Consider the following 72,089-nt stretch of genomic DNA (forward strand, 5'->3'; position numbering starts at 1 on the left):
GTTTTTATGTTTGGGATGATCCATATTTATGGAAATTCTGCCCAGATCAGATTGTGCGTAGATGTGTGCCCGAATCTGAATTTAATTCCATTCTTACATTCTGCCATACTTATGCATGTGGGGGACATTTTGGCACCCAAAGGACAGCCCTAAAGGTGTTACAATCTGGATTTTATTGGCCTAATCTCTTTAAAGATGCTAAAATGTTTTGTTTAACATGCGATAAGTGTCAAAGAACAGGTAACATAGGGCCTAAGGACCAAATGCCACAACAATCTCTCTCATTTGTGGAAATTTTTGATGTGTGGGGTATTGATTTCATGGGCCCCTTCCCTCCATCTTTTGGTTTCACTTATATCTTGCTAGCTGTCGATTATGTTTCCAAATGGGTGGAAGCCAAAGCCACCCGTACTAACGATTCTAAGGTTGTTGCAGATTTTGTGAAATCTAATATTTTTGCTAGGTTTGGGATGCCACGAGTTTTAATTAGTGATGGGGGTTCTCACTTTCGTAACCGCACCATTGAAGCTTTGCTCAAGAAGTACAACGTTACTCATAAGGTTTCCACACCTTATCACCCTCAAACCAATGGGCAAGCGGAGGTTTCAAATAGGGAGATCAAACAAGTCCTAGAGAAAACCGTGGGACCCTCAAGAAGAGATTGGAGTTTGCGCTTGAACGATGCATTGTGGGCCTATCGTACGGCTTACAAAACTCCCCTTGGCATGTCACCTTTTCGGCTTATATATGGTAAGCCATGTCATTTGCCCGTTGAGTTAGAGCACAAGGCACATTGGGCTGTGAAAACCTTCAATTTGGACATAGACGCTGCTGGAGTTCATAGGAAGCTCCAATTAGATGAACTTGAGGAGATTAGGAACGAGGCTTACGAGAATGCTCGCATCTACAAGGACAAGACGAAGGCTTATCATGATAAGATGCTTCGTACCAAAACGTTCTCCAAGGGGCAGAAAGTGTTGCTTTTTGATTCAAGACTTCGGTTATTCCCTGGTAAGTTACGTTCTAAATGGATTGGACCTCTTGTTGTTACTAATGTTTTTCCTCATGGTGCAGTCCAAGTCCAAAGCTTAAAAAGTGGCCACGAGTTCAAGGTGAACGGACATAGATTGAAGCCATACTATGAGAACTTTGTGGAGCATGTCGTGGAGGAGACCCCACTCCATGCCGTGGGCTCCAATGGAGCATGAACGTGTCTTCGTCCGGCTGCAAGACGTTAAAGAAAGCGCTACTTGGGAGGCAACCCATGCAATTCAACAAAGGAAGCTCAAGGAATCACTCCAATTCCAGATTTGCGTTCCTAACCCCTTCACTTTGTTGTTTATTTCGAATCTGCCTATTTAGTTGTTTTACTTGCTGTTTGTGTGTTTCTTTGTGTTTTGTGTGATTTTATGCTTGAAACATTGAGGACAATGTTTGATTTAAGTGTGGGGGGGGTAACTAAGTGTTTTTGATGCAAATTCATGGGATTTTATCACCCTTTACTTATAGACTTGTTCCTTGCTGTTTTTAAGTGTTTTTAAGCAGTTTTGGTGTGTTTTAGTGTGTTTTGAAGTAAAAATCCGAAAATCACATAAAAATTTGAACAATTTGTTTTAAAAACCCAAAAAGAGTTGTTTTCAAAGTGTTTTTGTGTGTTTGTTTTTGTTTTAGGGTACCTTCCAACACAATGATGAGGATTCGGTTTGTAATTACATGGCTGTTAAAGAGAGTGATTAACATGGATGAAAGTTTGATTTACTCTTTTGTGTATGCTTGGTTGTGATTATAACTTATGACTTCACATGCAATCATAAAGAAAAAAAAAAAAAAAAAAAAAAAAAAAAATCAGTTTTTGTAACATGCTTGAAGGAAGGAACTCAAACTAACGCTACAACCTTGTGAGACTTGAGCCTAAACGTTTATTTGGAGAGTTAGAATCTGTGCATTTTTGTTTTCTAAGTCGTTGCATGATCTCATTATTCTTTGCTTGGTTACTACTTAGAGGCGTTTCATCATTTAGTTCCAAATGCTAGAACTCATGCCCATTTCATTCAAAGCATGTTATTGATTTGCATAACACAGATTCAAGATGAAGTTGTGTAGTGACCACCACCTTAGCCATATTGCCGTGTATCCCATGTCATTTTATGTTCAAGTTAACCCACATTATCATCACCTAGCCTAGATTAGGACCATCCACACCCTTGTTCTTAAAGCTTAGTAAAGCATGATTCAAATTGAATTTCTTTTGATTTATGTTGGCAGAAAGCAAGTGTGGGGGAAGTGTTCTTGTGTGAGAATTTGTGTGCCATAGGCACGGCATGAAAGAAAAGAAAAAGAAAAAAAAAAAAAAGGCGTGAAAAGTATGAAAAAGAGTTGAAAAGTTGTGAAAAAGAATTCCAAAGTATTGTTTGTTGAAGTAAGGGTCCAAAACAATGAATTCGGCCCTAAGGAGTTGTCTAAGTGTTCCCCTTGTGTTTTAAAGTTAATTTCTGCAATCTAAATGAATTCTAAGTCTTAAGTACACTACTTTGCTTACTATTACTTGAAGAACGCTTGTTCTCTTTATCTTTTCTTTGTTAACCACTACCCCAAGCCCCGTTACAACCCTTGACTTCATTCTTGAGTGTTATGTGTTTCAATTTGTGGAGTTTGAATTTGGTATGAGCATATGGTCATTAGTTCTCGCATCTAAGTAGTAGCATTCCATTCATGAGATCATTTCTAAACATGCTTATTAACTCCATAAATTGCGTTCTTTGTTATACGTATATGTGAGCATTCGTTTTCATATTTACATCAATCTTCTCACATATAACTAGTATAGGGTGTGTAGTTAGAAAATCTGAGTGAAAATTGAGTGCATATCTTGTAAGGATTGAGCAAATTCTCTAAGGCATGTTACTACATTCAAAACATTCTTTTAATCGATTAATTGTGAACTAGTAAGTGGTGTCTATGATTAAGTATGTTTTCAATTGTAAAGATGACTCAAATCTGTGGGGATGATGATTTTTAACTTGTCATGTACCATTGGAAATCCCTGAGGTGAACGTTGGAAGGTTTAGGTTATGTTTTGTTTCTTTGTTTTGCTCGAGGACTAGCAAAAGCTAAGTGTGGGGGAATTTGATAGAAGCATATTTATGCGCCTTAGTTAGCTAGTTCTTATGCATTTATGTTGTGTTTTCTTACTTAATTTAGTGTTTAAAGTCATTTTCGTGTGTTTATAGGTTCATATGGCTAAGGATGCAAAAGGATGCCTTTCGGAGCCTTTTGGAGCAAATTAGAGATTGGAATGGATTGCATATGCTTAAAGCCAAGTAGATGGACGAAATTGAAGACCAAAGGAATGAAAATGAAGAACAAAGAGTTCACATTCATCACCAACACAACCATGCATCCACACATTCTTTCTCCATCATTGCCGTGCAAAACACCATCATTGCAGCCACATGCACATTCCACTTCATCATTTCAGATTTCCACCATCAACAAAGAACCATTCATTAATCATTTACACTTCAATCATTCAACCACATTCACACATCACCCATTCACCTTTGTGCCATGCTTCTACCTTTGTTCAAGCCCTTCCACATAACCTGCCTTCATTCATTCAGAAAATGCATTCCTTGCCGTGGCTAACATGCACTTGTTCCCCTTTCATCATTCCCTTTATTCTTTCATCATTCCATCCACTCATTCATCAAACCACTCCCATCCATTTCATCATTGCAAACATTCAAACAAACACCACACAATGCCGTGGCTCCTATCCCATTTCCAGATTTCCCCTTTGCATTTCCCCTTCATAAATCAGCCACATGCACTTTAATCATTCAATCTCCAACCTTTCACATGCATTCCATCTTTTAATTTAATCACATGCACATTCACCTTGCCTTTGCAGAAAATCCACTTCATAACACATGCATCTTGGCAGATTTCACTTGCACTCATGCACATTCACCTTAATCATTCACATAGCTTTAATCCACATGCATTTCCACCTAGATTTCCACCTCACAACCACCAGAAATCAACCAAAACCGTGCATTCCCTTTCATTTCTGTCAAAGCACATGCATTTCCACCCTTTAATCACATGCACAAACAGCCACATGCATCTCCCATCACCATTTCAGCTTTCCACCTAATTCCTAGTCATCATGTTCCCCCCATTTCACCTATAAATAAGCATGCATTGCAGCCACAAACAACACACTCTTCCATTTCAGAAAACCATCTCTCATACACATTCATTCACGCCAGAAATTCCTCCCCTCTCTCTAGCACTACCATACTTCACCATTCTTCATATTTTCTGCCCAAAAACACTCCTTACCTTCCCCTACATCCATCCCTACCCTAAACACATCATTCTACATCATCCATAACCCCCAAAACTCACCAAAACCCCTTGTGCCGCAGCAACTAGAGGAGAAGAGGCCTAAACGTTCATACAATTCAAGATTGAGTTGTTGGAATTTTTAGGTGTACTTCGATTCTTGTTTTCAATGTTTACTTTGTTATTACTCTCTAAGTTTGTTGTAATCATGAGTGGCTAAACCCCTAATTAGTTAGGGGAAAGTTTGAAGCCATGAACATGTTTGAAATATGAATTGATTTCTTCCAATTGTGATTTGTTAAGTTGTGATTGTAATTCAATTATCATGTTTATTAAAAACTTGTTTTTGTATGTTGATTAGGGATGCATACTTAGTCTTCATGCATAAACTCGATGCTAGTTTATAAATGAGTTTCACCTAATCATCACAAGTTTATAAACATGAGTAGTGAAGGTTGCTAGTCACAACCGCGTTAATTGAATTCTTGGCAAAAGTATCATGCATTCATAGTTACAATTGCCTCGTCAACACTTATAATTCTCATAGAGCATAATGATCTCTCATTGTATCTCTTCTATGCATTCATGTTGAGAACCATTGGAGAATGATTTGAATTGTCGCATGCATCATCCAATTCAATAACATAAGGAAAATTTGAGAGTTAATTAGTGCATCACGGTTAACTTGGGGTGTTGAGCATCATAGATAATGAAAAGCAATTGGAGAATCGATTCATATATAAATGTGTCATGTGTGGAGAATGGACCTCTAACTAATCCATCCATCATCTTGTTTCTCAAATCCGTTTATACAATCTGCCTAGTTTATTAACTTGTTTTATTTAATTTAACTTCGTCAAAACCTTAATCCCCCTTTACTTTAATGTCCAATTTAGTTAGAAATCAATTTAGTTTGTGCTTTTAAGTGTTTTGATTCATTTTATTTCCCAATTTCGTCCAGATTCACCAAAGTGCTCAAAACTGCCCAGAAAGTGATTTTAAGGCAGTTTTGAGTGTTTTGGGTGATGTTTGAGTCTTTTGGTTTGTTTTAATGTTTTAAGTGTTTAGTTTTACATTCTTTGAGTTAGTTTAGTGTTTTATATTGTGTTTTTACGTTCTTGAGTCAAGTTATTACTTAATTTCGTCCAAATTTGTGTTTGTGCTCAAATCTGCCCAGAAAGTGGTTTTTAGGCAGATTTGAGTGTGTTTGTGTTGTTTTGAGTCTTTTGAGTCAATTTCACATTGATTAGCATCCCTAGTTAATCCCCGGTCTAGAACGATCCCTATTTGCTCATTTACTACAATTGTCATCCATAGGGTTAATTTGTGTGTTTAACTATTTTCGCATCAGTACCTAAAACAAGAAACAAAACAAAATTAAGAATCTGGAAAAATAAAAACAAACGAAAATAAAACAATCCAAGGGATTAGCAAATTTTCTAATCCCCGGCAACGGCGCCAAAATTTGATGCGTGATTTATACGCCCACAAATTAACCCTCTTTTTATCATTTGTAGTATAGGTGCAAGTAGGGATCGTTCTGGACCGGGGATTAGGAGGGATTGTTAATCACTTGGATTTGACTCAAAAACATAGAAACAAAGTTAAAAACGTTCACAAAGACTCAAAGGACTCAAAACAAAACCAAAAGACTCAAAACAACACAAACACACTCAAATCTGCCTAAAAACCCCTTTCTGGGCAGATTTGAGCACAAACACAAATTTGGACGAATTTATGTAATAACTTGGCTCAAGAATGTAAAAACACAATATAAAACACTAAACTAACTCAAAGAATGTAAAACTAAACACTTAAAACATTAAAACAAACCAAAAGACTCAAACATCACCCAAAACACTCAAAACTGCCTTAAAATCACTTTCTGGGCAGTTTTGAGCACTTTGGTGAATTTGGACGAAATTGGGAAATAAATTGAATCAAAACACTTAGAAACATAAACTAATACACTTTCTAACTAAATTGGACAATAAAGTAAAGGGGGATTGAGGTTTATACGAAATTAAATTAAATTGCACAGATTGTAAATTAAAGCAAAATGTAAATGTGAATGTGTGATAGAATTGAATGGAATTGAAATGAATGAATGCTAGCTAAGGGGTTCATCTTCACATATGTTACACTTGCATAATAAAATGATTTCCAATTGCATTTCAATAAACCATGAAACTCAACACCCCGGGTTAACCGTGATGCACTAATTAACCTTCAAATCTTCCTAACGTTATTGAATTGGATGGGTTAGCGCATACAACAATTCAAAACATTCCCCACAAGTCCTCAACATGAATGCATAGAAGAGATACAAGCAAGAATCATTACGCTCTATGAAAATTATAAGTGTTGACGAGGCATTCGTTACTATGGATTGCATGAAACTTATGCCAAGAATTCATTTAACGCGATTGTTTATAAGCAACCTCCACTACTTGTGAATATAAGTTCATAACGATTAGCTGAAACTCACTTATATTCTAGCGTCATATTCATGCATGAAAATTAAGTGTGCACTCTCAATGAACATACATAAATAAGTTATCAATCAAACAGTTAAACGAATTGAATCCACAACTTATGAAACGCAATTAGAAGTATTCAAATCAAAATGCAAGCATAAACATATATTCGAATCACCCCCTAACCAAGGGGGGTTTAGTTCCTCATGGTACAAAACAAAGAGAATCAAAGAAACACCTAAACATTCCAACAACTCAAACTTGAATTGTATGAACGTTTAGGTCCTCTTCTCTTCCATTCCTCATTCGTACAAAACAAAGAGTATTGAAATTAAACGTTGAAATCAAAGAAACACCTAAACATTCCAACAACTCAAACTTGAATTGTATGAACGTTTAGGCACTCTTCTCTTCCTCTTCGTTGTAGCACAAGGTCTAGGGATAGTTTGATGGTGTGAATGGTTTGGGGAGTGGTGGAAATGGAAGGATGGTGTTTGGATTGTAAGGGAGAGCACGGCACAAGGGAGTTTGATGGTCTACATTTCTGCAATGGATGAGTTTATGGAAGAGTGTTTGGAATGGGTGAATTTCTGGCACAAAGGCCTTATTTCTGTGGTGAATGGATTGTGTATGAATGAGAATGAATGAATGAGTATTTATAGGTGAAATGGGGGGAACATGACAGCTAGGTTGCATGTGCTAATGCTTATGTGTGCATGTGAAATCTGCCAAGATGCATGTGATTAAAGGGTGGAATGAATGGAATGCAATCTGAAATGCATGTGAATTAAAACTAGAGTGATGATGATGAATGCATGTGCTGAATGATTAAAGTGCATGTGCAATGTTTTAAAGGATGGAATGATGGAGGAACAAGTGCATGTGAATGCATGGTGATAGCATGTGCACGGTTTTGGTTGGAATGATGGCAGATTGTGAAAACATGTGAATGCATGTGTTTGATGAATGATAAGTGGTGAATGATATGATAAGTGATAAGTGGTGAATGATAAGATAAGTGATAAGTGGTGAATGATAAGTGATGAATGATAAGTGGTGAATGATATGATAAGTGGTGAATGATAAGTGATATGATATGTGATTATGATAAGTAATGGGAGCATGTGAGAGAATGAATAATGAATGCATGTGTATGGTTTTGGGAGAAAGGTGGAGATGCACGGCATAAGGGAATTGGAAAGGTTTAAATGTCCTAAAACTAAAGGGAACAAAGTTCCAACACTTTGGTCTTCAATTTCGTCCAACATTTTGGCGCCAAGCATAAGCTATCCATCCTTAGCCCAAAAGTGCTCCAAAAGTCTCCAAAATGCATCTTTTTGCTCCTTTAGCCCTTTGGACCTACAAACACACGAAAATAGCTTAAAGGACTAAAATAACTAAAGAAACATAACGTAAATGCACGAGAACAAGCCATTTAAGTCGCATGAATATGCTCCTATCAAATACCCCCACACTTATCTTTTGCTAGTCCTCGAGCAAAACAAAACAACAAAAGAACACGAAACTAGACAAAACGAACAAAACACAACCTACACCTTCCAACAATCGTCTCACGGATTTCCAATGCTCATGACAAGTTAAAAATCATTATTCCCACAGATTTTAGCCATCTTTACACTTAAGTACATTCTTAATCATAGTCACCACATACTAGTTCACATTTAAGCATTTAAAACCATTTCGAATGTAGTAACATGCCTTAGAGAATTTCCTCAATTCCTTACTAGAATGCACTCTATTTTCACATAGATTTTCTGACTATACACCCTACACTAGTTATATGTGAGAGATTGATGTAAACATGAAAGACTAGTATCTCACATATGTTATAACAAAGAAAGCATTTTCTGGATTTACGATAATGACATGAATATGATCTCATGAATGGAATGCTACTACTTAGAATGAGAACCAGTGATTCCATAAGCTCATATCAATTCCAAACTCCACATTATTGAACACATAACGATCAAGATAGAAGCATAAGGGTTGAAACGGGGCTAAAGGTGTTTGGCTAACAAAGAAGGGATATGGAAAACAAAGGTTCTTAAAGAAATAGCGAGCAAAGCATTTGAATTAACTTAGAATTCACTTTTGAATGAAAACTCAACTTTTGAACAAGGGGGAACAAGCTTTTTTTTTTTTTTTTCTTTCTTTCTTTTCTTTTCTGTTTTTTTTTTTTTTTCTTTTTTTCATATGTTTTTCATAATTTTTTCTTTTCTTTTGACTCTCAAAACATACATAAACGCTTAAGAACAAAACATTCTCTCCCCCATACTCATTTTCTTTCATAATGTACTCAAAAGGAATTCATTTAAGTCATGCTCACTATCTTTTAAGAACAAGGGTGTGGACTGTCCTAAACTAGGCTGGGTTAGGATAATGTGGTTTAACAATGAATAAAAGCTAAACAAAGCTCAACGGGGTTAAAACTTACAACAAATACGAAAAATGGGAAGTAAGGCTATTTGGCTATGGTGGCAACTACACAACTTCATCTTGACATATGTTATGCAATTCAATGTCATGCTTTGAATGAAACGGATATAAGTTCTAGCATTTAGTTCTATCATGATACAATTGCATTCTAAGTAGCAACCAAGCAAGGAATAATGAGATCATGCAACAACTTTAGAAAACAAAGAATCACAGAAAATAACTCTCCAAAGAAGGTAATGGCTCGAGTCTCACAGGGTTGTAGCGTTTGTTTGAGTTCCTTCCTTCAAGCATGTTACAAAAACGAATTTTTCTTTTATGATTGCATGTGAAGTCATACATTATAACCATAACCAAGCATATACCAAGAGTAATTCAAACTTTTCTCTATGTTCATAACTCTTTTTAACAGTCATGCAATTACAAACCAAATCCTTATCATTTTGTTGGAAGGTACCCTAAGACACAAACACACAAAAATGACTCAAAACACTCTTTTTAGGCTTTTTAAAACATGTTTTTCAAATTTTTATGTGATTTTCGGAGTTATAAAACAAAACACACTAAAAACACTCTAAAACAACTTAAAAACACCTTAAAACAGCAAGGAACAACATTTGAAGTAATGGGTGATAAAATCCCACGAATTTGCATTAAATATACTTAGTTACCCCCCCCCCCCCCCCCACACTTAAATCAAACATTGTCCTCAATGTTTTAAGCATAGATTCACACAAAACATAAGTAAACACACAAAAAAAAAAACAATTTAAACATACTAAACATGGCAGAATGTAATTAACAAAGAGAAGAGCTTAGGGACGCAAATCTGGTTATGGAGTGTAAATTCCCTCTTCTCCTTGGTAATTGCATTGAGGCTTTGATCTTGGTGATTCCACAGGCATACTCTTGAACTGGGCTGCATGATTCTTTTGGTCTCCTCCACTTGTTGATTTTCATTTGTGCTACTGGGCTGGAGGATTCTTTTGGTCTTCCCCGAAGGTCTGAGCTTACTCCTTTGGTCTGTTTCTTTGTTCAATCTTTCCAATTCGTATTGAAAAGGGTTGGAGGATAACTCAGCCTAAGTTTGTCTCCACATGCTTCAATGTATCATTTTCACTTGCCTTACTCGCTCCCCTTTGCAGAAGTGGTCCCTTCTCCGGAAGTGTATCAACCGTTGAAGATGACTACTCGAGAGCAACGCTAGGTAAGCAATCAGGAATAGATTCCAGGTAGTTGGCTCCAGATCGGAAGACTGACTCCAAGTGCCGGCTGATTGCTTCTTTTACTTTGCCATGCGAGTAAGAACAAGGACAAAGAAAAAGATAGGGAAAGAGCATGATATGAGATACTTTTGCTTTTGACCTTGATGATATGAGATACCTTTGCTTTTGAAGAAGCGGTGAATGAATCAGCACACTTCAATCCGCCATTTCCTCCTGGGTCATCTGTACTCCAGGCATCTGGTATCATCTTTGGGGAAGAAGAAAGAATTGAGTATTTCGAAAGGCTTTGCTGGGAGTGCGCCCTCAGAGGTGAGGGAGAGTTGGGCATTTTCTTCAGGTTTGCCTTGCCATAAAAGACGAAGGTCGACATATATAGAAATAATATCAAGTGGTGGTACTGTTTTTTTACCCTTGTCAACAAACGTTTTGATCCCGCAAATCCGGCTTTTTGAAATAGTGGCGCCCCTTCGATTTCTGAACGACGCCTCTTCGATTTCTGAGCGGGCGCCCCTTCGATTTCTGAACGACACGTGGTAGTGCAGATGCGGCTCCTTTTGACAAAGCTGCACGCGTTTTCTGAAAAGCAGAGAAAGCGTCGCCGAACTTTGCGCTTGTCGGCTAAAGACGTGTAGTTGCGATGATGGCCTCCACGTGTTTTCAGCTTTGTCAGAAAACAGTGATTCCATAAGCTCATATCAATTCCAAACTCCACATTATTGATCACTTAAATCAAACATTGTCCTCAATGTTTTAAGCATATATTCACACAAATCATAAGTAAACACACAAAAAACAACTAAACATACTAAACATGGCAGAATGTAATTAACAAAGAGAAGAGTTTAGGGACGCAAATCTGGTTATGGAGTGTAAATTCCCTCTTCTCCTTGGTGATTGCATTGAGGCATTGATCTTGGTGATTCCACAGGCATACTCTTGAACTGGGCTGCATGATTCTTTTGGTCTCCGCCACTTGTTGATTTTCCTTTGTGCTACTGGGCTGGAGGATTCTTTTGGTCTTCCCCGAAGGTCTGAGCATACCCCTTTGGTCTGTTTCTTTGTTCAATCTTTCCAATTCGTATTGAAAAGGGTTGGAGGATAACTCAGCCTATGTTTGTCTCCACATGCTTCAATGTATCATTTTCACTTGCCTTACTCGCTCCTCTTTGCAGAAGTGGTCCCTTCTCCGGAAGTGTATCAACCGTTGAAGATGACTACTCGAGAGCAACGCTAGGTAAGCAATCAGGAATAGATTCCAGGTAGTTGGCTCCAGATCGGAAGACTGACTCCAAGTGCCGGCTGATTGCTTCTTTTACTTTGCCATGCGAGTAAGAACAAGGACAAAGAAAAAGACAGGGAAAGAGCATGATATGAGATACTTTTGCTTTTGACCTTGATGATATGAGATACCTTTGCTTTTGAAGAAGCGGTGAATGAATCAGCACACTTCAATCCGCCGTTTCCTCCTGGGTCATATGTACTCCAGGCATCTGGTATCATCTTTGGGGAAGAAGAAAGAATTGAGTATTTCGAAAGGCTTTGCTGGGAGTGCGCCCTCAGAGGTGAGGGAGAGTTGGGCATTTTCTTCAGGTCTGCCTTGCCATAAAAGACGAAGGTCGACATATATAGAGATAATATCAAGTGGTGGTACTGTTCTTTTACCCTTGTCGACAAATGTCTCTTCGATATCAGAACGACGCCTCTTCGATTTCTGAGCAGGCGCCCCTTCGATTTCTGAACGACGCCCCTTTACTTTCTGAACGACACGTAGTAGTGCGGATGCGGCTCCTTTTGACAAAGCTGCACGCGTTTTCTGAAAAGCAGAGAAAGCGTCGCCGAACTTTGCGCTTGTCGGCTAAAGATGTGTAGTTGCGATGATGGCCTCCACGTGTTGTCTGAAAAGAAGAAATCTTTTGACAAAGTTGAACGCGTCTTCTGAAAAGCCGAGAAAGCGTCGCCTAAATTACGCCGGAAATTTCGGCTTTTTGAATTGGTGGACGCGTCGCCTTGGCTTTTTTATTGAGCTATCGATCACCACAACAAACACACTCTGAAGATTTCCCATTCTTGAAAATCGACTCCGGGCCTTTGAAATTTAACTCCATCCCTTCTCTTTGAACACTTTTGAAAAATGGCAAACTCATCGAACCTTAGCTTGGAATTGAGCCTTAGCAGTGATACGGGCGCGCCGCGTCAAGGTAACGTATGGCGCCCTTCTTTCTTATCTTCTAACGGTCCTCTTTCAGGTGAAGACTCCGTGATGCAGGACGCCACAACAGCTACAATAGTAGCTAGGAACCTCCTCACTCCAAAAGATAGTAGGCTGCTGTCAGGACGGTCCGATGAGTTGGCCGTTCAAGAGTCCCTCGCACTTAGTGTTCAGTGTGCGAGTTCTGTGTCCAACATGGGCCAACGCCTGCTTGCCCGCTCCCGTCAGGTGGAATCATTGATGGCAGAGGTGGAGAGTCTTAAGCAAGAGATCCAGCAGCTTAAGTACGAGAATAGAAGTTTGCACGTGCTTGCCAACAACTATTCGACGGGCATGAAGAGGAAGCTTGATGAGCTGCAAGAGTCTGAAGGTCGGATTCACAGTGACCGTCAAAGGTTTTCGTCTTTCCTCCAGAGGCACCTTTTTCCTGGCTCATCCAGCGCTTGGGCAAGTATTGAGGCCTGGAATGCTCTAGCTCCGATGCCTCCCGCTCCGATGCCTTCCGCTCCGATGCCTTCCGCTCCGATGCCTTCCGCTTCGATGCCTTCCGCTTCAATGCCTTCCGCTTCGACGCCTCGTAGTGGGGCTTCACGTAAACAACCTTTGTGAAGCACCATCTTTCTCCATGTTTAGTATATTTTTTTTTTTTAATATATGAAATTTTTTATTTTTTTTTTTTATTTTTTTTTTTTTCAGTGCATTGGGTTGCCTCCCAAGTAGCACTTTCTTTTACGTCTTGCAGCCGGACGAAGAATCCAATCACTCCAGGATATGTTCACGAATCGGATGAGAACTCCGAGTCATGAACTAGTACCTAAAACAAGAAACAAAACAAAATTAAGAATCTGGAAAAATAAAAACAAACAAAAATAAAACATTCCAAGGGATTAGCAAATTTTCTAATCCCCGGCAACGGCGCCAAAATTTGATGCGAGATTTATACGCACACAAATTAAACCCTCTTTTTATCAATTGTAGTATAGGTGCAAGTAGGGATCGTTCTAAACCGGGGATTAGGAGGGATTGTTAACCACTTGGATTTGACTCAAAAACGTAAAATAACAATATGAAACACTATACTAGACTCAAAGAATGCAAAACTAAACTTTAAAACACTAAGACAAACCAAAAGACTCAAAACAACACAAACACACTCAAATCTGCCTAAAAACCACTTTCTGGGCAGATTTGAGCACAAACACAAATTTGGACGAAATTAAGTAATAACTTGACTCAAGAACGTAAAAACACAATATAAAACACTAAACTAACTCAAAGAATGTAAAATTAACACTTAAAACATTAAAACAAACCAAAAGACTCAAACATCACCCAAAACACTCAAAACTGCCTTAAAATCACTTTCTGGGCAGTTTTGAGCACTTTGGTGAATTTGGACGAAATTGGGAAATAAAATTGAATCAAAACACTTTAAAACATAAACTAAACAAATTCTAAACACTAAAGAACAAGAAAGTAAAGGGGGGTTTTAAATTGACGAGAATTGAAATAACAAAACAAGTTAATAAACTAAACAGATTGTAAAACGAATTTGATGGAATGGAATGAATGGATGATAGAATGGCTAAGGGGTTCATCTCCATACATGTTATACTTGCATAATAAAATGATTTCCAATTGCATTTCAATAAACCATGAAACTCAACACCCCGGGTTAACCGTGATGCACTAATTAACCTTCAAATCTTCCTAACGTTATTGAATTGGATGGGTTAGCGCATACAACAATTCAAAACATTCCCCACAAGTCCTCAACATGAATGCATAGAAGAGATACAAGCAAGAATCATTACGCTCTATGAAAATTATAAGTGTTGACGAGGCATTCGTTACTATGGATTGCATGAAACTTATGCCAAGAATTTGTTTAACGCGATTGTTTATAAGCAACCTCCACTACTTGTGAATAGAAGTTCATAACGATTAGGTGAAACTTACTTATATTCTAGCGTCATATTCATGCATGAAAATTAAGCGCGCATTCTCAATAAACATACATAAATAAGTTATCAATCAAACGGTTAAACAAATTGAATCCACAACTTATGAAACGCAATTAGAAGTATTCAAATCAAAATGCAAGCATAAACATATATTCGAATCACCCCCTAACCAAGGGGGGTTTAGTTCCTCATGGTACAAAACAAAGAGAATCAAAGAAACACCTAAACATTCCAACAACTCAAACTTGAATTGTATGAACGTTTAGGCCCTCTTATCTTCCATTCCTCATTCGTACGAAACAAAGAGCATTGAAATTAAACATTGAAATCAAAGAAACACCTAAACATTCCAACAACTCAAACTTGAATTGTATGAACGTTTAGGCACTCTTCTCTTCCTCTTCGTTGTAGCACAAGGTCTAGGGATAGTTTGATGGTGTGAATGGTTTGGGGAGTGGTGGAGGAATGGAAGAGGAGTGGTGGAATATGGAAGGATGGTGTTTGGATTTGTAGGGGAGAGTCACGGCACAAAGGGGGGTTTATGGTCTACATTTCTGCAATGGATGGACTTTGTGAAGGGCACGGCCCCAAGGGACCAATTTCTGTTGTGAAATGAATTGTGTATGAATGAGTGTGAATGAATGAGTATTTATAGGTGAAATGGGGGGAACATGACAGCTAGGTTGCATGTGCTAATGCTTGTGTGTGCATGTTAAATCTGCCAAGATGCATGTGATTAAAGGGTGGAATGAATGGAATGCAATCTGAAATGCATGTGAATTAAATGGATGTGAGTGGAAATGTGGTTGCAATGATGAAGTGAATGCATGTGAAATGGATGCAAGGGGAATTAGGCTCGGCAATGATGGTGTTTTTCTGTGGTGAATGGTAATGCAATGTGTTTGCATGTGAATTAAAGCTATGTGAATGATTAGGGTGAGTGTACATGTGCTTTGACAGCTAGGATGAATTAATTAAAGGAAGTGCATGTGATTGCAAAATGTGAATGATTATGAGTGTGTGTGAGTGAATTAAAGCATGGAATGCATGTGAAATGAATGAAATGCAATCTGAAATGGGATAGCATGTGGGTGGAAATGCATGTGGGTGAATGTGTGGCTGCATGGATTAAAGAATGGGAGTGCATGTGTTGAATGATTAAAGTGCATGTGCAATGTTTTAAAGGATGGAATGATGGAGGAACAAGTGCATGTGAATGCATGGTGATAGCATGTGCACGGTTTTGGTTGGAATGATGGCAGATTGTGTGGGTGAGTGATTAGGTTGGAAATGCATGTGAATGCAAGGTGTGAATGAATGATAAGTGGTGAATGATAAGTGATGAATGATAAGTGGTTATGATAAGTGATAAGTGGTGATGATAAGTAATGGAAGCATGTGAGGGAATGAATAATGAATGCATGTGTATGGTTTTGGGAGAAAGGTGGAGTTGCACGGCATAAGGGAATTGGAAAGGTTTAAATGTCCTAAAACTAAAAGGAACAAGGTTCCAACACTTTGGTCTTCAATTTCATCCAACATTTTGGCGCCAAGCATAAGCTATCCATCCTTAGCCCAAAAGTGCTCCAAAAGTCTCCAAAATGCATCTTTTTGCTCCTTTAGCCCTTTGGACCTACAAACACACGAAAATAGCTTAAAGGACTAAAATAACTAAAGAAACATAACGTAAATGCACGAGAACAAGCCATTTAAGTCGCATGAATATGCTCCTATCATCCACCACCTTCCAACCATCAAACACTCATCCGCACTCATCCTACATCCCTTGCCGTGCCTCTAAACACCCCAAAATCCATTCTACATCATCAAAACAACCCAGAAACCATCACCACCCAATCTGCCGCAAGCAAGGGAAAGGAGACAGATTCACTCAATTGTTTGGCTCTTCATTCTGAGTTGTTGAACAATTTTAGGTGTATTCTATCTTATATTTCAATGTCTAATTCATGTAATTTTTGTTTTGCTTTGAGTATGATTGGCTAAATTCGTTTTGGCTAAGGGTGTATTCGAAACCATGATTATATGTGTGAAATAAGTTGATTACTTCCAGTTATCGTTGCATAAGTCGTGAATACAATTTGCTTAACCGTTTGATTTAGAACTTATTCTTGCATGTTGATTGAGAGTGCACACTTAATTTGCATGCTTGAATCTGGTGCTAGGGTATAAGTTTGTTTCACCTAATCGTTATGAATTTATATTCGCAAGTAGTGAAGGTCGCTAGTCACGATCGTGTTAAGTAGACTCCTGGCAGGAGTATCATGCTTTTCATAGTTACAAATGCCTTGTCGATGCTTATGATTTCCAAAGAACGTAATGATTCTAACTTGTGTCTTTATCATGCTGTTCATATAGAGAACTTGTTAGGAATAATTTGGTTGCGATGCATATTCATCCAATTCAATGATTCTAGGGAAATCTGAAGGTTAATTTAAGCGGACCTAATTAACTTGGAGTGTCGAGGTTCATAACTTATTGAATTGATAACTGGAAATTGATTTACGTTGCATATATTTCATGTGTGGAGAAGAACCCTTTAGCTATTCCATCATCCATTGGTTCATCACAAATTGTCTTACAAGGTGTTTTCTTTACAATCTGTCCATTTAATTTAATTTCGTCCAAACACAATCCCCCCATATTTTGTTAAGTCTTAGTATTTATAATCTGTCTTATTTGGTGTTTTTAAGTATTTTGAGTCATAAGAACTTTCAAATTCGTCCAAATCAAGTTTTAGTTGCTGTTTGAGTCAATTGGGTTGTTTTAGGTAGTTTTGAGTGTTTCAAATCTGTTTTGAGTAATAGTAGTCTAATTAGAGTCTTTAAGTTTAGTTTTTGTGTTTTTAAGTCAATTTATATTAGATTAGCACCCCTAGTTAATGCCCGGTTAGAACGATCCCTACTTACATCATTACTACAATTGTCACAAATAGGGTTTAATTTGTGTGTCACATTCGTAACGCATCATAGAGGTGAATTCAAAGCCATGGACTTATGTTTTATATGAATTGATTTCCTCCAAATTTTGTTTCTTGAATTGTGAATGCGATTTACTTAATTGATTTATTGAGAACTTGTTCTTGTGTGTTGATTAAAGATGCATACTTAGTTTTTATGCATGAAATTGATGCTAGGATATAAGGAAATTTCACCTAATTGTTATGAACTTATATTCACAAGTAGTAAAAATCACTAGTCATGATTGTGTTAAGTAAATTATAAGCAAGAGTATCATGCAGTTCATAGTTACGAATGCCTAGTCAATGCTTATGGTTTTCAAAAAGCTTAATGATCTTTGATGCATCCGACTATGCGTTAGGAGCTGTTTTGGGCTAAAGGAAGGACAAGAAGCCGCATGTCATCTACTACGCATCCCGGACGTTGAATGATGCTCAATTGAACTATTCGACTACTGAAAAAGAACTTCTTGCCATTGTCTTTGCTTTAGATAAATTTCGATCATATTTACTTGGTACTAAGGTTATTATTTTCACTGATCATGCAGCTTTAAAGTACTTGTTCACCAAGAAGGAAGCCAAACGACGGCTAATTCGATGGATGCTACTTCTTCAAGAGTTTGACATCGAAATTAAGGACAAAAAGGGAAGTGAAAATGTGGTGGCTGGCCACCAAAGCTGCATGATACATGAGGAGGAGCCGTACCCTATTGTAGAAACCTTCCCCGACGAGCAATTGCTATCCATTAAGGGAAGTGAGCCTTGGTATGCGGATTTGGTAAATTATTTGGTGACTAAACAAGTTCCTAACACTTTAAATAGAAACCAACGTGATAAATTGAAAAAAAGATGCTAGGTTTTATGTTTGGGATGATCCATACTTATGGAAATATTGCTCGGATCAGATTATACGTAAGTGTGTGCATGACACGGAATTCAATTCTATTTTAACGTTCTGTCACACTTATGCATGTGGGGGACACTTTGGGACACAACGCACAGCCCTTAAGGTTCTAGAATGTGGATTCTATTGGCCAACTTTATTTAAGGATGCTAGAAACTTTTGTATGTCTTGTGATCGTTGCCAAAGAATGGGTAACATTGATGTGAAAATTAACTTGACACACAAATTAAACCCTATTTGTGACAATTGTAGTAGATATGTAAGTAGGGATCGTTCTAGACCGGGGATTAACTAGGGATGCTAATCTATGTAAATAAGACTCAAAAACACTAAATTAGACTCTATGGACTCAAAACTAACTTTAGACACTTAAAACAGCAACCAAAACTCAAAAAGACTCACTTTTAGACTCAATAAAGGTTTTGGACGAAAATAAGACTTGCCTAGACTCAAAAGACTCAAGGAAAACAAGTTTTGACTCAAATATGAAGACTAAATAACATGGGGATTGTTTTTGACGGATTTTAGACTCAAAACAAAAACTTAGTAGAAAACACTTTTGAAATACGAATTTAGGTAAAACAAATGGGTAAAAGGCTAGTTAGAGGGTCCTTCTCCACACATGATATATGCATACAAACCAATGTCCAGTTATTACTCCTTTAGACTATGAATGACAACGCCCCAAATTAGTTGCATCGCACAACTAACTCTCAAGTTTTCCTTATTTCATTGAATTGAATGAAAACGCATTACAACCAAATTATCTTTTTCAAGTTCTTTGTATGAGATGCATAACAAAGATACATATCAAAAGTCATTAAGCTTTGTGAAAACTATAAGCGTTGACAAGGCACTCATCACTATGAAACGCATGAGACTTATGCCAAGGATTTACTTAACGCGATTGTGACTAGCAACCTCCACTACTTGTGAGTATAAGTGAATAACAATTACGTGAAACCCTCCTACACTCTAGCATCAAGTTTACGCATGCAAATTAAGTGTTAACCCCCAACCCACATACATAAGCCAGTTTTAATAACTTAGATAAGCAAATCACATTCATGCCTTAAGTAATAATAACCGAACGTAATTAATTCATATAAAACATATAATCATGGCTTCAAATTCTCCTCTAACTAAAGAGAAGTTAGTTCCTCATGTTCGCAAAACAAAGATAATTAAATTTAAACATTGAACTAAGTCTAAGGATAGAAAGAACCAAGAAAAACGCTCCACACTCCAATGGCATGCACGGCACTCCCTTGGATGGCAGGTTGCACAATTCCTCCTTTCCTTGCTTCCTTGCTTGCGGCACTAGGGTGTTGTAGAATGGATTGTGGTGTTTGATGGATGAAAGTATGAATGAATGAATGTGTGAGTCGATGATTGAATGGTGCGGCAAAGGGCTGTTTATATAGGCTTTAATTAGGCACACTTAGTGAAGGAAAAGGATTGCACAATCCCATTGAAAAAGGGTTAATTCAAGGCAGATATCAAATGGGAATTGGATTAAGGAGTTCGGCTAGGATTTAGGAATTCTAGAAGGTTTTGGTGCGGCATGTGTATAGGGCTGAGATAAGGTTTCTAGAAGGGATGGTTTAGGGCAGATTCCTAAACCTAAAGGGCCAAGGATACATGATATTTGTGTAGGAGAAGGATTTGCAATTCCTAAACCTACAAGGAATTGAGTTCTTGCGGCAATTGAGTGGATAAGGTTCCTAGAAACTGACTTAGGTGTTTAAATGTGTAATTAGTTCCCTCTAATTAGCTAGGTTTAAGTCCTAACCTGATTTGGATAGGATAGAATAGGATAATGTTGGAGATAGGATAGGATAAGATAAGGTTGGATAAGGTTGGATAAGGTTGCTTGTTTCTTGCTTCTTCCTTATCCTCTTTGCATTTGGACTTCCTCCACCAGATTTGTAGCCTTTCCTAGCCCTTCTTGACTTCAATTTCGTCCATCTTCTTTGCTCCATGGTTAAGCTATTTGATGCGAAATATATAAGCACACAAATTAAACCCTCTTTTCGACAATTGTAGTATAGATATAAGTAGGGATCGTTCTAGGCCGGGGATTAGGAGGGATTGCTAATCTAATGAAAATTGACTCAAAGATGTGAAAATATGTTTTAAAACACTTTAAATAGACTCACAAGACTCTTACTAACTTATATGACTCAAAACAAACTTTAAAGACTCAAAACAACCAAAAACAACCAAAAAGACTCAATTTAGACCCTATGACTTAATTTGGACGAAAATACACTTGGTTTTGAATCTAAAGACTCAAAAAGACTCTTTTGGACAGATTTGGAACAAATAAGAAAGGGGGTTTTGATTTTGGATGAATTTAAAAGAAAACAAGTGACTTAAAACTTTAAAACAGATTTTGGACGAAAATAAGAAAAACTAATGGATGATGGGATAGCCAAGGGATACTTCTCCACACATGATACTTTCTAACAATAATTGATTTCCAGTTGCTTTTCCGATAAACCATGAACCTCAACACCCCAGATTAACCGTGACATCACTAATTAACCCTCAGATTTCCCTTAAGTTAGTGGATTGGATGACATCATACGACAACCCAAAGCATTCTTCAAAAAGTCCCCTACATGACATCATAATAGAGATACGGTTAAAGATCATTACGTTCAATGGAAACCATAAGTATTGACAAAGCACTTGTAACTATGACATCATGATACGCATGCTAGGAATTTACTTAACATGATTGTGAAAACAACCTTAACTACTTGTGAATATAAGTTTGTGACGATTATGTGAAACACCCTTATATTCTAGCCCCAAATTCAAGCATGCAAATTAAGTAGGCCTCCCTAATAAACATACAAGAATAAGTTATCCATCAAACGGTTAAGTAAATTGCATTCGCAATTTATGAAATCACAACTGGAATTAATCAAATCATATTATAATTGTAATCATGGTTTCAAAGCATCCCTAGGCTAAAACGAGTTTAGCCTCTCATGTTCATGACAAAACAAAGCAATATAGATTTAAACATTGAAAATAAAAGATAGATTACACCTAGACACGTCCAACACTCCAACTTGAATGTACAAACGCCCAAGGCTTGGTCTTCCTTCTCCTCCTCCTTGCTAGGTCACGGCACAAGGGTCTATGGTGAGTTTGTGGACGATTTTCTGGTTTTTGGATGGTTTTAGGTATATATGGTGGTGCGGCAAGGGGTTATGGTGGTGTATGGAGGTTGGGATGGATGTATGGAAGTAGGGGAATGATGGATGGGTGGTTGCAAGGTCACGGCAAAGGTTGATTTCTGAAGGGATGTATGAATGTTGTGTGAAGGGATGGTGGTCATTAAATGGCACGGCAAGGCTGTTTATATAGGCTATTTTGGCACACTTAGTGAAGGAAAAGGATTGCCTAATCCCATTGTAAAAAGGTTAACTCAAGGCAGAAATTAAATGGGAATGGGAATAGGAATTTCGGCTAGGAATTAGGGAGTTCTAGAAGGCTAGGTGCGGCACACATGTAGGGATAGGATTAGGTGTTCTAGAAACTGTGTTTAAGGCAGATTTCCTAATCCTAAAGGGCCTAGGACATGTGATATAGGAGTAGGAAAAGGATTGTGATTCCTAAACCTACAAGGAATGGTGATTTGCGGCAATGGTATGGATGAGTCTTCTAGAAACTGAAATAGGTGTTTAAATGTGTAATTGATTCTCCCTAAGTAGCTAGGTTTAGGTCCCAATCTGATTTGGATAGGATAGAATAGGATAATGTTAGAGATAGGATAGGATAGGGTTTCTAGGATAGGATAAGATAAGGTTGGATAAGGTTGGATAAGGTTCCTTGTTTCTTGCTTCTTCCTTATCTTCATTGGAGTAGAACTTCTTCCACCAGATTTGTAGCCTTTCCTAGCTCTTCTAGTCTTCAATTTCGTCCATCCTCATTGCTACATGATTAAGCTATCCAATCCATGCCCAAAAATGCTCCAAATAGCCTCAAAATGCACTTTCTTGCTCCTTTTGCCATTAAGACCTAAAAACACACGAAAATACTTTAAAAGACTGAAATACATAGTAATTAACTCACTAAGTGTAAGGAACACAACACAACTAAGTAGCATAAATATGCTCCTATCAAATTCCCCCACACTTAGCTTTTGCTAGTCCTCAAGCAAAACGAAATAAATCAAAAACAAAACAAAACACATTCTAAACCTTCCAACATGTATCTCAGGGATTCCCAACGAACATGACACATTAGAGAACATCATCCCCACGGTTTTTAGCTTTCTTTATACTTCAACAAACACTTAATCATAGTTACTACCTATTAGTTCACATATAATCAATTAAAACAATGTTTCGAATGTAGTACCATGCCTTAGCGAATTCCCTCAATTCCTCACTAGAATGCACTCTATTTTCACACAGATTTTCTAACTTCACACCCTACACTAGTTATATGTGAGAAGATTGATGTAAATATGAAGACTAATACTCACATATGTTATATCAAAGAAAGCATTTTCTGGATTTACGACAATGACATGAATATGATCTCATGAATGGAATGCTACTACTTAGAACGAGAACCAGTGATTCCTGATGCGAGATTTATACGCACACAAATTAAACCCTATGGATGACAATTGTAGTAAATGAGCAAATAGGGATCGTTCTAGACCGGGGATTAACTAGGGATGCTAATCAATGTGAAATTGACTCTAAAACGTAAGAACACAATATAAAACACTTACTAGACTCAAAGAATGCAAAACTAAACTTTAAAACACTAAAACAAACCAAAAGACTCAAACATCACCCAAAACACTCAAAACTGCCTTAAAAACACTTTCTGGGCAGTTTTGGACACTTTGGTGAATTTGGACGAATTTGTGTAACAAATTGAATCAAAACACTTAAAAACACAAACTAAGACACTTTCTAACTAAGTTGGACACTAAAGTAAAGGGGGATTAAGGTTTTGACGAAATTAAATTAAATAAAACAAGTTAATAAACTAGGCAGATTGTATAAACGGATTTGAGAAACAAGATGATGGATGGATTAGTTAGAGGTCCATTCTCCACACATGACACATTTATATATGAATCGATTCTCCAATTGTTTTTCATTAACTATGATGCTCAACACCCCAAGTTAACCGTGATGCACTAATTAACTCTCAAATTTTCCTTAAGTTATTGAATTGGATGATGCATGCGACAATTCAAATCATTCTCCAATGGTTCTCAACATGAATGCATAGAAGAGATACAATGAGAGATCATTATGCTCTATGAAAATTATAAGTGTTGACGAGGCAATTGTAACTATGAATGCATGATACTTTTGCCAAGAATTCAATTAACGCGGTTGTGACTAGCAACCTTCACTACTCATGTTTATAAACTTGTGACGATTAGGTGAAACTCGTTTATAAACTAGCATCGAGTTTATGCATGAAGACTAAGTATGCATCCCTAATCAACATACAAAAACAAGTCTTTAATAAACATGATAATTGAATTGCAATCACAAATTAACAAAATCACAATTGGAAGAAATCAATTCATATTTCAAACATGTTCATGGCTTCAAACTTTCCCCTAACTAATTAGGGGTTTAGCCACTCATGATTACAACAAACTTAGAGAGTAATAACAAAGTAAACATTGAAAACAAGAATCGAAGTACACCTAAAAATTCCAACAACTCAATCTTGAATTGTATGAACGTTTAGGCCTCTTCTCCTCTAGTTGCTGCGGCACAAGGGGTTTTGGTGAGTTTTGGGGGTTATGGATGATGTAGAAGGATGTGTTTAGGGTAGGGATGGATGTAGGGGAAGGTAAGGAGTGTTTTTGGGCAGAAAATATGAAGAATGGTGAAGTATGGTAGTGCTAGAGAGAGAGAAGGAATTTCTGGCGTGAATGAATGTGTATGAGAGATGGTTTTCTGAAATGGAAGAGTGTGTTGTTTGTGGCTGCAATGCATGCTTATTTATAGGTGAAATGGGGGGAACATGATGACTAGGAATTAGGTGGAAAGCTGAAATGGTGATGGGAGATGCATGTGGCTGTTTGTGCATGTGATTAAAGGGTGGAAATGCATGTGCTTTGACAGAAATGAAAGGGAATGCACGGTTTTGGTTGATTTCTGGTGGTTGTGAGGTGGAAATCTAGGTGGAAATGCATGTGGATTAAAGCTATGTGAATGATTAAGGTGAATGTGCATGAGTGCATGTGAAATCTGCCAAGATGCATGTGTTATGAAGTGGATTTTCTGCAAAGGCAAGGTGAATGTGCGTGTGATTAAATTAAAAGATGGAATGCATGTGAAAGGTTGGAGATTGAATGTGTGTTGGTGTGATTGAATGATTAAAGTGCATGTGGCTGATTTATGAAGGGGAAATGCAAAGGGGAAATCTGGAAATGGGATAGGAGCCACGGCATTGTGTGGTGTTTGTTTGAATGTTTGCAATGATGAAATGGATGGGAGTGGTTTGATGAATGAGTGGATGGAATGATGAAAGAATAAAGGGAATGATGAAAGGGGAACAAGTGCATGTGGCTGCAATGATGGTGTTGTGCACGGCAATGATGGAGAAAGAATGTGTGGATGCATGGTTGTGTTGGTGATGAATGTGAACTCTTTGTTCTTCATTTTCATTCCTTTGGTCTTCAATTTCGTCCATCTACTTGGCTTTAAGCATATGCAATCCATTCCAATCTCTAATTTGCTCCAAAAGGCTCCGAAAGGCACCCTTTTGCATCCTTAGCCATATGAACCTATAAACACACGAAAATGACTTTAAACACTAAATTAAGTAAGAAAACACAACATAAATGCATAAGAACTAGCTAACTAAGGCGCATAAATATGCTTCTATCAAATTCCCCCACACTTAGCTTTTGCTAGTCCTCGAGCAAAACAAAGAAACAAAACATAACCTAAACCTTCCAACGTTCACCTCAGGGATTTCCAATGGTACATGACATGTTAAAAATCATCATCCCCACAGATTTGAGTCATCTTGAGAACATACTTAATCATAGTCACCACTTACTAGTTCACAATTAATCGATTACAAGAATGTTTTGAATGTAGTAACATGCCTTAGAGAATTTGCTCAATCCTTACAAGATATGCACTCAATTTTCACTCAGATTTTCTAACTACACACCCTATACTAGTTATATGTGAGAAGATTGATGTAAATATGAAAACGAATGCTCACATATACGTATAACAAAGAACGCAATTTATGGAGTTAATAAGCATGTTTAGAAATGATCTCATGAATGGAATGCTACTACTTAGATGCGAGAACCAATGACCATATGCTCATACCAAATTCAAACTCCACAAATTGAAACACATAACACTCAAGAATGAAGTCAAGGGTTGTAACGGGGCTTGGGGTAGTGGTTAACAAAGAAAAGATAAGGAGAACAAGCGTTCTTCAAGTAATAGTAAGCAAAGTAGTGTACTTAAGACTTAGAATTCATTTAGATTGCAGAAATTAACTTTAAAACACAAGGGGAAGACTTAGACAACTCCTTAGGGCCGAATTCATTGTTTTGGACCCTTACTTCAACAAACAATACTTTGGAATTCTTTTTCACAACTTTTCAACTCTTTTTCATACTTTTCACGCCTTTTTTTTTTTTTTTTTTTTCTTTTTCTTTTCTTTCATGCCGTGCCTATGGCACACAAATTCTCACACAAGAACACTTCCCCCACACTTGTTTTCTGCCAACATAAATCGAAAGAAATTCAATTTGAATCATGCTTTACTAAGCTTTAAGAACAAGGGTGTGGATGGTCCTAATCTAGGCTAGGTGAGGATAATGTGGGTTAACTTAAACATAAAATGACATGGGATACACGGCAATATGGCTAAGGTGGTGGTCACTACACAACTTCATCTTGAATCTGTGTTATGCAAATCAATAACATGCTTTGAATGAAATGGGCATGAGTTCTAGCATTTGGAACTAAATGATGAAACGCCTTTAAGTAGTAACCAAGCAAAGAATAATGAGATCATGCAACGACTTAGAAAACAAAAATGCACAGATTCTAACTCTCCAAATAAACGTTTAGGCTCAAGTCTCACAAGGTTGTAGCGTTAATTTGAGTTCCTTCCTTCAAGCATGTTCCAAAAACTGATTTTTTATTTATTTTTTTTTTTTTTTTATGATTGCATGTGAAGTCATAAGTTATAACCACAACCAAGCATACACAAAGAGTAAATCAAACTTTCATCCATGTTAATCACTCTCTTTAACAGCCATGTAATTACAAACCGAATCCTCATCATTGTGTTGGAAGGTACCCTAAAACAAAAACAAACACACAAAAACACTTTGAAAACAACTCTTTTTGGGTTTTTAAAACAAATTTTTCAAATTTTTATGTGATTTTCGGATTTTTACTTCAAAACACACTAAAACACACCAAAACTGCTTAAAAACACTTAAAAACAGCAAGGAACAAGTCTATAAGTAAAGGGTGATAAAATCCCATGAATTTGCATCAAAAACACTTAGTTACCCCCCCACACTTAAATCAAACATTGTCCTCAATGTTTCAAGCATAAAATCACACAAAACACAAAGAAACACACAAACAGCAAGTAAAACAACTAAATAGGCAGATTCGAAATAAACAACAAAGTGAAGGGTTTAGGAACGCAAATCTGGAATTGGAGTGATTCCTTGAGCTTCCTTTGTTGAATTGCATGGGTTGCCTCCCAAGTAGCGCTTTCTTTAACGTCTTGCAGCCGGACGAAGACACGTTCATGCTCCATTAGAGCCCACGGCATGGAGTGGGATCTCCTCCACGACATGCTCCACAAAGTTCTCATAGTATGGCTTCAATCTATGTCCGTTCACCTTGAACTCGTGGCCACTTTTTAAGCTTTGGACTTGGACTGCACCATGAGGAAAAACATTAGTAACAACAAGAGGTCCAATCCATTTAGAACGTAACTTACCAGGGAATAACCGAAGTCTTGAATCAAAAAGCAACACTTTCTGCCCCTTGGAGAATGTTTTGGTACGAAGCATCTTATCATGATAAGCCTTCGTCTTGTCCTTGTAGATGCGAGCATTCTCGTAAGCCTCGTTCCTAATCTCCTCAAGTTCATCTAATTGGAGCTTCCTATGAACTCCAGCAGCGTCTATGTCCAAATTGAAGGTTTTCACAGCCCAATGTGCCTTGTGCTCTAACTCAACGGGCAAATGACATGGCTTACCATATATAAGCCGAAAAGGTGACATGCCAAGGGGAGTTTTGTAAGCCGTACGATAGGCCCACAATGCATCGTCCAAGCGCAAACTCCAATCTCTTCTTGAGGGTCCCACGGTTTTCTCTAGGACTTGTTTGATCTCCCTATTTGAAACCTCCGCTTGCCCATTGGTTTGAGGGTGATAAGGTGTGGAAACCTTATGAGTAACGTTGTACTTCTTGAGCAAAGCTTCAATGGTGCGGTTACGAAAGTGAGAACCCCCATCACTAATTAAAACTCGTGGCATCCCAAACCTAGCAAAAATATTAGATTTCACAAAATCTGCAACAACCTTAGAATCGTTAGTACGGGTGGCTTTGGCTTCCACCCATTTGGAAACATAATCGACAGCTAGCAAGATATAAGTGAAACCAAAAGATGGAGGGAAGGGGCCCATGAAATCAATACCCCAAACATCAAAAATTTCCACAAAGGAGAGAGATTGTTGCGGCATTTGGTCCTTAGGCCCTATGTTACCTGTTCTTTGACACTTATCGCATGTTAAACAAAACATTTTAGCATCTTTAAAGAGAGTAGGCCAATAAAATCCAGATTGTAACACCTTTAGGGCTGTCCTTTGGGTGCCAAAATGTCCCCCACATGCATAAGTATGGCAGAATGTAAGAATGGAATTAAATTCAGATTCGGGCACACATCTACGCACAATCTGATCTGGGCAGAATTTCCATAAATATGGATCATCCCAAACATAAAAACGTGCATCATGAACAAGTTTATCACGTTGGAACTTGTTTAGGGTACTAGGAACTTGCTTAGACACCAAGAAATTGACCAAATCGGCATACCAAGGGGTTCTTACCTCAATGGACAGAAGTTGCTCGTCCGGAAACGTTTCTAAAATGGGGGTGGACTCTTCCTCACGCACCATTCTACTTAGGTGGTCAGCCACCACGTTTTCACACCCTTTCTTGTCTCGGATTTCAAGATCGAACTCTTGAAGTAGGAGCATCCAACGAATGAGTCTTGGCTTAGCCTCCTTTTTGGTGAGAAGATACTTCAAGGCTGCATGGTCAGTGAAAACAATTACTTTAGTACCAAGAAGATATGATCTAAACTTATCTAATGCAAATACAATAGCCAAGAGTTCTTTTTCGGTTGTGGAATAATTAAGTTGAGCATCATTCAACGTCCGTGAGGCGTAGTAGATGACATGCGGCCTCTTGTCCTTTCTTTGTCCTACAACTGCTCCTAAAGCATAGTCGGACGCATCACACATAAGCTCGAACGGGAGGCTCCAATCCGGGGGAACAATAATGGGTGCCGTGGTCAACAACTCCTTGAGTTGGTTGAATGATGCCGTGCACTCCTTAGTGAATTCAAACGCCACTTCTTTTTGTAGGAGACGGCATAGTGGTTGTGCAATTTTAGAAAAATCCTTGATAAATCGTCTATAGAATCCTGCATGGCCAAGAAAAGAACGGACCTCTCTAACCGAAGTAGGAGAGGGTAAGTGACGTATAAGATCTATTTTAGACTTATCAACTTCAATTCCTTTTTCAGAGATGATATGACCCAAAACTATACCTTGTTTTACCATAAAATGACATTTTTCCCAATTCAAAACAAGGTTAGTTTCCATGCATCTTTTCAAGATTAAAGTGAGATTATGCAAACAAGCATCAAATGAGTCTCCAAACACACTAAAATCGTCCATAAATACTTCAATTATCTTTTCAACATAATCAGAGAAGATACTTACCATGCATCGTTGGAAAGTGGCCGGTGCATTGCATAAACCAAATGGCATACGACGATATGCAAAAGTACCAAATGGACAAGTAAAGGTGGTCTTTTCTTGATCATCTGGCGCTATGACAATTTGATTATATCCCGAATAACCATCAAGAAAGCAATAAAAAGAATGACCGGCTAACCTTTCAAGCATTTGATCGATGAATGGCAAAGGGAAGTGATCTTTCCTTGTTGCCGCATTTAGCTTCCTATAGTCAATGCACACCCTCCAACCGGTTTGAATGCGTGTAGGCACAAGTTCATCTTCTTCATTTTTCACCACCGTGACTCCGGACTTCTTGGGAACCACTTGGACCGGTGAAACCCAACAACTATCCGAGATGGGATAGATGACGCCACAATCAAGCAATTTGATGATTTCCTTCTTCACTACTTCCATCATTGGTGGGTTGAGTCGACGTTGGGCTTCCCTTGATGGTTTGGCGCCTTCTTCCATGAGAATTCGATGCATGCACGTGGTAGGACTTATACCCTTGATGTCGGCCAAAGTCCACCCTATGGCTGTTTTGTGCTCTTTGAGAACCCTCACCAACTTCTCCTCCTCTTGTTCCGTGAGTGATGAAGCTATAATGACGGGCAATGTGTCTTGCTCTCCCAAAAACACATACTTCAAGTGATTTGGCAACGGTTTGAGCTCAAGGGTAGGTGGTTGTTCTATAGAAGGAAGCAACTTATTAGTTGAAATTGGAATGGAAATTGGACTAGGGGACTTACCTTGGAGCCGTGGCAATGACTCTAGGGCTGCCACGGTCTCTATTACATCTTCATCAAAGGCCACGGCATAATTGTTCATTTGTATGCCGTGGGTTGCTATGGTGCCATTCATGTGACCCTTCGTTTCCATGCCATTTGTAATGACCGTTTCAAGTGCATCGCCATGTAATTGATCAAGGTGTGCCTGCGCCAAAGAATCAAGAATATCAATAGAGAAACATGAGTGATCATCTTTAGGAAATCTCATAGTTTCAGAAATATTAAAATCAATCACTTCCCCATCGAATTCCATTGTTAAAGTGCCTTTAAACACGTCTATCTTAGTTCGGGCTGTCTTCATGAATGGCCTCCCAAGAAGAATCGGCAAGGATGGAGCATGGGTGGTTTCCTCCATTTCAAGGACATAGAAATCCGCCGGGAAGATCAAATTATTCACCTGCACTAAGACATCTTCCAATACGCCCTTTGGATAGGCATTAGATCTATCGGCCAACTGAATAATCACACCATCATTTTTCAAGTCACCAAGGTTCATTGAAGCATAAATAGAGTATGGCATGACGTTAATTGAAGCTCCTAAGTCTAACATAGCATGTTCGAACTTAGTTTGACCAATAATACAAGGGATTGTAAAGCTACCTGGATCTTTGCACTTTGGTGGTAACTTTCTTTGTAAAACAGCGGAAACGTTCTCACTTACCCTTACTACCTCTTTATGTGACGCCCTCTTCCTTGTAGTGCACAATTCCTTTAAGAACTTAGCGTATTTGGGCACTTGCTTTATGGCATCTAGGAGCGGGATATTGACTTGAACTTTCCTAAACGTCTCAAGAATGTCCTTCTCATGCTCCTCCTTCTTTGTTTGCAAAAATCTGTGAGGAAAAGGCACGTTTAGTGGAATAGAACTTGACAAAGTCGAATTTGGACTTACCTTAGGCGTGTTCGACGGTTTTGGCACAATAGGGGGCTGCGGCAAAGTTTCTTTCACCCTTGCCGTGGCCTTCTTTGCTTGTTCCTCCTCTTCTTGCAGCAACATGTCCTCTTCTTGACTTGTTTTGGATGGCCTTGAGGTGGTTCCGACCTCCTTACCACTTCTCAACATGATTGCCTTGGCAGATTCGCACCCTCCCCTTGGATTGACAACGGTTGAGCTAGGGAGCTTGCCTTTGTCTCGGAATTGTCCTACAAATTCCGCAATCTGCCCAATTTGTTTCTCCAAGTGATCCACCCTTTTGTCTTGGTTTTGCATGGCTTTGGTTTGATCCTCTTGCCCCTGAGACAAATTGGTAAGTAATTTAAGAAGTGTTTCATTGCCCAACGACGTACCTTGATTGTTTTGGGCAGGTTGTGCTTGGTTTGGATTGGGGCCGAATGGCTTGGTGTAGAACCCCGGGGGTTGTTGTCTAAAGCCTCCTTGTTGTTGAGGTTGTTGAGGTTCCCTCCACTTGAAGTTTGGATGGTCTCTCCAACCCGGATTGTATGTGTTGGAATATGGATCATTCCTTGGTTGATTGTGGCTCGGAAATCCAATGGCATTTGCACTCTCCCATCCCCCATTCTCAATCAATTGAGGGCATTTTTCCGAAGGGTGTCCTTGGATAGAACATACACCACATACAATCGGTCCTTGTATCTTCATTCCTTCGGCCATCTGAGACACAATAGAAGTAAGATTAGCTACCTGAGATTGAATATCGGATTGAGAACTTACCTCATTCAAGTGTTGCCGTGGGGGGTCCCTTTGCCCAAGTCCTTCATATTGTTGTGCATTTAGAGCACGGTTTGCAATTAGGGTCTTGGCTGACATAGGAGTTTTGTCCACCAATGCACCTCCCGCCGAAGCATCAAGCATTTGCCTTTCAATGGGAAGAAGGCCCTCATAGAAATATTGAAGGAGAAGCTCCTCCTTCATTTGATGTTGAGGACATGATGCAACAAGGGCTTTAAAACGCTCGTAGTATGCCGGAAAAGATTCTCCTTGACTTTGTTGGATTCCGCTAATTTTCTTCCTCAAAAGAATGACTCTTGAAGTAGGGAAGAACTTCTCCAAGAACGCTCTCTTCATGCTCTCCCAAGAAGTAACGGTCCCGGGTGCCAATTCATAAAGCCAATCCTTAGCCTTTTCCACAAGAGAGAATGGAAAAGCTTTCATCATTAGAATGTTCCCATCGACATTTATGGGTGTCATGCTCGAACAAACAACCTCGAACTCCTTGAGATGCTTGTTGGGATCTTCCATGGAAAGCCCATGGTATTTCGGAATGTGGTGCAACAAGCTTGACTTCAACTCGAATTCATCGGTCTTGCCTTGGGCAGCCGCGGGGTATTGAATGCATAATGGTGCGGCATTGGTCAACCCCGAGGCCGAAAGCTCTTTAATGGTCCGATTGTCCGCTGCCATAACTTCTTCTTCCACACTTTCAAACTCAGATTCGGCCTCTGAACTTGAACTAGGTTCACTAGGTTCGGGATGCCTCCTCTTTCTTCTCAAATCACGTTCAAAATCGTCGTTAAAGTCCAAGATATGTGCATGCACAGTTTGAGAACTCCGCGTCATGCACTAGTACCTAAACCAAGAAAACAAAACAACATAAGAAAACTAGGTAAATTACACTAGAAACATACGGCAAAAACACAAGGGATTAGCAATTTTGCTAATCCCCGGCAACGGCGCCAAAATTTGATGCGAGATTTATACGCACACAAATTAAACCCTATGGATGACAATTGTAGTAAATGAGCAAATAGGGATCGTTCTAGACCGGGGATTAACTAGGGATGCTAATCAATGTGAAATTGACTCTAAAACGTAAGAACACAATATAAAACACTTACTAGACTCAAAGAATGCAAAACTAAACTTTAAAACACTAAAACAAACCAAAAGACTCAAACATCACCCAAAACACTCAAAACTGCCTTAAAAACACTTTCTGGGCAGTTTTGGACACTTTGGTGAATTTGGACGAATTTGTGTAACAAATTGAATCAAAACACTTAAAAACACAAACTAAGACACTTTCTAACTAAGTTGGACACTAAAGTAAAGGGGGATTAAGGTTTTGACGAAATTAAATTAAATAAAACAAGTTAATAAACTAGGCAGATTGTATAAACGGATTTGAGAAACAAGATGATGGATGGATTAGTTAGAGGTCCATTCTCCACACATGACACATTTATATATGAATCGATTCTCCAATTGTTTTTCATTAACTATGATGCTCAACACCCCAAGTTAACCGTGATGCACTAATTAACTCTCAAATTTTCCTTAAGTTATTGAATTGGATGATGCATGCGACAATTCAAATCATTCTCCAATGGTTCTCAACATGAATGCATAGAAGAGATACAATGAGAGATCATTATGCTCTATGAAAATTATAAGTGTTGACGAGGCAATTGTAACTATGAATGCATGATACTTTTGCCAAGAATTCAATTAACGCGGTTGTGACTAGCAACCTTCACTACTCATGTTTATAAACTTGTGACGATTAGGTGAAACTCGTTTATAAACTAGCATCGAGTTTATGCATGAAGACTAAGTATGCATCCCTAATCAACATACAAAAACAAGTCTTTAATAAACATGATAATTGAATTGCAATCACAAATTAACAAAATCACAATTGGAAGAAATCAATTCATATTTCAAACATGTTCATGGCTTCAAACTTTCCCCTAACTAATTAGGGGTTTAGCCACTCATGATTACAACAAACTTAGAGAGTAATAACAAAGTAAACATTGAAAACAAGAATCGAAGTACACCTAAAAATTCCAACAACTCAATCTTGAATTGTATGAACGTTTAGGCCTCTTCTCCTCTAGTTGCTGCGGCACAAGGGGTTTTGGTGAGTTTTGGGGGTTATGGATGATGTAGAAGGATGTGTTTAGGGTAGGGATGGATGTAGGGGAAGGTAAGGAGTGTTTTTGGGCAGAAAATATGAAGAATGGTGAAGTATGGTAGTGCTAGAGAGAGAGAAGGAATTTCTGGCGTGAATGAATGTGTATGAGAGATGGTTTTCTGAAATGGAAGAGTGTGTTGTTTGTGGCTGCAATGCATGCTTATTTATAGGTGAAATGGGGGGAACATGATGACTAGGAATTAGGTGGAAAGCTGAAATGGTGATGGGAGATGCATGTGGCTGTTTGTGCATGTGATTAAAGGGTGGAAATGCATGTGCTTTGACAGAAATGAAAGGGAATGCACGGTTTTGGTTGATTTCTGGTGGTTGTGAGGTGGAAATCTAGGTGGAAATGCATGTGGATTAAAGCTATGTGAATGATTAAGGTGAATGTGCATGAGTGCATGTGAAATCTGCCAAGATGCATGTGTTATGAAGTGGATTTTCTGCAAAGGCAAGGTGAATGTGCGTGTGATTAAATTAAAAGATGGAATGCATGTGAAAGGTTGGAGATTGAATGTGTGTTGGTGTGATTGAATGATTAAAGTGCATGTGGCTGATTTATGAAGGGGAAATGCAAAGGGGAAATCTGGAAATGGGATAGGAGCCACGGCATTGTGTGGTGTTTGTTTGAATGTTTGCAATGATGAAATGGATGGGAGTGGTTTGATGAATGAGTGGATGGAATGATGAAAGAATAAAGGGAATGATGAAAGGGGAACAAGTGCATGTGGCTGCAATGATGGTGTTGTGCACGGCAATGATGGAGAAAGAATGTGTGGATGCATGGTTGTGTTGGTGATGAATGTGAACTCTTTGTTCTTCATTTTCATTCCTTTGGTCTTCAATTTCGTCCATCTACTTGGCTTTAAGCATATGCAATCCATTCCAATCTCTAATTTGCTCCAAAAGGCTCCGAAAGGCATCCTTTTGCATCCTTAGCCATATGAACCTATAAACACACGAAAATGACTTTAAACACTAAATTAAGTAAGAAAACACAACATCAATGCATAAGAACTAGCTAACTAAGGCGCATAAATATGCTTCTATCAATTCCATATGCTCATACCAAATTCAAACTCCACATATTGAACACATAACATCAAGATAGAAGTTGAGGGTTGTAACGAGGCTAAGGTATTGGCTAACAAAGAAAGGTAAGGATAAACAAACGTTCCTAAAGCAATAGTAAGCAAAGTAATGAAATTGACACTTAAACTCACTTCTAATGGCAAAAAAAACCAACTTTTAAACACAAGGGAAGATTCATGCAACATTTAGGGTCAAATTCACTCTTTTGGACCCTTCCTTCGACAACCAACACTTGTGAGTTCATTCTCACTTATTTTTCAACTCCTTTTCTTTCTTTTGAACACTTTTCTATTTTCTTTTGATTTTTCTACGAATTTCTCTTCTTTCCTTCTCTTTTTCTCTTTTTTTTTTTTTTTTTTTTTTTTTTTTTCGTGCCCTATCATCTTCCCCCACACTTGTTTTCTGCCATGAATTGACTAAAGGAGTTCACTCTAAGTCGTGCTTCACTATCCTTTAAGAACCAAGGTATGGAAAGTCCTATTCTAGGCTAGGTGAGGATAATGTGGCTAACAACGAAAATAAGTTTTGAAAAGGCTCAAGAGGGTTAATCCTACAATACATATGAAAAGGGATAGGCTTTTTGGCTCTGGCTTGACTAACAACTTCATCTTATTGTATGTTATGCAATCAATATCATGCTTTGAATGAAATGGGCATGAGTTCTAGTATTTGGAACTATAATGAAATGCATTCTAAATAGCAACCAAGCAAAGAATGATGAGATCATGCAACGACTTTAGAAAACAAGAAATCATAGATTATACTCTCCAAAGAACGTTATAGGCTCAAGTCTCTCAAGGATGTAGCGTTAGTTTGAGTTTCTTCCTTCAAGCATGTTACAAAAACTGATTTTATCTTTGTAATTACATGTGAATTCATAAATTATAACCATAACCAAGCATAAACCAAAGCATAAATCAACTTCCAGCCATGTTTACAACATTCTTTAATAGTCATGCAATTTAAAAACCAAATCCTCATCATTGTATTGGAAGGTGACCTAAGACACAAACAAACACACAAAAACAACTTAAAAACAACTCTTTTTGGGTTTTTCAAAACTATTTTGTAATTTTTTTTTTTGTAAATTTTCGGATTTTCTGACCAAAAGACATAAAAACACTTCAAAACACTCTAAAAACACTTAAAAACAGTGTGAAACAACTTTAGAAATGATGGGTGATAAAATCCCACGAATTTGCATGAAAAACACTTTGTTTACCCCCCCACACTTAAATCAAACATTGTCCTCAATGTTTCACACAAAGACTCACATCCCAAACAAACAATATAAACGAACTAACATGACAAAATAAAAATAATAAAGAGATAGAGATTGAGGAACGCAAATCTGATTTTGTAGCTTGAATTGGTGAATTGCCCACATCCTCTCTCGTTGAATGCATGGGTTGCCTCCCAAGAAGCGCTTGCTTTAACGTCGTGCAGCCGGACGAACCTTCTTCTTATCCTCATTTGGAGCCCACGGCATGGAGTGTGATATCCTCCACAACTTGCCCTTCAACATTTGCATAATAGGGCTTCAAACGATGCCCGTTCACCTTGAATTCTTGGCCATTCCTCAAGCTTTGGATTTGAACTGCGCCATGTGAAAAAACATTAGTAACAACAAAAGGTCCAATCCATTTAGAACGTAACTTACCAGGGAATAAACGAAGGCGGGAATTAAAAAGTAAAACTTTTTGCCCTATGGAGAATGTTTTGCTTCGGATCATCTTGTCATGAAAAGCTTTGGTCTTTTCCTTGTAAATGCACGCATTCTCATATGCTTCACGCCTAAGTTCCTCAAGTTCATTCAATTGCAACTTCCTATGCATTCCAGCCGCATCTATGTCCATATTGAATGTCTTGATCGCCCAATGAGCCTTGTGCTCTAATTCTACGGGGAGATGACATGGCTTGCCATACACTAGCCGAAAAGGGGACATGCCTATTGGTGTCTTGTATGCCGTCCTATAGGCCCATAATGCATCCTCCAAACGCACACTCCAATCTTTTCTTGTTGGTCCAACGGTCTTCTCCAAGATTTGCTTGATTTCTCTATTGGACACCTCGGCTTGGCCATTGGTTTGGGGATGGTAAGGTGTTGAAACCTTATGTGTGACTTGATACTTCTTGAGTAGTGCTTCAATGGTACGATTACAAAAGTGAGAGCCTCCATCACTAATAAGCACTCGAGGCATCCCAAATCTAGCAAAAATGTTAGTCTTTATAAAATCTGCAACAACTCTAGAATCATTAGTACGGGTGGCTTTGGCTTCCACCCATTTTGAAACATAATCCACCGCAAGCAAAATATAAGTAAAGCCAAACGAAGATGGGAAAGGACCCATGAAATCAATGCCCCAAACATCAAAAATTTCAACGTTAAAGATAGGTGTTTGCGGCATTTGGTCCCTTGCACCAATATTTCCCATTCGTTGGCAACGATCACAAATTAAACAAAATGTTCTAGCATCTTTAAAGATTGTTGGCCAATAAAAACCACATTCTAATACTTTAAGGGCAGTGCGTTGTGTGCCAAAGTGTCCACCACAAGCATAAGTATGACAAAATGTTAGAATCGAATTAAACTCACAATCATGCACACAACGACGCACAATCTGATCTGCACAAAACTTCCACAAATATGGGTCATCCCATACATAAAACCGTGCCTCTTTCTTTAATTTATCACGTTGGTGCCTTGCTAGGGTACTTGGAACACGTTTTGACACCAAAAAATTGACCAAATCGGCATACCAAGGCTCACATACCTTAATGGACAGCAATTGTTCATCGGGGAAAGTCTCTTGGATGGGTAAGGAGTCCTCATTGCACACCAAACGACTTAAATGGTCAGCAACTACGTTCTCACTCCCTTTCTTGTCTCGAATTTCAATATCAAACTCTTGGAGAAGAAGCATCCATCTAATGAGCCGTGGTTTAGCCTCCTTTTTAGTGAATAAGTACCTAAGAGCTGCATGGTCAGAAAATACAATCACTTTAGTGCCAAGTAAATATGAACGAAACTTATCTAAAGCAAATACAACGGCAAGAAGTTCTTTTTCAGTGGTAGAATAGTTTAATTGAGCATCGTTCAAGGTCCTAGAAGCATAGTAGATGGCGTGGGAATGCTTGTTCTTCCTTTGACCCAAAACAGCCCCTATTGCATAATCGGATGCATCACACATGAGTTCAAAAGGCAACGTCCAATCAGATGGAAGGATGATAGGTGCCGTGGTAAACTTGTCCTTGAGAAGCTTGAATGCCTTCTCACACTCCTTGTTGAACTCGAACGCCACTTCTTTTTGTAGGAGACGGCATAGGGGTTGTGCAATCTTGGAGAAATCCTTGATAAATCGCCTATAGAATCCTGCATGGCCAAGAAAAGAACGAACCTCTCTAACCGTAGTAGGAGAGGGTAAGTAGCGTACAAGATCTATTTTAGACTTATCAACTTCAATTCCTTTTTCAGAGATGATATGGCCCAAAACTATGCCTTGTTTAACCATAAAATGACATTTTTCCCAATTCAAAACAAGGTTAGTTTCCGTACATCTTTGCAAGATTAAAGTAAGATTATGCAAGCAATCATCAAATGAGTCCCCAAAGACACTAAAATCGTCCATAAATACTTCAATTATCTTTTCAACATAATCGGAGAAGATACTTACCATGCATCGTTGGAAAGTGGCGGGTGCATTGCATAAACCAAATGGCATACGACGATATGCAAAAGTACCAAATGGACAAGTAAAGGTGGTCTTTTCTTGATCATCCGGTGCTATGACAATTTGATTATATCCCGAGTAACCATCAAGAAAGCAATAAAAAGAATGACCCGCTAACCTTTCAAGCATTTGATCAATGAATGGTAAAGGGAAGTGATCTTTCCTTGTTGCGGCATTTAGCTTCCTATAGTCAATGCACACCCTCCAACCGGTTTGAATACGTGTAGGCACAAGTTCATCTTCTTCATTCTTCACCACCGTGACTCCGGACTTCTTGGGAACCACTTGGACCGGTGAAACCCAACAACTATCCGAGATGGGATAGATGACGCCACAATCAAGCAATTTGATGATTTCCTTCTTCACTACTTCCATCATTGGTGGGTTGAGTCGACGTTGGGCTTCCCTTGATGGTTTGGCGCCTTCTTCCATGAGAATTCGATGCATGCATGTGGTAGGACTTATACCCTTGATATCGGCCAAAGTCCACCCAATGGCCGTCTTGTGCTCTTTGAGAACCCTCACCAATTTCTCCTCCTCTTGTGCCGTGAGTGATGAAGCTATAATGACGGGCAATGTGTCTTGCTCGCCCAAAAACACATACTTCAAGTGATTTGGCAACGGTTTGAGCTCAAGTGTAGGTGGTTGTTCTATAGAAGGGAGCAACTTATTAGCCGTAATTGGAATTGAAATTGGACTAGGGTGCTTACCTTGGAGCCGTGGCAATGACTCTAGAGCTGCCACGGTCTCAATTACATCTTCATCAAAGGCCACGGCATGGGTGTTCAATTGTGTGCCGTGGGTTGCTATGGTGGCAGCCATGTGATCCTTCAATTCTATGCCATTTGTAATGACTGTTTCAAGTGCATCGCCATGTAATTGATCAAGGTGTGCCTGCGCCAAAGAATCAAGAATATCAATTGAGAAACATGAGTGATCATCATTAGGAAATCTCATAGTTTCAGAAATATTAAAATCAATCACTTCCCCATCGAATTCCATTGTTAAAGTGCCTTTAAACACGTCTATCTTAGTTCGTGCTGTCTTCATGAATGGCCTCCCAAGAAGAATCGGCAAGGATGGAGCATGGGTAGTTTCCTCCATTTCAAGGACATAGAAATCCGCCGGGAAGATCAAATTATTCACCTGCACTAAGACATCTTCCAATACTCCCTTTGGATAGGCATTAGATCTATCGGCTAATTGAATAATCACACCATCATTTTTCAATTCACCAAGGTTCATTGAAGCATAAATAGAGTATGGCATGACGTTAATTGAAGCTCCTAAGTCTAACATAGCATGTTCGAACTTAGTTTGACCAATAATACAAGGGATTGTAAAGCTACCTGGATCTTTGCACTTTGGTGGTAATTTTCTTTGTAAAACAGCGGAAACATTCTCACTTACCCTTACTACCTCTTTATGTGATGGCCTCTTCCTTGTAGTGCACAATTCTTTCAAGAACTTAGCGTATTTGGGCACTTGCTTTATGGCATCTAGGAGCGGGATATTGACTTGAACTTTCCTAAATGTCTCAAGAATGTCCTTCTCATGCTCCTCGTTCTTTGTTTGCAAAAATCTGTGAGGAAAAGGAACATTGGGTGGAACGGGGTTAGAATTAATCAAATTTGAACCTATCTTACCTTTGGTGGCCGAATGGGATGTATTGGTTGAAGTAGTGTCCTTAGATGCTTGCGGCAATAGATGTTGTGTCCTTGCCGTGGGCATGTTTGGAGCCTTCTCTTCATGTTGCAACGTCTCATCTTCATTAGGACTTGTTTTGGGTGGTGTGGATGTAGTACCAACTTCTTTTCCACTCCTCAAAGTAATTGCTTTGGCAGATTCGAACCCTCCCTTTGGATTGACAATGGTTGAACTTGGAAGCTTGCCTTGGTCTCGGAATTGTCCCACAAACTCCGCAATCTGCCCTATTTGCTTTTCTAAGTGGTCCACCCTTTTGTCTTGGTTTTGCATTGCCTTGTTTTGATTTTCTTGCCCCTGAGACAAACTAGTAAGTAACTTAAGAATTGTAGCATTATCTAAAGATGTACCTTGATGGTTTTGGGCGGATTGGGGTTGGTTTTGGTCTTGGCCGTGGGGTTTGGTGTAAAACCCCGAGGGTTGCTGCCTAAAGCCTCCTTGTTGGTAAGGTTGTTGAGGCTCCCTCCACTTGAAATTTGGATGGTTGATAGAAGCATATTTATGCGCCTTAGTTAGCTAGTTCTTATGCATTTATGTTGTGTTTTCTTACTTAATTTAGTGTTTAAAGTCATTTTCGTGTGTTTATAGGTTCATATGGCTAAGGATGCAAAAGGATGCCTTTCGGAGCCTTTTGGAGCAAATTAGAGATTGGAATGGATTGCATATGCTTAAAGCCAAGTAGATGGACGAAATTGAAGACCAAAGGAATGAAAATGAAGAACAAAGAGTCACATTCATCACCAACACAACCATACATCCACACATTCTTTCTCCATCATTGCCGTGCAAAACACCATCATTGCAGCCACATGCACATTCCACTTCATCATTTCAGATTTCCACCATCAACAAAGAACCATTCATTAATCATTTACACTATAATCATTCAACACATGCATCCATAATCATCTCTCAAAACCGTGCATTTCATGTTCATTTCAACCTTTATTCCACATGCACTCCCTTTAAATAATCAACCCACATGCACCATTCAAACATAAACCCATTCACCACCAGAAAACAACCATGCCGTGGGTTCCCATTCCAGATTTCCAGCATTCCCTTTTATTTTCTGTCAAAACACATGCATTCCCACCCTTTAATCACATGCATTTCTGCCACATGCATCTCCCATCACCATTTCAGCTTTCCACCTAATTCCTAGTCATCATGTTCCCCCCATTTCACCTATAAATAAGCATGCATTGCAGCCACAAAACACACACTCTTCCATTGCAGAAAACCATCTCTCATACACATTCATTCACGCCAGAAATTCCTCCTCTCTCTCTAGCACTACCATACTTCACCATTCTTCATATTTTCTGCCCAAAAACACTCCTTGCCTTCCCCTACATCCATCCCTACCCTAAACACATCATTCTACATCATCCATAACCCCCATAACTCACCAAAACCCCTTGTGCCGCAGCAACTAGAGGAGAAGAGGCCTAAACGTTCATACAATTCAAGATTGAGTTGTTGGAATTTTTAGGTGTACTTCGATTCTTGTTTTCAATGTTTACTTTGTTATTACTCTCTAAGTTTGTTGTAATCATGAGTGGCTAAACCCCTAATTAGTTAGGGGAAAGTTTGAAGCCATGAACATGTTTGAAATATGAATTGATTTCTTCCAATTGTGATTTGTTAAGTTGTGATTGTAATTCAATTATCATGTTTATTAAAAACTTGTTTTTGTATGTTGATTAGGGATGCATACTTAGTCTTCATGCATAAACTCGATGCTAGTTTATAAACGAGTTTCACCTAATCGTCACAAGTTTATAAACATGAGTAGTGAAGGTTGCTAGTCACAACCACGTTAATTGAATTCTTGGCAAAAGTATCATGCATTCATAGTTACAATTGCCTCGTCAACACTTATAATTCTCATAGAGCATAATGATCTCTCATTGTATCTCTTCTATGCATTCATGTTGAGAACCATTGGAGAATGATTTGAATTGTCGCATGCATCATCCAATTCAATAACATAAGGAAAATTTGAGAGTTAATTAGTGCATCACGGTTAACTTGGGGTGTTGAGCATCATAGATAATGAAAAGCAATTGGAGAATCGATTCATATATAAATGTGTCATGTGTGGAGAATGGACCTCTAACTAATCCATCCATCATCTTGTTTCTCAAATCCGTTTATACAATCTGCCTAGTTTATTAACTTGTTTTATTTAATTTAATTTCGTCAAAACCTTAATCCCCCTTTACTTTAATGTCCAATTTAGTTAGAAATCAATTTAGTTTGTGCTTTTAAGTGTTTTGATTCATTTTATTTCCCAATTTCGTCCAAATTCACCAAAGTGCTCAAAACTGCCCAGAAAGTGATTTTAAGGCAGTTTTGAGTGTTTTGGGTGATGTTTGAGTCTTTTGGTTTGTTTTAATGTTTTAAGTGTTTAGTTTTACATTCTTTGAGTTAGTTTAGTGTTTTATATTGTGTTTTTACGTTCTTGAGTCAAGTTATTACTTAATTTCGTCCAAATTTGTGTTTGTGCTCAAATCTGCCCAGAAAGTGGTTTTTAGGCAGATTTGAGTGTGTTTGTGTTGTTTTGAGTCTTTTGAGTCAATTTCACATTGATTAGCATCCCTAGTTAATCCCCGGTCTAGAACGATCCCTATTTGCTCATTTACTACAATTGTCATCCATAGGGTTAATTTGTGTGTTTAACTATTTTCGCATCAATGGTCTCTCCAACCCGGATTGTATGTATTGGAATATGGATCATTCCTTGCTGATTTTGGCTTGGAAATCCAATGGCGTTTGCACTCTCCCATCCCCCATTCTCAATCAATTGAGGGCACTTTTCCGAAGGATGACCTTGAATAGAACATACGCCACATACAATTGGACTTTGGATCTTCATTCCTTCGGCCATCTGAGACACAAGAGAAGTAAGATTAGTGATAGAAGCATATTTAGGCGACTTACTTAGCTTGTTTTCGTGCATTTATATTGTTAATTCATAGTTGTTTTAGTCGTTTAAGCCATTTTCGTGTGTTTTTAGGTTCATATGGCTAAGGAAGCAAAAAGATGCATTTTGGAGCATTTTGGAGCAAAATTGGACTTGGAATGGATAGCTTATGTTTGGAGCAAAAGGAATGGACGAAATTGAAGGATTCCTAATCCATTGCAGCCACATGCATTCACATGCATAAATCAGCCACATGCATCTCCCATCACCATATCAGATTTCCATCATATTCACATGCATTCCATCCTTTAAAACATTGCACATGCACTCCCTTTAATTAATTAAGCCACATGCACTCCCATCCATTTCATCATTGCAGCCAACACATGCTTTCACATGCATTTTCAGATTGTCCCCTTGCACATGCAGCCACATATTCATTGCACATGCAATTTCAACCCACATGCATCCTTTAATCATTCAAACATGCAGCCACATTCCATCCTAGCTGTCATGTTCCCCCCATTTCACCTATAAATAAGCATTCATTCTCATTCATTCTCATTCACTCTTCCATATTCCAGAAATTCGTCAAAACCTCTCCACACCCTTGCAGCAGCCACCAAAACACTTTTCTCCTCCATTGCAGCCACTCCAACCACTCCCCAAACCATTCACACCATCAAACTATCCTTAGACCTTGTGCTACAACGAAGAGGAAGATAAGAGGGCCTAAACGTTCATACAATTCAAGTTTGAGTTGTTGGAATGTTTAGGTGTTTCTTTGATTTCAATGTTTAATTTCAATACTCTTTGTTTTGTACGAATGAGGAATGGAAGAGAAGAGGGCCTAAACGTTCATACAATTCAAGTTTGAGTTGTTGGAATGTTTAGGTGTTTCTTTGATTCCAATGTTTAAATTCAACTAAACCCCCCTTGGCTAGGGGGGAATTCGAAATATATGTTTATGCTTGCATTTTGATTTGATTACTTCTAATTGCGTTTCATAAGTTGTGGATTCAATTCGTTTAACTGTTTGATTGATAACTTATTTATGTATGTTTATTGAGAGTGCACACTTAATTTTCATGCATGAATGTGACGCTAGAATATAAGTGAGTTTCACCTAATAGTTACGAACTTATATTCACAAGTAGTGGAGGTTGCTTATAAACAATCGCGTTAAATGAATTCTTGGCATAAGTTTCATGCAATCCATAGTAACGAATGCCTCGTCAACACTTATAATTTTCATAGAGCGTAATGATTCTTGCTTGTACCTCTTCTATGCATTCATGTTGAGGACTTGTGGGGAATGTTTTGAATTGTCGCATGCATCATCCAATTCAATAACGTTAGGAAGATTTGAAGGTTAATTAGTGCATCACGGTTAACTTGGGGTGTTGAGTATTCATGGTTTATTGAAATGCAATTGGAAATCATTTTATTATGCAAGTGTAACATGTGTGGAGATGAACCCCTTAGCTATTCTATCATCCATTCATTCCATTTCATCAATTTCATATTTACAATCTGTTTTAATTAGAATCTGTGCATTTAGTTTAATTTCGTCCAAAACTCAATCCCCCTTTACTTTATTGTCCAATTTAGTTAGAAAGTATCTTAGTTTATGTTTCTAAGTGTTTTGATTCAATTTATTACACAAATTCGTCCAAATTCACCAAAGTGCTCAAAACTGCCCAGAAAGTGATTTTAAGGCAGTTTTGAGTATTTTGGGTGATGTTTGAGTCTTTTGATTTGTTTTAGTGTTTTAAAGTTTAGTTTTGCATTCTTTGAGTCTAGTATAGTGTTTTATATTGTGTTTTTACGTTTTTGAGTCAAATCCAAGTGATTAACAATCCCTCCTAATCCCCGGTCCAGAACGATCCCTACTTATACTTATACTACAATTTGACAAAAAGAGGGTTTAATTTGTGTGCGTATAATTCTCGCATCAAATTTTGGCGCCGTTGCCGGGGATTAGCAAATTTGCTAATCTCTTGGATTGTTTGTTTCTGTTATGTATTTTAGTTTTAGTTTTTGATTTTTGTTTTGTTTGTTGAATTCAAATACTAGAGAAGAACAACATGGCACTTGATAATGCTTCTCTTTTGTCACAGCTCATGGAAAGGTCTCAAATGCAAAGAGTTGATATATTGAATCTTCAATCAAGGAATAACGTGTTTTCCAATACTTACAATTCGGATTGGAGTGATCATTCAAACTCTATGTGGTGGGAACCTCAAAATGCTCAACAAGGAGGATATTGGCAGCCACCACAACCTCATATTCAATATGCCCAACCAAACTTAAGTTCGTCAATAGATTATAATCAAAAGCTTAACGAATTAATTTGTTTGGTGCATGGCTCACAAAATCAAGACAATGAGGCTCGACAAGAAGACAAAAGGTTGGACCACTTGGAAAAGCAAATTGGGCAGATCGCGGAGTTCGTAGGACAATTTTACGACCAAGGCAAACTCCCTAGTTCAACCATTGTAAAACCGAAGGGAGAATTTGAAGCACCTTTGCTGGAAGCACTTATTGCTCCTACGCCATCTAATTCAAGTAAGGTTGTTCCAATTAGTTCTAACCCCATTCCACCTAATATCCCTATTCCTTGCAGGTTCATGAATTCCAAGGAAGAAGAAAGTGAAAAAGACATCTTCGAAGACCTTCCAAAGGTGCAAAGTAGGGAATTTCATGAATTCATCAAAGAGGATATACTTGAGACAACAATGCCCAAAGAAGTTGAATTTGATGACATTGGACAAGTCATAACCATCACATGCAATCTGGCCAAGTCCAATATCCCTGAAACTTTCAAAGGAGTGGTGTTTGTCATTGAGTTCTTGTCAGACAAAACAAGTAAGTCATTTTTTTCAAATTCCATTACATTTTATACTAACTTGTTGTTTTTTTTGAATCAGGCACCTACATTAGAATTCAAACCAATGCCGGTTCACTTCAAGTATCACCTTCCATTCAAGGACCAATTCCATGCCGTTTGATTTTATTTATGTTAATAAAAAAAAAAAAATTAAAAAAAAAAAAAAAAAAAAAAAAAAAAAAGAAAGATACTAAACATGGAGAAAGGTGGAGCTTCACAAAGGTTGTTTGCGTGAAGCCCCACTACGAGGCCCAGAAGCGGAAGGCATAGAAGCGGGAGGCATCGGAGCGGAAGCCATCGGAGCGGGAGGCATCGGAGCTAGAGCATTCCAGGCCTCAATACTTGGCTAAGCGCTGGATGACCCAGGAAAAAGGTGCCTCTGGAGATAAGACGCAAGCCTTTGACGATCACTGTAAATTCGACCCTCAGATTCTTGCAGCTCATCAAGCTTCCTCTTCATGCCCGACGAATAGTTATTTGCAAGCACATGCAAACTTCTATTCTCGTACTTAAGCTGCTGGATCTCTTGCTTAAGACTTTCCACCTCCGCCATCAATGATTCCACCTGACGGGAGCGGGCAAGCAGGCGTTGGCCCATGTTGGACACAGAGCTCGCACACTGAACACTAAGTGCGAGGGACTCTTGAACGGCCAACTCATCGGACCGTCCTGACAGCAGCCTACTATCTTTTGGAGTGAGGAGGTTCCTAGCTACTATTGTAGCTGTTGTGGCGTCCTGCATCACGGAGTCTTCACCTGTAAGAAGACCGTTAGAAGATAAAAAAGAAGGGCGCCATACATTACCTTGACGGGGCGCAACCGGATCGCTGCTGAGACTCAAATCTAAGCTAAGGTTCGATGAGTTTTCCATTTTCGAAAGTGTTCAAAGAGAAGGGGTGGATGGAGTTAAAATTTCAAAGGGCCGGAGACGATGTTCAAGAATGGGAAATCTTCAGAGTGTGTATGTTGGCGGTGATCGATAGCTCTATAAAAAGCCAAGGCGACGCGTCCACCGATTCAAAGAGCCGGAATTTCCGACGTAAGTTAGGCGACGCTTTCTCGGCTTTTCAGAAAACGCGTTCAACTTTGTCAAAAGATTTCTGACAAAGCTGAAAACACGTGGAGGCCATCATCGCAACTACACGTCTTTAGCCGACAAGCGCAAAGTTCGGCGACGCTTTCTCTACTTTTCAGAAAACGCGTGCAGCTTTGTCAAAAGGAGACGCATCTGCACTACCACGTGTCGTTCAGAAAGAGAAGGGGCGTCGTTCAGAAATCGAAGGGGCGCCTGCTCAGAAATCGAAGAGGCGTCGTTCTGATATCGAAGAGACATTTGTCGACAAGGGTAAAAGAACAGTACCACCACTTGATATTATCTCTATATATGTCGACCTTCGTCTTTTATGGCAAGGCAAACCTGAAGAAAAATGCCCAACTCTCCCTCACCTCTGAGGGCGCACTCCCAGCAAAGCCTTTCGAAAGACTCAATTCTTTCTTCTTCCCCAAAGATGATACCAGATGCCTGGAGTACATATGACCCAGGAGGAAACAGCACAACAAATACATGTGCTGATTCATTCACCGCTTCTTCAAAAGCAAAGGTATCTCATATCATCAAGGTCAAAAGCAAAAGTATCTCATATCATGCTCTTTCCCTGTCTTTTTCTTTGTCCTTGTTCTTACTCGCATGGCAAAGTAAAAGAAGCAATCAGCCGGCACTTGGAGTCAATCTTCCGATCTGGAGCCAACTGCCTGGAATCTATTCCTGATTGCTTACCTAGCGTTGCTCTCGAGTAGTCATCTTCAACGGTTGATACACTTCCGGAGAAGGGACCACTTCTGCAAAGGGGAGCGAGTAAGGCAAGTGAAAATGATACATTGAAGCATGTGGAGACAAACATAGGCTGAGTTATCCTCCAACCCTTTTCAATACGAATTGGAAAGATTGAACAAAGAAACAGACCAAAGGGGTAAGCTCAGACCTTCGGGGAAGACCAAAAGAATCCTCCAGCCCAGTAGCACAAAGGAAAATCAACAAGTGGAGGAGACCAAAAGAATCCTGCTGCCCAGTTCAAGAGTAGCACAAAGGAAAATCAACGATGGGCGGAAACCAGTTCAAGAGTAAGCCTGTGGAATCACAAAGATCAAAGCCTCAATGCAATCACCAAGGAGAAGAGGGAATTTACACTCCATAACCAGATTTGCGTCCCTAAACTCTTCTCTTTGTTAATTACATTCTGCCATGTTTAGTATGTTTAAATGCTTTTTGTGTGTTTACTTATGTTTTGTGTGAATCTATGCTTAAAACATTGAGGACAATGTTTGATTTAAGTGTGGGGGGGTAACTAATGTTGTTAATGCAAATTCGTGGGATTTTATCACCCATTACTTCAAATGTTGTTCCTTGCTGTTTTAAGGTGTTTTTAGTGTGTTTTGTTTTATAACTCCGAAAATCACATAAAAATTTGAAAAACATGTTTTAAAAAGCCTAAAAAGAGTGTTTTGAGTCATTTTTGTGTGTTTGTGTCTTAGGGTACCTTCCAACACAATGATAAGGATTTGGTTTATAATTGCATGACGGTTAAAAAGAGTTATTAACATAGAGAAAAGTTTGATTTACTCTTGGTATATGCTTGGTTATGGTTATAATATATGACTTCACATGCAATCATAAAAGAAAAATTCGTTTTTGTAACATGCTTGAAGGAAGAAACTCATAATAACGCTACATCCCTGTGAGACTCGAGCCATTACTTTCTTTGGAGAGTTATTTTCTGTGATTCTTTGTTTTCTAAAGTTGTTGCATGATCTCATTATTCCTTGCTTGGTTGCTACTTAGAATGCAATTGTATCATGATAGAACTAAATGCTAGAACTTATATCCGTTTCATTCAAAGCATGACATTGAATTGCATAACATATATCAAGATGAAGTTGTGTAGTTGCCACCATAGCCAAATAGCCTTACTTCCCATTTTTCGTATTTGTTGTAAGTTTTAACCCCGTTGAGCTTTGTTTAGCCTTTATTCATTGTTAACCCACATTATCCTAACCTAGCCAAGTTTAGGACTGTCCACACCCTTGTTCTTAAAAGATAGTGAGCATGACTTAAATGAATTCCTTTTGAGTACATTATGAAAGAAAATGAGTGTGGGGGAGAGAATGTTTTGTTCTTAAGCGTTTATGTATGTTTTGAGAGTCAAAAGAAAAGAAAAAATTCTGAAAAACATATGAAAAAGAAAAAAAACAGAAAAGAAAAGAAAGAAAGAAAGAAAAAAAAAAGAGCTTGTTCCCCCTTGTTGTTCAAAAGTTGAATTTTCATTCAAAAGTGAATTCTAAGTTAATTCAAATGCTTTGCTCGCTATTTCTTTAAGAACCTTTGTTTTCCATATTCCTTCTTTGTTAGCCAAACACCTTTAGCCCCGTTTCAACCCTTATGCTTCTATCTTGATCGTTATGTGTTCAATAATGTGGAGTTTGGAATTGATATGAGCTTATGGAATCACTGGTTCTCATCCTAAGTAGTAGCATTCCATTCATGAAATCATATTCATGTCATTATCATAAATCCAGAAAATGCTTTCCTTGTTATAACATATGTGAGTGTTCGTCTACATGTTTACATCAATCTTCTCACATATACCTAGTGTAGGGAGTGTAGTCAGAAAATCTGTGTGAAAAACGAGAGTACATCTAGTGAGGAATTGAGGGAATTCTCTAAAGGCATGTTACTACATTCAAATCATGGTTTTAAATGCTTAATTGTGAACTAGTATGTGGTGACTATGAGTAAGAATGTACTTAAGTGTAAAGATGGCTAAAATCTGTGGGAATAATGATTTTTAACTTGTCATGTGCATTGGAAATCCCTGAGACGATTGTTGGAAGGTATAGGTTGTGTTTTGTTCGTTTTGATTTGTTTTTGGTTTCTTTTGTTTTGTTTTGCTCGAGGACTAGCAAAAGATAAGTGTGGGGGAATTTGATAGAAGCATATTTAGGCGACTTACTTAGCTTGTTTTCGTGCATTTATATTGTTAATTCATAGTTGTTTTAGTCGTTTAAGCCATTTTCGTGTGTTTTTAGGTTCATATGGCTAAGGAAGCAAAAAGATGCATTTTGGAGCATTTTGGAGCAAAATTGGACTTGGAATGGATAGCTTATGTTTGGAGCAAAAGGAATGGACGAAATTGAAGGATTCCTAATCCATTGCAGCCACATGCATTCACATGCATAAATCAGCCACATGCATCTCCCATCACCATATCAGATTTCCATCATATTCACATGCATTGCATCCTTTAAAACATTGCACATGCACTCCCTTTAATTAATTAAGCCACATGCACTCCCATCCATTTCATCATTGCAGCCAACACATGCTTTCACATGCATTTTCAGATTGTCCCCTTGCACATGCAGCCACATATTCATTGCACATGCAATTTCAACCCACATGCATCCTTTAATCATTCAAACATGCAGCCACATTCCATCCTAGCTGTCATGTTCCCCCCATTTCACCTATAAATAAGCATTCATTCTCATTCATTCTCATTCACTCTTCCATATTCCAGAAATTCGTCAAAACCTCTCCACACCCTTGCAGCAGCCACCAAAACACTTTTCTCCTCCATTGCAGCCACTCCAACCACTCCCCAAACCATTCACACCATCAAACTATCCTTAGACCTTGTGCTACAACGAAGAGGAAGATAAGAGGGCCTAAACGTTCATACAATTCAAGTTTGAGTTGTTGGAATGTTTAGGTGTTTCTTTGATTTCAATGTTTAATTTCAATACTCTTTGTTTTGTACGAATGAGGAATGGAAGAGAAGAGGGCCTAAACGTTCATACAATTCAAGTTTGAGTTGTTGGAATGTTTAGGTGTTTCTTTGATTCCAATGTTTAAATTCAACTAAACCCCCCTTGGCTAGGGGGGAATTCGAAATATATGTTTATGCTTGCATTTTGATTTGATTACTTCTAATTGCGTTTCATAAGTTGTGGATTCAATTCGTTTAACTGTTTGATTGATAACTTATTTATGTATGTTTATTGAGAGTGCACACTTAATTTTCATGCATGAATGTGACGCTAGAATATAAGTGAGTTTCACCTAATAGTTACGAACTTATATTCACAAGTAGTGGAGGTTGCTTATAAACAATCGCGTTAAATGAATTCTTGGCATAAGTTTCATGCAATCCATAGTAACGAATGCCTCGTCAACACTTATAATTTTCATAGAGCGTAATGATTCTTGCTTGTACCTCTTCTATGCATTCATGTTGAGGACTTGTGGGGAATGTTTTGAATTGTCGCATGCATCATCCAATTCAATAACGTTAGGAAGATTTGAAGGTTAATTAGTGCATCACGGTTAACTTGGGGTGTTGAGTATTCATGGTTTATTGAAATGCAATTGGAAATCATTTTATTATGCAAGTGTAACATGTGTGGAGATGAACCCCTTAGCTATTCTATCATCCATTCATTCCATTTCATCAATTTCATATTTACAATCTGTTTTAATTAGAATCTGTGCATTTAGTTTAATTTCGTCCAAAACTCAATTCCCCTTTACTTTATTGTCCAATTTAGTTAGAAAGTATCTTAGTTTATGTTTCTAAGTGTTTTGATTCAATTTATTACACAAATTCGTCCAAATTCACCAAAGTGCTCAAAACTGCCCAGAAAGTGATTTTAAGGCAGTTTTGAGTATTTTGGGTGATGTTTGAGTCTTTTGATTTGTTTTAGTGTTTTAAAGTTTAGTTTTGCATTCTTTGAGTCTAGTATAGTGTTTTATATTGTGTTTTTACGTTTTTGAGTCAAATCCAAGTGATTAACAATCCCTCCTAATCCCCGGTCCAGAACGATCCCTACTTATACTTATACTACAATTTGACAAAAAGAGGGTTTAATTTGTGTGCGTATAATTCTCGCATCAATTAGCTAATTGAGTTTGAATGTCGGATTGAGAACTTACCTCATTCACTTGTTGCCGTGGGGGGTCCCTTTGCCCAATTCCTTCGTATTGTTGTGCATTGAGAGCCCGGTTTGCAATAAGGTTCTTGGCTGCCATAGGGGTTTCATCCACCAACGCTCCTCCCGCCGAAGCATCAAGCATTTGTCTTTCAATGGGAAGAAGACCTTCATAGAAGTATTGAAGTAGAAGCTCCTCTTTCATTTGATGTTGAGGACATGATGCAACAAGGGTTTTAAAACGCTCGTAGTATGTTGGAAAAGACTCCCCTTGACTTTGTTGAATTCCACTAATCTTCTTTCTCAAGAGAATGACTCTTGAAGTAGGAAAGAACTTTTCAAGAAACGCCCTCTTCATGCTTGATAGGAGCATATTCATGCGACTTAAATGGCTTGTTCTCGTGCATTTACGTTATGTTTCTTTAGTTATTTTAGTACTTTAAGCTATTTTCGTGTGTTTGTAGGTCCAAAGGGCTAAAGGAGCAAAAAGATGCATTTTGGAGACTTTTGGAGCACTTTTGGGCTAAGGATGGATAGCTTATGCTTGGCCCCAAAGTGTTGGACGAAATTGAAGACCTAATTGAAGACCAAAGTGTTGGAACCTTGTTCCCTTTAGTTTTAGGACATTTAAACCTTTCCAATTTCCTTAGCCGTGCATAACATTCCAACATTCCACTCCTTCATTTCAGCCACACGCCCACATATCATTACTTATCATCACCACTTATCATATCATAACCACATATCATATCACTCATCACTTATCACTTATCACTTATCATATCACTTATCATAATCACTTATCATATCACTTATCATATCACTTATCATCATCACTTATCACTTATCACTTAACATGCATAACACACATCCATTCTAACACATTGTCATTGCACATGCATTTCCTTCATTAATTAACCCACATGCACCCTTTATTCTTTCATCATTTCAGCCATCTTCCACACCCTTTAATCATTCACCCACATGCAACCTAATCGCACACCCACACAATCTGCAATCATTCAAACAAACACCATCATTGCCATGCATCCCATTCCATCTCCCATTTCAGATTGCATTTCATTCATTCCAACCAAGCCACATGTCCCTTTAATCATTCAAACATGCACTCTTCCATTTCATTCACATGCAATCATTGATTTACTCTTGGTATATGTTTGGTTATGGTTATAATGTATGACTTCACATGCAATCATAAAAGAAAAATTCGTTTTTGTAACATGCTTGAAGGAAGGAACTCAAACAAACGCTACAACCCTGTGAGACTCGAGCCATTACCTTCGTTGGAGAGTTATTTTCTGTGATTCTTTGTTTTCTAAAGTTGTTGCATGATCTCATTATTCCTTGCTTGGTTGCTACTTAGAATGCAATTGTATCATGATAGAACTAAATGCTAGAACTTATATCCGTTTCATTCAAAGCATGACATTGAATTGCATAACATATATCAAGATGAAGTTGTGTAGTTGCCACCATAACCAAATAGCCTTACTTCCCATATTTCGTATTTGTTATTAGTTTTAACCCCGTTGAGCCTCGTTTAGCCTATTTTTCTTTGCTAACCACATCACCCCTTACCTAGCCTAGATTAGGACCATCCGTACCCTTGTTCTTGAAGCATAGTAAGCATGACGGATAATGAATTCCTTTTGATTAATATGTTGCAGAAAATAAGTGTGGGGGAAGGGATTTTTGTGTGTATGTATGTGCCTAAGTCTTAAAGGAGGCACGGAAAAAAAGAAAAAAATGTGAGAAAAAGAAGAAGAAAAGAAAAAAAAGAAAAAAAGAGTGAAAATAAGTGAGAATGGACTCACAAGTGTGATTGTTGAAGAAAGGGCCCAAAAAGTTTGAATATGGCCCTAAGTTTTTGACTTCCCCTTGGGTGTTCAAAGTTGACTTCTGCGGTCTAAAGGGAATTCTAAGTGCCTAATTCAATACTTTGCTCACTATTGCTTTAAGAATGTTTGTTTATCCTTCACCTTTCATTGTTAGCCAAACACCTTTAGCCCCGTTTCAACCCTTATGCTTCTATCTTGAGTGTTATGTGTTTCAATTTGTGGAGTTTGGAATTGATATGAGCTTATGGAATCACTGGTTTTCATTCTAAGTAGTAGCATTCCATTCATGAGATCATATTCATGTCATTATCGTAAATCCAGAAAATGCTTTCCTTGTTATAACATATGTGAGTGTTCGTCTACATGTTTACATCAATCTTCTCACATATACCTAGTGTAGGGTGTGTAGTCAGAAAATCTGTGTGAAAATTGAGTGCATATCTTGTAAGGAATTGAGCAAATTCTCTAAGGCATGTTACTACATTCAAATCATGGTTTTAAATGCTTAATTGTGATCTAGTATGTGGTGACTATGAGTAAGAATGTACTTAAGTGTAAAGATGGCTAAAATCTGTGGGAATAATGATTTTTAACTTGTCATGTGCATTGGAAATCCGTGAGACGATTGTTGGAAGGTGTAGGTTGTGTTTTGTTCGTTTTGTCTAGTTTCGTGTTCTTTTGTTGTTTTGTTTTGCTCGAGGACTAGCAAAAGATAAGTGTGGGGGTATTTGATAGGAGCATATTCATGCGACTTAAATGGCTTGTTCTCGTGCATTTACGTTATGTTTCTTTAGTTATTTTAGTACTTTAAGCTATTTTAGTGTGTTTGTAGGTCCAAAGGGCTAAATGAGCAAAAAGATGCATTTTGGAGACTTTTGGAGCACTTTTGGGCTAAGGATGGATAGCTTATGCTTGGCCCCAAAGTGTTGGACGAAATTGAAGACCTAATTGAAGACCAAAGTGTTGGAACCTTGTTCCCTTTAGTTTTAGGACATTTAAACCTTTCCAATTTCCTTAGCCGTGCATAACATTCCAACATTCCACTCCTTCATTTCAGCCACACTCCCACATATCATTACTTATCATCACCACTTATCATATCATAACCACATATCATATCACTCATCACTTATCACTTATCACTTATCATATCACTTATCATAATCACTTATCATCATCACTTATCACTTATCACTTAACATGCATAACACACATCCATTCTAACACATTGTCATTGCACATGCAATTCCTTCATTAATTAACCCACATGCACCCTTTATTCTTTCATCATTTCAGCCATCTTCCACACCCTTTAATCATTCACCCACATGCAACCTAATCGCACACCCACACAATCTGCAATCATTCAAACAAACACCATCATTGCCATGCATCCCATTCCATCTCCCATTTCAGATTGCATTTCATTCATTCCAACCAAGCCACATGTCCCTTTAATCATTCAAACATGCACTCCCTTTAATCACATGCATAAATCAGCCACATGCATCTCCCATCACCATATCAGATTTCCATCATATTCACATGCATTCCATCCTTTAAAACATTGCACATGCACTCCCTTTAATTAATTAAGCCACATGCACTCCCATCCATTTCATCATTGCAGCCAACACATGCTTTCACATGCATTTTCAGATTGTCCCCTTGCACATGCAGCCACATATTCATTGCACATGCAATTCCAACCCACATGCATCCTTTAATCATTCAAACATGCAGCCACATTCCCTCCTAGCTGTCATGTTCCCCCCATTTCACCTATAAATAAGCATCCATTTCATTCATTCTCATTCACTCTTCCATATTCCAGAAATTCGTCAAAACCTCTCCACACCCTTGCAGCAGCCACCAAAACACTTTTCTCCTCCATTGCAGCCACTCCAACCACTCCCCAAACCATTCACACCATCAAACTATCCTTAGACCTTGTGCTACAACGAAGAGGAAGATAAGAGGGCCTAAACGTTCATACAATTCAAGTTTGAGTTGTTGGAATGTTTAGGTGTTTCTTTGATTTCAATGTTTAATTTCAATACTCTTTGTTTTGTACGAATGAGGAATGGAAGAGAAGAGGGCCTAAACGTTCATACAATTCAAGTTTGAGTTGTTGGAATGTTTAGGTGTTTCTTTGATTCCAATGTTTAAATTCAACTAAACCCCCCTTGGCTAGGGGGGGATTCGAAATATATGTTTATGCTTGCATTTTGATTTGATTACTTCTAATTGCGTTTCATAAGTTGTGGATTCAATTTGTTTAACCGTTTGATTGATAACTTATTTATGTATGTTTATTGAGAATGCGCGCTTAATTTTCATGCATGAATATGACGCTAGAATATAAGTGAGTTTCACCTAATAGTTACGAACTTATATTCGCAAGTAGTGGAGGTTGCTTATAAACAATCGCGTTAAACAAATTCTTGGCATAAGTTTCATGCAATCATAGTAACGAATGCCTCGTCAACACTTATAATTTTCATAGAGCGTAATGATTCTTGCTTGTACCTCTTCTATGCATTCATGTTGAGGACTTGTGGGGAATGTTTTGAATTGTCGCATGCATCATCCAATTCAATAACGTTAGGAAGATTTGAAGGTTAATTAGTGCATCACGGTTAACTTGGGGTGTTGAGTATCATAGTTTATTGAAATGCAATTGGAAATCATTTTATTATGCAAGTATAACATGTATGGAGATGAACCCCTTAGCTAGGTTCCCATCCATTCAATTCCATCAAATTCATCTTTACATTCTGTCTAGTTTATTAACTTCTTTCGTTATTTCAATTCTCGTCAATTTAAAACCCCCCTTTTACTTTCTTGTTCTTTAGTGTTTAGACTTTGTTTAGTTTATGTTTTAAAGTGTTTTGATTCAATTTATTTCCCAAAATTCGTCCAAATTCACCAAAGTGCTCAAAACTGCCCAGAAAGTGATTTTAAGGCTGTTTTGAGTGTTTTGGGTGATGTTTGAATCTTTTGGTTTGTTTTAGTGTTTTAAAGTTTAGTTTTGCATTCTTTGAGTCTAGTATAGTGTTTTATATTGTGTTTTTACGTTTGAATTAAACCATAATCTTAAATTCGTCCAACATTGGGTTTAAGGTCAGAAACTGCCTAGTTAGTGTTTTTAGGCAGTTTTGAGTCTTTTGAACTTGTTTTGAGTCCTTTGAGTCTTTGTGAACGTTTTTAACTTTATTTTACGTTTTTGAGTCAGTTTCCAAGTGATTTGCAATCCCTCCTAATCCCCGGTCCAGAACGATCCCTACTTACATACTTACTACAATTGACAAAAAGAGGGTTTAATTTGTGTGCGTATAATTCTCGCATCAATGCTCTCCCAAGAGGTGACCGTTCCGGGTGCTAGCTCGTATAACCAATCTTTGGCCTTCTCCAAAAGTGAGAACGGGAAAGCCTTCATCTTCAAAATGCTACCATCAACGTTAACTGGAGTCATGCTTGAACACACTACCTCGAACTCCTTCAAATGCTTGTTGGGATCTTCCATGGATAATCCATGGAATTTTGGAATGTGGTGCAACAAGCTTGACTTCAATTGAAATTCGTCGGTCTTGTCTTGAGCCGCCCTTGGGTATTGGATGCACAAGGGTGCAGCATTGGCCATTCCCGAAGCCGAAAGCTCCTTGATTGTACGGTTGTCCACTGCCATGGTTTCTTCCTCTTGTGCCGTGGGTTCTTCTTCCTCCCTTGGCGTTGGCTCTTCCTCCTCCTCAAGGTTGGGAGCCGTACTAGATTCTGGGTTCTTCTTCTTCTTCCTCAAAGTGCGCTCAAAATCGTCGTCGAAATCCAAGATGTTCGCACTAAGGGGTTGAGAACTACGAGTCATAAACTAGTACCTATAAACAAGAAAAGAAATTAGGTCAGTAGCTAAAACAAAAAGAAAATACAAAGAAACAAAAAGAGACAACGGGGGATTAGCAAAATTGCTAATCCCCGGCAACGGCGCCAAAAATTTGATGCGAAATATATAAGAACACAAATTAAACCCTCTTTTCGACAATTGTAGTATAGATATAAGTAGGGATCGTTCTAGGCCGGGGATTAGGAGGGATTGCTAATCTAATGAAAATTGACTCAAAGATGTGAAAATATGTTTTAAAACACTTTAAATAGACTCACAAGACTCTTACTAACTTATATGACTCAAAACAAACTTTAAAGACTCAAAACAACCAAAAACAACCAAAAAGACTCAATTTAGACTCTATGACTTAATTTGGACGAAAATACACTTGGTTTTGACTCTAAAGACTCAAAAAGACTCTTTTGGACAGATTTGGAACAAATAAGAAAGGGGGTTTTGATTTTGGACGAATTTAAAAGAAAACAAGTGACTTAAAACTTTAAAACAGATTTTGGACGAAAATAAGAAAAACTAATGGATGATGGGATAGCCAAGGGATACTTCTCCACACATGATACTTTCTAACAATAATTGATTTCCAGTTGCTTTTCCGATAAACCATGAACCTCAACACCCCAGATTAACCGTGACATCACTAATTAACCCTCAGATTTCCCTTAAGTTAGTGGATTGGATGACATCATACGACAACCCAAAGCATTCTTCAAAAAGTCCCCTACATGACATCATAATAGAGATACGGTTAAAGATCATTACGTTCAATGGAAACCATAAGTATTGACAAAGCACTTGTAACTATGACATCATGATACGCATGCTAGGAATTTACTTAACATGATTGTGAAAACAACCTTAACTACTTGTGAATATAAGTTTGTGACGATTATGTGAAACACCCTTATATTCTAGCCCCAAATTCAAGCATGCAAATTAAGTAGGCCTCCCTAATAAACAAACAAGAATAAGTTATCCATCAAACGGTTAAGTAAATTGCATTCGCAATTTATGAAATCACAACTGGAATTAATCAAATCATATTATAATTGTAATCATGGTTTCAAAGCATCCCTAGGCTAAAACGAGTTTAGCCTCTCATGTTCATGACAAAACAAAGCAATATAGATTTAAACATTGAAAATAAAAGATAGATTACACCTAGACACGTCCAACACTCCAACTTGAATGTACAAACGCCCAAGGCTTGGTCTTCCTTCTCCTCCTCCTTGCTAGGTCACGGCACAAGGGTCTATGGTGAGTTTGTGGACGATTTTCTGGTTTTTGGATGGTTTTAGGTATATATGGTGGTGCGGCAAGGGGTTATGGTGGTGTATGGAGGTTGGGATGGATGTATGGAAGTAGGGGAATGATGGATGGGTGGTTGCAACGTCACGGCAAAGGTTGATTTCTGAAGGGATGTATGAATGTTGTGTGAAGGGATGGTGGTCATTAAATGGCACGGCAAGGCTGTTTATATAGGCTATTTTGGCACACTTAGTGAAGGAAAAGGATTGCCTAATCCCATTGTAAAAAGGTTAACTCAAAGGCAGAAATTAAATGGGAATGGGAATAGGAATTTCGGCTAGGAATTAGGGAGTTCTAGAAGGCTAGGTGCGGCACACATGTAGGGATAGGATTAGGTGTTCTAGAAACTGTGTTTAAGGCAGATTTCCTAATCCTAAAGGGCCTAGGACATGTGATATAGGAGTAGGAAAAGGATTGTGATTCCTAAACCTACAAGGAATGGTGATTTGCGGCAATGGTATGGATGAGTCTTCTAGAAACTGAAATAGGTGTTTAAATGTGTAATTGATTCTCCCTAAGTAGCTAGGTTTAGGTCCCAATCTGATTTGGATAGGATAGAATAGGATAATGTTAGAGATAGGATAGGATAGGGTTTCTAGGATAGGATAAGATAAGGTTGGATAAGGTTGGATAAGGTTCCTTGTTTCTTGCTTCTTCCTTATCTTCATTGGAGTAGAACTTCTTCCACCAGATTTGTAGCCTTTCCTAGCTCTTCTAGTCTTCAATTTCGTCCATCCTCATTGCTACATGATTAAGCTATCCAATCCATGCCCAAAAATGCTCCAAATAGCCTCAAAATGCACTTTCTTGCTCCTTTTGCCATTAGGACCTAAAAACACAGGAAAATACTTTAAAAGACTGAAATACATAGTAATTAACTCACTAAGTGTAAGGAAACAACACAACTAAGTAGCATAAATATGCTCCTATCACTATCCAATCCATGCCCAAAAATGCTCCAAATAGCCTCAAAATGCACTTTCTTGCTCCTTTTGCCATTAGAACCTAAAAACATACGAAAATAACTTAAAAGACTGAAATAAATAGTAATTAACTTCATAAATGCAAGGAAACAACATAACTAAGTAGCATAAATATGTTCCTATCAAATTCCCCCACACTTAGCTTTTGCTAGTCCTCGAGCAAAACGAAATAAACAAAACACAACCTAGACCTTCCAACATGTACCTCAGGGATTTCCAATGAACATGACACATTTAAAGAATACCACATTCATGGATTTTAGTTATCCCTACCCTTGAGCATATACTTAACCATAGTTACCACACACTAGCTCCCCTTTAATCAATTAAAACATGATTTTGAATGTAGTAACATGCCTTAGAGAATTCCCTCAATTCCTCACTGGATATACTCTATATTTTCACACAGATTTTCTGACTACACTCCCTACACTAGGTATATGTGAGAAGATTGATTTAAATATGAAAACTAATACTCACATATGTCATAACAAAGAAGGCATTTTCCGGAATTATTAACATGCATATGATCTCATGAATGGAATGTTACTACTTAGATGCGAGAACCAGGGATACCATATGCTCAAACCAATTTTAAACTCCACATATTGAAACACATAACAACCAAGATTGAAGTCAAAGGGTTTGTAACGGGGCTAAGGTACTTGGCTAACAAAGAAAGGTAAGGATAAATGATGCGTGAATTATACGCACACAAATTAAACCCTCTTTTCGTCAAATTGTAGTATATGTATAAGTAGGGATCGTTCTGGACCGGGGATTAGGAGGGATTGTTAATCACTTGGATTTGACTCAAAAACGTAAAATAACAATATGAAACACTATACTAGACTCAAAGAATGCAAAGCTAAACTTTAAAACACAAGACAAACCAAAAGACTCAAAACAACACAAACACACTCAAATCTGCCTAAAAACCACTTTCTGGGCAGATTTGAGCACAAACACAAATTTGGACGAAATTAAGTAATAACTTGACTCAAGAACGTAAAAACACAATATAAAACACTAAACTAACTCAAAGAATGTAAAACTAAACACTTAAAACATTAAAACAAACCAAAAGACTCAAACATCACCCAAAACACTCAAAACTGCCTTAAAATCACTTTCTGGGCAGTTTTGAGCACTTTGGTGAATCTGGACGAAATTGGGAAATAAAATGAATCAAAACACTTAAAAGCACAAACTAAATTGATTTCTAACTAAATTGGACATTAAAGTAAAGGGGGATTTAGATTTATACGAAAATTGAAATAACAAAACAAGTTAATAAACTAAACAGATTGTAAAACGAATTTGATGGAATGGAATGAATGGATGATAGAATGGCTAAGGGGTTCATCTCCATACATGTTATACTTGCATAATAAAATGATTTCCAATTGCATTTCAATAAACTATGATACTCAACACCCCAAGTTAACCGTGATGCACTAATTAACCTTCAAATCTTCCTAACGTTATTGAATTGGATGATGCATGCGACAATTCAAAACATTCCCCACAAGTCCTCAACATGAATGCATAGAAGAGGTACAAGCAAGAATCATTACGCTCTATGAAAATTATAAGTGTTGACGAGGCATTCGTTACTATGGATTGCATGAAACTTATGCCAAGAATTCATTTAACGCGATTGTTTATAAGCAACCTCCACTACTTGTGAATATAAGTTCATAACGATTAGGTGAAACTCACTTATATTCTAGCGTCATATTCATGCATGAAAATTAAGTGTGCACTCTCAATAAACATACATAAATAAGTTATCAATCAAACAGTTAAACGAATTGAATCCACAACTTATGAAACGCAATTAGAAGTAATCAAATCAAAATGCAAGCATAAACATATATTTCGAATTCCCCCCTAGCCAAGGGGGGTTTAGTTGAATTTAAACATTGGAATCAAAGAAACACCTAAACATTCCAACAACTCAAACTTGAATTGTATGAACGTTTAGGCACTCTTCTCTTCCATTCCTCATACGTACAAAACAAAGAGAATTGAATTTAAACATTGGAATCAAAGAAACACCTAAACATTCCAACAACTCAAACTTGAATTGTATGAACGTTTAGGCACTCTTCTCTTCCTCGTTGTTGTAGCACAAGGTCTAAGGTGAGTTTTGGGGATTATGGATGATGTAGAATGATAGGTTTTGTGTATGAATGGATGGGGAGTGGTTGGAGTAGCTGCAATGGAGGAGAAAAGTGTTTTGGTGGCTGCTGCAAGGGTGTGGAGAGGTTTTGACGAATTTCTGGAATATGGAAGAGTGAATGAGAATGAATGAAGTGTGTATGGTTTTTATAGGGAGATGGATGGATGGGAGAGGGAACATGACAGCTAGGTTGCATGTGCAAATGCTAGAAATCTGAAATGGTGATGGGAGATGCATGTGGCTGCTTTATGCATGTGATTAAAGGGTGGAAATGCATGTGCTTTGAATAAGTGGCTGCATGTGCAAGGGGACAATCTGAAAATGCATGTGAATATGATGGAAATGCAATCTGAAATGGGATAGCATGTGGGTGAATGTGTGGCTGCAATGATGAAGTGAATGCATGTGTTGAATGATTAAAGTGCATGTGCAATGTTTTAAAGGATGGAATGATGGAGGAACAAGTGCATGTATGGTGATAGCATGTGCACGGTTTTGGTTGGAATGATGGCAGATTGTGAAAACATGTGAATGCATGTGTTTGATGAATGATAAGTGGTGAATGATATGATAAGTGATAAGTGGTGAATGATAAGTGATGAATGATAAGTGGTGAATGATATGATAAGTGATAAGTGGTGAATGATAAGTGATGAATGATAAGTGGTGAATGATAAGTGATATGATATGTGATTATGATAAGTAATGGGAGCATGTGAGGGAATGAATAATGAATGCATGTTATGGTTTTGGGAGAAAGGTGGAGATGCACGGCATAAGGGAATTGGAAAGGTTTAAATGTCCTAAAACTAAAGGGAACAAAGTTCCAACACTTTGGTCTTCAATTTCGTCCAACATTTTGGCGCCAAGCATAAGCTATCCATCCTTAGCCCAAAAGTGCTCCAAAAGTCTCCAAAATGCATCTTTTTGCTCCTTTAGCCCTTTGGACCTACAAACACACGAAAATAGCTTAAAGGACTAAAATAACTAAAGAAACATAACGTAAATGCACGAGAACAAGCCATTTAAGTCGCATGAATATGCTCCTATCAAATACCCCCACACTTATCTTTTGCTAGTCCTCGAGCAAAACAAAACAACAAAAGAACACGAAACTAGAGAAAACGAACAAAACACAACCTACACCTTCCAACAATCGTCTCACGGATTTCCAATGCTCATGACAAGTTAAAAATCATTATTCCCACAGATTTTAGCCATCTTTACACTTAAGTACATTCTTAATCATAGTCACCACATACTAGTTCACATTTAAGCATTTAAAACCATTTCGAATGTAGTAACATGCCTTAGAGAATTTCCTCAATTCCTTACTAGAATGCACTCTATTTTCACATAGATTTTCTGACTATACACCCTACACTAGTTATATGTGAGAGATTGATGTAAACATGAAAGACTAGTATCTCACATATGTTATAACAAAGAAAGCATTTTCTGGATTTACGATAATGACATGAATATGATCTCATGAATGGAATGCTACTACTTAGAATGAGAACCAGTGATTCCATAAGCTCATATCAATTCCAAACTCCACATATTGAACACATAACGATCAAGATAGAAGCATAAGGGTTGAAACGGGGCTAAAGGTGTTTGGCTAACAAAGAAAGGATAGGGAAAACAAACGTTCTTTAAGCAATAGTGAGCAAAGTATTGAATTAGGCACTTAGAATTCCCTTTAGAACGCAGAAGTCAACTTTGAACACCCAAGGGGAAGTCACACAAAACTTAGGGCCATATTCAAACTTTTTGGGCCCTTTCTTCAACAATCACACTTGTGAGTCCATTCTCACTTATTTTCACTCTTTTTCTTTCTTTTCTTCTTCTTTTTCTCACATTTTTTTTTTCTTTTTCCCGTGCCTCCTTTAAGACTTAGGCACATACATACACACAAAAATCCCTTCCCCCACACTTATTTTCTGCAACATATTAATCAAAAGGAATTCATTTAAGTCATGCTCACTATACTTCAAGAACAAGGGTATAGGAAAGTCCTACTCTAGGCTAGGTAAGGGGTGATGTGGTTAGCAAAGAAAATAGGCTAAACGAGGCTCAACGAGGTTAAAACTAATATATACGAAATATGGGAAGAAAGGCTATTTGGCTATGGTGGCAACTACACAACTTCATCTTGATATATGTTATGCAACTCAATGTCATGCTTTGAATGAAACGGATATAAGTTCTAGCATTTAGTTCTATCATGATACAATTGCATTCTAAGTAGCAACCAAGCAAGAAATAATGAGATCATGCAACAACTTTAGAAAACAAAGAATCACAGAAAATAACTCTCCAAAGAAAGTAATGGCTCGAGTCTCACAGGGATGTAGCGTTTGTTTGAGTTCCTTCCTTCAAGCATGTTACAAAAACGAATTTTTCTTTTATGATTGCATGTGAAGTCATACATTATAACCATATCCAAGCATATACCAAGAGTAAATCAAACTTTTCTCTATGTTCATAACTCTTTTTAACAGTCATGCAATTACAAACCAAATCCTTATCATTTTGTTGGAAGGTACCCTAAGACACAAACACACAAAAATGACTCAAAACACTCTTTTTAGGCTTTTTAAAACATGTTTTTCAAATTTTTATGTGATTTTCGGAGTTATAAAACAAAACACACTAAAAACACTCTAAAACAACTTAAAAACACCTTAAAACAGCAAGGAACAACATTTGAAGTAATGGGTGATAAAATCCCACGAATTTGCATTAAATATACTTAGTTACCCCCCCACACTTAAATCAAACATTGTCCTCAATGTTTTAAGCATAGATTCACACAAAACATAAGTAAACACACAAAAAAAAACAATTTAAACATACTAAACATGGCAGAATGTAATTAACAAAGAGAAGAGTTTAGGGACGCAAATCTGGTTATGGAGTGTAAATTCCCTCTTCTCCTTGGTAATTGCATTGAGGCTTTGATCATAGTGACTCCACAGGCTTACTCTTGAACTGGTTTCCGGCCATCATTGATTTTCCTTTGTGCTACTTCTTGAACTGGGCAGCAGGATGGTTCTTTTGGTCTCCCCCGAAGGTCTGAGCTTACCCCTTTGGTCTGTTTCTTTGTTCAATCTTTCCAATTCGTATTGAAAAGGGTTGGAGGATAACTCAGCCTATGTTTGTCTCCACATGCTTCAATGTATCATTTTCACTTGCCTTACTCGCTCCCCTTTGCAGAAGTGGTCCCTTCTCCGGAAGTGTATCAACCTTTGAAGATGACTACTCGAGAGCAACGCTAGGTAAGCAATCAGGAATAGATTCCAGGCAGTTGGCTCCAGATCGGAAGACTGACTCCAAGTGCCGGCTGATTGCTTCTTTTACTTTGCCATGCGAGTAAGAACAAGGACAAAGAAAAAGACAGGGAAAGAGCATGATATGAGATACTTTTGCTTTTGACCTTGATGATATGAGATACCTTTGCTTTTGAAGAAGCGGTGAATGAATCAGCATACTTCAATCCACCGTTTCCTCCTGGGTCATCTGTACTCCAGGCATCTGGTATCATCTTTAGGGAAGAAGAAAGAATTGAGTATTTCGAAAGGCTATGCTGGGAGTGCGCCCTCAGAGGTGAGGGAGAGGTGGGCATTTTCTTCAGGTTTGCCTTGCCATAAAAGACGAAGGTCGACATATATAGAGATAATATCAAGTGGTGGTACTGTTCTTTTACCCTTGTCGACAAACGTTTTGATCCCGCAAATCCGGTTTTTTGAAATAGTGGCGCCTCTTCGATTTCTGAACGACGCCCCTTCGATTTTTGAACGAGCGCCCTTCGATCTCTGAACGACACATAGTAGCGCCCTTCGATATCTGAACGACACGTAGTAGCACGGATGCGGCTCCTTTTGACAAAGCTGCACGCGTTTTCTGAAAAGCAGAGAAAGCGTAGCCGAACTTTGCGCTTGTCGGCTAAAGACGTGTAGTTGCGATGATGGCCTCCACGTGTTGTCTGAAAAGAAGAAATCTTTTGACAAAGTTGATGGCGTCTTCTGAAAAGCCGAGAAAGCGTCGCCTAAATTATGCCGGAAATTCCGGTTTGTTGAATCGGTGGACGCGTCGCCTTGGCTTTTTATAGAGCTATCGATCACCGCCAACATACACACTCTGAAGATCTCCCATTCTTGAAAATCGTCTCCGGCCCTTTGAAAATTTACTCCATCCCTCCTCTTTGAACACTTTTGAAAAAAAAAAAAAATGGCAAACTCATCGAACCTTAGCTTAGATTTGAGTCTCAGCAGCGATCCGGTTGCGCCCCGTCAAGGTAATGTGTGGCGCCCTTCTTTTTTATCTTCTAACGGTCTTCTTACAGGTGAAGACTCCGTGATGCAGGACGCCACAACAGCTACAATAGTAGCTAGGAACCTCCTCACTCCAAAAGATAGTAGGCTGCTGTCAGGACGGTCCGATGAGTTGGCCGTTCAAGAGTCCCTCGCACTTAGTGTTCAGTGTGCGAGCTCTGTGTCCAACATGGGCCAACGCCTGCTTGCCCGCTCCCGTCAGGTGGAATCATTGATGGCAGAAGTGGAAAGTCTTAAGCAAGAGATCCACCAGCTTAAGTACGAGAATAGAAGTTTGCATGTGCTTGCAAACAACTATTCGACGGGCATGAAGAGGAAGCTTGATGAGCTTCAAGAGTCTGAAGGTCGGATTCACAGTGACCGTCAAAGGTTTTCGTCTTTCCTCCAGAGGCACCTTTTTCCTGGCTCATCCAGCGCTTGGCCAAGTACTGAGGCCTGGAATGCTCTAGCTCCGATGCCTCCCGCTCCGATGCCTTCCGCTCCGATGCCTTCCGCTCCGATGCCTTCCGCTTCGATGCCTTCCGCTTCGACGCCTCGTAGTGGGGCTTCACGTAAACAACCTTTGTGAAGCTCCACCTTTCTTTATTTTATTTATTTTTCTTTTTTCTTTTTTTTTTTTCTCTTTTTTTTTTTTTTCTTTTTTTTTTTTTTTTTTTTTTTCTGAATCAATCGGCATGGAATTTATCTTTGAATGGGCGGTGATACTTGAAATGATCCGGTAATGGTTTAAATTCAAGATTGGATGCCTGAATCATTAACAACATGTTAGTATAAAAGAAAATTGAAATTGGAGGAGGTGGCTTACTTATGTGCTCCGACATGAACTCAAGGATAAACACATCTTCTTTGAACATTTCAGGAACTTTGCCCTTGGACAGATTTGATGTGAGGATTGGTCCTTGTCTTGTGTCATAAAATTCAACTTCTTTGGGGTTGTTTGCCTCAAGAACGTCCTCTTTGATGAATTCATGATATTCCCTACTTTGCACCTTTGGAAGGGCTTCCAAGATGTCTTTTTCACTTTCTTCTTCCTTGGAATTCATGAACCTGCAAGGAATAGGGATATTAGGTGGAATGGGGTTAGAATTAATTAAATTTGGAACAACCTTACTTGAATTAGATGGCGTAGGAGCAATAGGTGCCTCCAGCAAAGGTGTTTCCACCCTTTTCATGGGTTGGGTGTATTCCTCTTCCTCAAATTGCAACTCCTCATCCACTTCTAGGCTATGTTTGGACATTTTTAGGTCAGCTCCAACCTCCATAGCACTTCCCAAATTGATAGCATTATGGATTTCAAAATCTTCCTTCGAGTTTTCAATGGTTGAACTAGGGAGTTCGCCTTGGTCTCGAAACTGTCCTACGAACTCCGCGATCTGCCCAATTTGCTTTTCCAAGAGGTCCAACCTTTGTGGTGTCTGCATAGGCGTTGAATAGAACTCCTCATATGGCTGCCAATATCCTTCTTGTTGAGCCTCATTCTCTTGATTTTGTGAGCCCTGCACCAAAAAAATTAATTCATTAAGCTTTTGATTATAATCTATTGACGAACTTGAATTTGGTTGGGCATATTGAATATGAGGTTGTGGTGGCTGCCAATATCCTTCTTCTTGAACATGTTGAGCTTCCCACCACATAGAGTTTGAATGATCACTCCAATCTGAATTGTAAGTATTAGAAAACACGTTATTCCTTGATTGAAGATCAAATATATCAACGCTTTGCATTTGGGACCGTTCCATGAGCTGTGACAAAAGAGAAGCATTATCAAGTGCCATGTTGTTCTTCTCTAGTACTTAAAATCAACAAACAAAACACAAATCAAAAACTCAAACTAAAATACAAAACAGAAACGAACAATCCAAGAGATTAGCAAATTTACTAATCCCCGGCAACGGCGCCAAAATTTGATGCGTGAATTATACGCACACAAATTAAACCCTCTTTTCGTCAAATTGTAGTATATGTATAAGTAGGGATCGTTCTGGACCGGGGATTAGGAGGGATTGTTAATCACTTGGATTTGACTCAAAAACGTAAAATAACAATATGAAACACTATACTAGACTCAAAGAATGCAAAGCTAAACTTTAAAACACTAAGACAAACCAAAAGACTCAAAACAACACAAACACACTCAAATCTGCCTAAAAACCACTTTCTGGGCAGATTTGAGCACAAACACAAATTTGGACGAAATTAAGTAATAACTTGACTCAAGAACGTAAAAACACAATATAAAACACTAAACTAACTCAAAGAATGTAAAACTAAACACTTAAAACATTAAAACAAACCAAAAGACTCAAACATCACCCAAAACACTCAAAACTGCCTTAAAATCACTTTCTGGGCAGTTTTGAGCACTTTGGGGAATCTGGACGAAATTGGGAAATAAAATGAATCAAAACACTTAAAAGCACAAACTAAATTGATTTCTAACTAAATTGGACATTAAAGTAAAGGGGGATTTAGATTTATACGAAAATTGAAATAACAAAACAAGTTAATAAACTAAACAGATTGTAAAACGAATTTGATGGAATGGAATGAATGGATGATAGAATGGCTAAGGGGTTCATCTCCATACATGTTATACTTGCATAATAAAATGATTTCCAATTGCATTTCAATAAACTATGATACTCAACACCCCAAGTTAACCGTGATGCACTAATTAACCTTCAAATCTTCCTAACGTTATTGAATTGGATGATGCATGCGACAATTCAAAACATTCCCCACAAGTCCTCAACATGAATGCATAGAAGAGGTACAAGCAAGAATCATTACGCTCTATGAAAATTATAAGTGTTGACGAGGCATTCGTTACTATGGATTGCATGAAACTTATGCCAAGAATTCATTTAACGCGATTGTTTATAAGCAACCTCCACTACTTGTGAATATAAGTTCATAACGATTAGGTGAAACTCACTTATATTCTAGCGTCATATTCATGCATGAAAATTAAGTGTGCACTCTCAATAAACATACATAAATAAGTTATCAATCAAACAGTTAAACGAATTGAATCCACAACTTATGAAACGCAATTAGAAGTAATCAAATCAAAATGCAAGCATAAACATATATTTCGAATTCCCCCCTAGCCAAGGGGGGTTTAGTTGAATTTAAACATTGGAATCAAAGAAACACCTAAACATTCCAACAACTCAAACTTGAATTGTATGAACGTTTAGGCACTCTTCTCTTCCATTCCTCATACGTACAAAACAAAGAGAATTGAATTTAAACATTGGAATCAAAGAAACACCTAAACATTCCAACAACTCAAACTTGAATTGTATGAACGTTTAGGCACTCTTCTCTTCCTCGTTGTTGTAGCACAAGGTCTAAGGTGAGTTTTGGGGATTATGGATGATGTAGAATGATAGGTTTTGTGTATGAATGGATGGGGAGTGGTTGGAGTAGCTGCAATGGAGGAGAAAAGTGTTTTGGTGGCTGCTGCAAGGGTGTGGAGAGGTTTTGACGAATTTCTGGAATATGGAAGAGTGAATGAGAATGAATGAAGTGTGTATGGTTTTTATAGGGAGATGGATGGATGGGAGAGGGAACATGACAGCTAGGTTGCATGTGCAAATGCTAGAAATCTGAAATGGTGATGGGAGATGCATGTGGCTGCTTTATGCATGTGATTAAAGGGTGGAAATGCATGTGCTTTGAATAAGTGGCTGCATGTGCAAGGGGACAATCTGAAAATGCATGTGAATATGATGGAAATGCAATCTGAAATGGGATAGCATGTGGGTGAATGTGTGGCTGCAATGATGAAGTGAATGCATGTGTTGAATGATTAAAGTGCATGTGCAATGTTTTAAAGGATGGAATGATGGAGGAACAAGTGCATGTATGGTGATAGCATGTGCACGGTTTTGGTTGGAATGATGGCAGATTGTGAAAACATGTGAATGCATGTGTTTGATGAATGATAAGTGGTGAATGATATGATAAGTGATAAGTGGTGAATGATAAGTGATGAATGATAAGTGGTGAATGATATGATAAGTGATAAGTGGTGAATGATAAGTGATGAATGATAAGTGGTGAATGATAAGTGATATGATATGTGATTATGATAAGTAATGGGAGCATGTGAGGGAATGAATAATGAATGCATGTTATGGTTTTGGGAGAAAGGTGGAGATGCACGGCATAAGGGAATTGGAAAGGTTTAAATGTCCTAAAACTAAAGGGAACAAAGTTCCAACACTTTGGTCTTCAATTTCGTCCAACATTTTGGCGCCAAGCATAAGCTATCCATCCTTAGCCCAAAAGTGCTCCAAAAGTCTCCAAAATGCATCTTTTTGCTCCTTTAGCCCTTTGGACCTACAAACACACGAAAATAGCTTAAAGGACTAAAATAACTAAAGAAACATAACGTAAATGCACGAGAACAAGCCATTTAAGTCGCATGAATATGCTCCTATCAAATACCCCCACACTTATCTTTTGCTAGTCCTCGAGCAAAACAAAACAACAAAAGAACACGAAACTAGAGAAAACGAACAAAACACAACCTACACCTTCCAACAATCGTCTCACGGATTTCCAATGCTCATGACAAGTTAAAAATCATTATTCCCACAGATTTTAGCCATCTTTACACTTAAGTACATTCTTAATCATAGTCACCACATACTAGTTCACATTTAAGCATTTAAAACCATTTCGAATGTAGTAACATGCCTTAGAGAATTTCCTCAATTCCTTACTAGAATGCACTCTATTTTCACATAGATTTTCTGACTATACACCCTACACTAGTTATATGTGAGAGATTGATGTAAACATGAAAGACTAGTATCTCACATATGTTATAACAAAGAAAGCATTTTCTGGATTTACGATAATGACATGAATATGATCTCATGAATGGAATGCTACTACTTAGAATGAGAACCAGTGATT

Source organism: Pyrus communis, chromosome 17, assembly GCF_041283825.1.
Source record: "Pyrus communis isolate YQ-2024b chromosome 17, ASM4128382v1, whole genome shotgun sequence".
Classification (NCBI taxonomy): Eukaryota; Viridiplantae; Streptophyta; class Magnoliopsida; order Rosales; family Rosaceae; genus Pyrus; species Pyrus communis.